At 40.8% G+C, this 72,089-nt stretch overlaps 1 protein-coding gene across 1 annotated transcript; it reads left to right on the top strand.

The window, feature by feature from the left end:
* Nucleotides 1-707: 707 nt before the first annotated feature.
* Nucleotides 708-56,984, top strand: MAP3K9 (mitogen-activated protein kinase kinase kinase 9). Its single transcript, XM_086612973.1, has 11 exons — nucleotides 708-1,008; nucleotides 6,533-6,946; nucleotides 29,502-29,682; nucleotides 38,111-38,259; nucleotides 41,724-41,899; nucleotides 44,389-44,629; nucleotides 45,811-45,933; nucleotides 46,695-46,848; nucleotides 53,624-53,736; nucleotides 54,405-55,220; nucleotides 56,503-56,984. Exons 1-11 carry the CDS (start codon nucleotides 708-710, stop codon nucleotides 56,982-56,984), a joined length of 3,150 nt encoding a protein of 1,049 aa, XP_086469099.1.
* The last annotated feature ends 15,105 nt before the right edge of the window (nucleotides 56,985-72,089 follow it).

Here is a 72,089-nt window from a genome sequence, read left to right on the forward strand (position 1 = left end):
GCCCTCAGGCGGACCGCCTCACGGCAGTAGGCGGCGCCGGCGCCACGGCCAGCCGGCACCGCCCCGCGGGACGCAGCGCTCCGGACCCCGCCCACCCAGCTGCCTCGCCCCGCCCCTCTCCGTGTCATGCCCCTTCCCCCAGCCAATGAGAAGCGGCGGGGAAGGCGGAGCTTGGAGCGCTTAGCTGACAAGCGCCGCGAGGCCCAATGGGAAGCGAAAGCTGCCGAGACCGACGCCGACTGGGGGGGGAGGGGGGGAAACACCGGTGAACGCGAGACTCTGTGGCGAGAGGCTGGGCGGGGAGAGGGCGTGGCCGAAAAGGCGAGGGCCCTCAATCAAGCGAGGGCGGCGTTGATGGGCGGTAGCGGCAGCCAATGGGGGCGAGGAGACGGAGCCTACCCCCCCGCCCCCCCGCCGCCGAAGCTGCCAGAGAGTCAGGTGGCTCCGGGATGCGCGGCAGCGGCGGCAGGCGGAGGCGGGCGAGGAGGAGGGGGGGGATGCGGTGGCGGCTCGGTGGCACGCGCTGCCTGCCCTCGCCTCTTCCCGCGCTGGGCTGAGGCGGCTCCGCGCTGGGCCTCCCCCCTCGGCGGCGGCACCTGCTGCCGGCAGGCGCCGGGCCGCATGAACAATAGGCGGCGGTACCGGCCCCGCCGCTCCCCGCAGCGCCCGGCTGCCGCGGGCGCCTCCCCCTATGGAGCAGCCTCGCTATGGAGCCCCTCACAGAGCTCAGCCAGGAGGGCGCGGGCGGCGGGGAGCCGCCGGGCGGCGGGCCGCTCTGGACTGCCGTCTTCGAGTATGAGGCGTGCGGTGAGGACGAGCTGAGCCTGCGGCCGGGGGACGTGGTGCAGGTGCTGTCCCGGGACTCGCACGTGTCCGGCGACGAGGGTTGGTGGACGGGCAAGATCGACCAGCGCGTCGGCATCTTCCCCAGCAACTACGTGAGCAGCGGCGTGCAGGGGGCCGGCCCGGAGCTGCGGGCCCGCTACCCGCCCCCCCCTGCCATACAGCGTAAGGCGGCCCGGGCCCGGGGCGGGGGGGGCTCGGCGCGGGCCCTCGCCGCCACCCGGCGGGAGGGAGTCGGGGAGGTGGGGAGAGGCCTGGGCCTGGCCCTCTGGGCCTGGCGGGAAGGGCTGAGGCCGCCGGCGGGGACGAGGATCCGGACGGGCGGGAGCTGGGGTTGACGGGATGGTGTGAGGCGAGCCCCGGCCCGGCGCTCCCAAGGGCCTGAGGGTAGAGATGGGACCGCCGCCGGCGCGGAGGGAGGCCCGGTCCGGCCCGGCCCTGCCATTGGCTCTGACGGGAGCCCGGACCGCTGCGGCGGGGGGAGGCCCAGCCCGGTGGGGAGCGGCTGTGGGAGCCCGCGGGGCCCGGCCGGCGGCGGAGGGGGCAGGGGCGAGTGGGCCGAACGATGGCCCTTGGTGCGGGAGCGAAGCGGGTTGCGGCGGCCCGGCCCCTCATGCCCTGGGGCTGCCCTAGGCCGGCGGCCCCGCTCGACTGGGGCAGGGCCGCCCCGGCTCTGTTCTCCGGTCCGGTTCGCCTTCCCGCTGGCAGCCGCATTCCTGCTGCTCCAGTGCCTTTCTGTCTTCCAGGCTAGCGTTCCGCTCCGGGGAGGCCGAACCTAGCTCTGAGTGTTAGCGTTTCATGGATGCCAGGAGCAGTTTCCCATTGTTAAGTCCTGTGTTTCCAGGGACTGGTAAATTTTCACCAAACGGCTGAAGCTCCGTGGCTAGGTAGGGCTGGAGTCACCGGGGACTCTGGTGACTCTCCTTTTAAGAATATCCTTGAGGAGAGGTTGCTGGATAGGAAGCAGTTGCTTTTTGCAATGTTGATTTACTGTTAATATGTGTTCAGTATTTTCTCTTCTCCTAACTCAAAGCTTATTACTTCTGACTTAAAAATTCCTAAATTAAATTGTGTTACCAGGTTTCTCCTTAGCCCTCTGCCTTCCTATGAATTCTATTCTAAAATACTTGTGAATGAGTTTTTTTCCCAAGTTTGGATATCTGGGCCTACCCAAGGATTGCTTGACTGAGTTGTGATGCCGAAGACACGAAGGGATTGGTTTATTTCTGTGAACTTCAGTGCAGTTTTGAAGCCTTTGTTTGAGCCAGAGAATACAGACATTTCATCTCTACATTTTTTTTATTAGCTGCTATTTACAACTCTGGAAAGAAAAACTGTGGAACGACTGTTTCTAGATCCTGTTTATTTATCACTATTGATGATTCAGGCGAGAATAAAGCTTTTTTTTTTTTGGAGGGGCAGAGAAAAATCTTCAGACTAGTAGGCTTTTCTAGAAAGTTAAAGGAGTAAAACGATGCTTTGTCCTATCTAGGACATATCTCCACGGAATACAAGTAATAGCTTTTTTCTTATTCTGTGTTTGCTTGAAAGCATTTAGGTAAAAACTCAGTAAGTTGTAGTATTGCCCTTGGGGTTGTGAAGGGACTAGGCTCGGCAATGCAGGTGCTTGCTTTCATGCTGGAACAGTATAGATAAATTATTTTTTTTTTCCCACATGCAGAAAACACTGCAAATGCTGATTAGGTTTTGCTTTTGGCATAGTTAGGAGAACTATTTCTACAGAGCTTCTTGAAGCCTCAGCTTCCCTCCTGTTTTGACTGTTCAAGTGCAGACTGGATTCTCTTGCCTTATTGCACTTTCTGTGGTTCGATGGTTCAGGAACAGTTGTGGAGTTGCACCTTCCTCCTTTACCCTTGTCTTACCCTTCTAGTGCCACAACAGAACTACATTACTCCTGTTCTCTCAAGTCATCAACCATATGCTCATGACAGGGTAGAATTTGTTGCCCCTCCAGTAAGTTTTTAATATGCTAAAGGAGTATATTTCTTTTTTGAAAGAAACAGTGTGATTCGGACAGGGAGTAAAGTTGGTTGCTGTTGAATTGGATTTTCAAGTTTAATGTTAGAAACCCCTTCGCAAGGAATGATACTCTATTTTAGAGCTGATGGTGTTGGCCGATAGCTGTTTGGAACAACAGTCTACTGTTAACTTACTGGACTACGAAGTATTAAAGTTTTGCAGGAGTAATGCAAGGTATTGTTCCAGACACCTCGGCACAGAAGCTATTTTTAGTTTTTTTCCTGAAGTTTAGCTTCATGTTTGATGAAGATAAGTCCTAGAGATTCTGCTTCCACTGAGAGCTACAGCAGTATAGCTAGTAATTGCATGCTGTCTTTCAGCCGCCCGTATAGCATGCTTGAATCTTACCTCGGTGGGGGTACCATGAATGATAAAAGTAGCCTAGTGAGGCTGTCAGCAGTGGGCCAGCTTGGAGGACCCTCATCTGTGCTATGGTCTCTTAGACACTGCAGACTGAATTGAATAGCTTAATCATATGGTATAATAAATGCTGATTAAGCAGCAACTACTTTGCAGTTGTCAACATGGCCACTGGTTTATGGCGTACAGACTCTGTAATTCCTTATCAGTCCTCAGAGGAACGACAGCGCTTCAGTTCTTAAATTCTAAGGCAGAAAATGCATGTTAAATATTCCCCTGGCCCTTACAAACTGGCGCAGCATGTCTGCCAAATTAAACTGGAATGTAGAAAAGGAGTTAGTGTGTTTATAAAGGTGAAGAAAATGCATATTTTGTGCACTAATGTAGCTATATAACAAAGTCTGTGAAAATGAATAATTCAACACAAAATATCTTTGAAAACAAACAAACAAAAACTTTTCTGAAGATGGGTTGTTTTTTTTTTCTGATTAAGCTACGCATGAAGGTGAGCTGGCCAGTCTACCTTAAAGAAGCATACCTTTCCCAAGTAAAGCCAAGGTCATACTTGCAAATAAAAGAGAACTTTCTTTGCAAAAGAACTTGCAGCGTAACGCGTTAAATTTCATCCGGAAGCGTACATCTCACCGTTTTACGTCCCAGACTTGTTCGAGTTCATCGGTGCCTCCCGCAGGGGTGTATTTTTTCCGAAGTAAAATTGGGTGACAGCGTACAGAAAGAGTTTTGCTTTCTGGGTCTTCGGTATTCCTTTGCTCACCTCCTCCTGCCTCCCTCCTTTTCTGCCCCAGCGGCTGGGCGAAGCGCGGGGGGTTGGGCCGGTCCCGCCCCCCCCGCCCGCCGCCGGCGGAGCTGTCCCTTCAGCACCGCCGCGCCGCGCCGCTCCCCTACTCGGCCGCGGGCCCGCGGGCAGCGCTCGCTCACTCCGCGGCTTCGGCGCCTTCGGAATCCCGAGGCCGTGAACTTCAACGCGGTGAAACGCCCGAGGAAAACACAGGTGGTGAATGCCGCCAGAATGTGTCGGGAGTTCGGGGGACGGTCTGTCGGTCTTGCTTTGTGGCTTGAGTGTTTGTTCGTTTTCAGTCTTTTAATTGGCCTTGTCCCTAGGAGCAGGTTAAGTGAGCGTTCTGCCAGTGCTGAAATTATACTGACTGGAGGTGACAGGACTCAGCATCTGATTTCTTTAGATATTTTATCAGTGAGAATTACTGGAGAAGCTCCTTGTGTATATTCTTAGTGACAGGATTGTCTCATATCTGTAGTTACTGTCATTACAGTCTTGCTCTAAAATTTCAGTGTTTCTGGTCAGAATTTATTCCTTCATCTTTTCTAGTAATCTGTAACTCATGAGCATTTGAACACCAAGGCTGCTACTGTAGGAGTGAAACCTTTGTTGTTGTGTAAATCCTTGAAGTTCAGAGTGTTAGCCAAAAGATGTACTCACGTGCAGTAACAGACAAAGAAATTCTTTTTGCGTTCTGGACTGGAAAAGGCCTTTAGTCCTTTCAGAAGACTTTCCTGGTTGGTTTTCTATCTTGTTTCCCATTAATCTTTTTTTCAGGGAACACTACGAAAAAGAACACAGGCATCCTTATTACGCTAGCTAAGGATTCTGATGTATTTACTGTACTGTGTATTGAAGTTGTTGATATAATCCCTATACATAGTCAACTCCTAGCTCATAGGTTTGACCAACTTACAAAAGTAAGCTAGACTTTTTAAAAACATGTTCATGGAAGAGAGAGCTCAGTCCAAAAAAAAAAAAAAGCCTGCAGTTGTGGACAGCAGAATTTGTATTAACTCTATACAGTTTTGTGACAAAATCTTGTACTATAGGCTTATACTTAGGAAAGACATTTGATTAGAATAATTAAAATATTTTAAGCATAATCTAACCTGCTTCCTTGCCTTATATGACAATGTAATTTCTTTTAAAAACAGTGGAGAGGTTTACACAATTGATAACTACAAAACCCATGAATATAGTGAGTACTCTGAATTAATACCTCCAGCAAGTGAATCCATTACAGACTTAACTTCCTTTCTACTAGACAAAGCAGGGGAACCATATCAAATTGGGCATTTCAAATGCAGGAAAGTATTAAAAGTCTTGGTGACTTTCTGCTTAAATCCCTGCATTATGGTATTTCTGCTTTAAAACTTTTTAAAATTTCTTTGTACTTGGTAACCACCAAAATATCAGATGGACTAGCATCAATGATATCTCACTGGTGGCCTACGACTACTGTAAATTCAGCCATGTCAGCATGTTTTCATTGGTCAGGATGTGGGTTTTCCATTATACATTAGTCAGTATTGGATGTGTTCTTTTGGCCATCTGTGAACATAAACTATGTTTAATGCACAGTTGTACAGGATACATTTTCTCACATCTTTCACTCTAGATGCAATTTATATGTTGAATTAAGACATCTACATCTGTAGGTTTTTATTACACAACACCAAGTAGCCACCAGTTACTGTGGCAGCCTGTGAAATATGGCTGTGAGTGCATGGCAATGGAAAATGATGATTCTGTTATTTCATACAATTTCTGTGATAAAAATGCACTATGCATTAATCAAAAAGTTTTTATCGCTAGCTCTGCATACTTGGTATGTGGTCTGATCCATCTGTTTGTCACACAGTACTACATCAGTAGTGTCAGAATTGGTTAGCATACCTTTAATGGGGAACCAATGAGCAAAGCTTGTAGAGATGTGGTAAAGTAAGCATGATTTGGGAAGGACTAAAAGATCATTAGTGGCAGGTGAATAAGAGACATTCAAGTAAAAGACAAATGCAGGAGCAGATGCATTTTGTGTTGAATTTTAGCTATGTCACGTTAAGGACTGTAGCGAAGTCAGTGAAGATTAGCTTGTGGGTGTGTTTTTCTTTTTTGGAATCTTGTCCTGTCATTGAGGGCAGGAAACGAGGGTTAATCCTTAAGGGAGTGTCAGTGTTATGAGGGTTTAAGTGTGTTAAGAGGAGGCTGTTTTATTAAGTGTGTCATTCGCTGCCATTAGGTCAACTTCATTACTATTCACAGTGAGTACTTCATACAGGTTTTATGATACTGCAAGATCTGTTTTACCACACTATCTGGCAAGGAAAGATTGTCAGAAGGGATTACTGCTTGCATTTGTATTGTTTTGGAGTGAAAATTGGTCCATCTTCAAAGGGTGAGGCTGGGCAATACGTACCTTCAGCTGATGTACAGGCTGCATAGTTGCTAAATGTTTACATTTTTTTTTTTTTTTTCCTCTTTTCCTAGTCCTGGAGATCGACTTCTCAGAGCTTGTTCTGGAGGAAATCATTGGCATAGGGGGCTTCGGAAAAGTGTATCGAGCTGTATGGATAGGAGATGAGGTTGCTGTCAAGGCAGCTCGCTATGACCCTGATGAGGACATCAGCCAGACCATTGAGAATGTCCGCCAAGAGGCCAAGCTCTTTGCAATGTTAAAGCATCCCAACATCATTGCCCTCAGGGGCGTATGTTTGAAGGAACCTAATCTTTGCTTGGTCATGGAGTTTGCCCGTGGAGGATCGCTAAATAGAGTGTTGTCTGGTAAAATAATACCTCCTGACATACTAGTGAACTGGGCAGTACAGATTGCAAGGGGAATGAACTACCTGCACGAGGAAGCGATTGTTCCCATAATTCACCGTGACCTGAAGTCCAGCAACAGTAAGTGAACAGTAACAGTGAACAGCCCGGGTGCTGGGATAGGGTTTTGGAAAGAAAACATACAAAGAAAAGAGGAGAGTAATGTTAACTTAGTGATCCTTTCTTGTGAACCACTGTATCCTCTATTTCAATCCCAGAGGGGTTTATTTTTCCACAATATGGTACTGCAGACCACAGGAAACATGTAAATGCTTTCACTTTGTAAAAGCAACTTAAGTGATTGGATGCAAAAGCAACAGTAAATGGAGAATCGTGCTCTAGTAGTTCATATGTACATATATATATACACATAGTGTCTCATTTTTACTGGCATTTCTGCAGACTCCTGTATGTTCGAAATTCTTGTTGAACTTGAAATGTGTATTCTCCTTCCACTTTTTGGAAGGGTAAATGCTACCAAACTTTCATTTTACTTGCTAGATTTTGCTGTGTAGATGAGATGCAAGCCTGTTCTCCTTATGGGAGGTTTAACCCATCCCTGCTGAATTGAATCTTCTCTCTATCCCTCATAGAGCTGGTGTTGACAGAACCATTAACTCAGGTAAATGAAATGTCCCACTGAGTGCCCTTGTACACCTGGAACTTCAGCTGATGTTTGTGGTGTGCGGTGCTTTACCTGGGATGCAGCTGACCCATTAGAGCATGGAGACTGAACTTTGGTAGTTACAGTTCTGGAAATCGTGGTGAATAGCTACCCTGTAATACTAATGGCATTATTGTCTGCCACTTGAGTATTTCGTAGTGTATCTGTTTTCCCAAACTGAAAATTGCCTTGAAGTAAAACGCATAGAGCATTATTTATGAGTGTGGGAGCAAACTACTGCAGTGGTTTAAAGATCATCATCTCCTTTCCTGATGCTTGCATGCAGCTGTTTAGCCTTTCTCTCTGCTTGTCTATGCCTAGATGGCAAGAGCAAACACATACCTGCATGTTGGCTGCAGTGGTTTAGATAACTGTGTGTGTATGAACTCGTTTTCATTTATGGCTTGAGTTAATAAGAAGCAGTATGCGCTGGGTGGCTGGGATGCAGACATGTGTTGTCTTTTGCTTTGAGGGCAGTAACATCTAGCAAAGAGGTCTGACATGGGAATTTTAAGATATGAAATAGATTCGCTAGAACCATTACAATGCTGTAAATGTCTAGGCCTTGCAGAATCTTCATATGTGTTTTTTTTTGTCTCAAATCTTGTGTCAGTGAATTTACATAGTTTGTTGTGAAGGGTGAGGGGAAGCATTATTAACTCGTTAGTGGGTTTGAGAATAGGAATGATGAGAGCTTTCAAATTAGTTTCTATGATACTACTCTTTTACTATTAAGATTTTTTAATATCTAAACTTTCTTTGTTTTTTCTTTTTTCTTTTTTTTTTCCTGATATCTAACTTCCTTTACAGATGGCAGTATATCTGTAGGAATACTGATAAATGCTGTAAAATGACAGATTGATTGGCTTGGTTAATGGATGACTGGCTTAATCTGTGAATAAGGAATAGTTATCTTTAAGTGTTGGGCCTTTTCTCCTTCCCTAAGAAAATATTTATTTGCTTATTTTGCTAACAGGCCGTTAAGACTTTATTGCTTAATGCTATCTGAACATTTTTGAGGTTTAGAATGAAAATTATTTCTAAGATAAAAAGCTGTTAGCTCCTGGTCTTTCACTGTTTTATTCAGACTAGAGACTGGTAGTTGTAAAAGGGAAATCAAACCTATCAGCCAGAGAACCAGCCCAACCAGAGGGACACCAGTGCACAGTGTCACCAACCAAGCACAGATATGGATGCTAGATAACATCTGTACTGTCAGCAGCAAGAGTAAGTATCTCTTGTCACAGTGAATCAGCAGTATGTAATTGTGCTGCACTGCAAATTGTCAGTGAGAAGTTGAGGCTTTTGCTACATATATTACTAGAATTTTGCTTGTTTGGGAGGAAGAAATAGTAAAGGAAGAAGTAGAAGGAGTGGAAATGCCTGTGGATTCACAGATGTCTTATGTTTGGAGGTGAGAGGTAGAGAACTTACATGGTGGTCTTGACCAAAGATGCCATCACATCTAGTACAGAAATGATGGGTATAAGAAAACTGTAAACTAGGTTTGCAGAAATCAGTATTACGTTTGAGAAGGTAAATAAATCTAGGAGCTGATACCGGAGGGAAGGACTTTAGATGTTTTAAGGAAAACTTATTGTTTTGTAATAAGATGAATTAATAACCTCGGGTATGGGTTTGACATATTACAACAGATGTTTAGTTTTGTAATATGGAGTTCTTCATTCTGTGCTGTGTGGTGGAAGAGTAATTTTAAAAATGTATACTATTTTAAACATTTGAAAATACATGTTCTTTTCTGGGTGTATCTTTAAAGGAAGTATCATAAATATTAGGTTATGACAACAATTGGAGCTTTTTGGGGGAGGAAGGACTGTTGGTCTTTTCTGGTTGATTTAGGGTTTATTTTATAGTGTTTTGCTTTTGTTTTGTTTTGGTTTGGATTTTTTTTTTCCCCCAGAAAAGTGTATATTACCTGTACATGCAGGTAGACTTAAATCATGGTTTTCTGTAGGATAAACAACTTTGGACTGTCCAAGTCATGTCTTTCCTGAATACTCTGTCACTGCATTGCCAAAGTCCCTTTTCCGTATATGTAATAAGCATATTGAAAATTACTTTGTTTTCTGTGGAAAGCTTTTTAGAAGTTTTGTAAAGATTAGTGGACTAACTATGTTATTGCATTCTGATTTATATATGGCTTGCGTTTTCTGTGTTTTTTCTGATGTACTTTGTTTTCTCAACTGCCATCGATAATCGAGAACAGGTTATGTTGTTAGCTTTGTGCCTGTAGAATTACAAGCTTGTAGCATTTCCTTTGTACAAGTTACCACCCACTGAGAGGCAGTAATGTGTCTCTGGAGAAGGAACATCTTCTGCTTGCAAGAACTTGGAAAAGATTCTTACAGACACATTTCTTTCATGTACTAAACCTCTACAAGTACTGTAGAGCTGTGATGGGAGCATCAGCTGTATTGATCTGCTGATTGATACTGCCTACGTTTAGTAATAGACAGTGATTCTCATACATCTCATCTTGCCTTCAAGCACCAGCTGGGACCTGCACTATCCATCTGAAGCTGCAGGATGAGTTAGTTTGGGAGATAGGGAACAAGATGGGGGAGTGGGAAGGAACAGGCTTGCCTTATTGAAAATAAAATTTTACACTAGAATAGAAGAAAATCAGAGAATGACTTGCTTTCAGATGTCTGCCTATATTTAGGCACATACAGACTACATAAGGACAGTACTTCATGATGAACCTTTTATAAAGGTCACAGTAAAATGAGTGGGCACCTTAGTACAAGTCTGAGAAGTTACCCAATTATATATGTATATATTTGAAAAAAAAATCCTTTTTAATCTGAACTGTTGCAGCTTTGTAGGCTCACGTAGTAGGTACCAAAACAATGCTCAGAATAGTTCTCAACATTTCTAGTGGCATAGTAAAGAACGTAAGGTTTTGATTGCTTTGGGAAGTAACTTCATCTTGTATAGGGTCTGAACTTCAGAGGATTATTTGAAGATTCCAGGAGGTATCTGTTTCTTGAGATTCTCCTTGTCAAAAAGCAGCCTCCAAACAAATTGTCTGTTTTCCTTCTTTTAACCAAAATGGTGGACATTTTTTTTCTCTTCCATCATTTTTCTTCTTTTTTTTTCTCCTTTTCATTATGATAGCTTTGTGTTTAATACTAATACATTTAGAGTGTAGGGAAATGTTCCCTCTGTATGTTTTAAGTTCCGTGTTCATCTGAGGCAGATTTTTATTGTAAGTCTTGGAGGTTCTGATGAGAGCTGCCTGTCTCATGGCTTCAGGCATGCTATCAGGAAATGAGTACGTAAGGATACTTACAGAACAAACTGCACACCTGTGATTTATTTTTAGAAACCCTGAAATTCTTTTGCTGGTGTCAGTTCAGTTGGCAATGAGTCTGGTAGATGAGTGTTCCAGTCGTATTACCAACTCTTGTGTAGTTATATGGCTGACACACAAGAAAGAGGATAACCCAGGAAAGCTATTTTGTTATGCTGTGTGAGGAGATAAGTGTTTGTAATTTTTGGCATTTGATTCAAAAGAGTCAATTTATTCCATATGAAAATTAATCTTATTAATCTGACAGAATCCTCTCTGGCTTTTTTTCTGCTCTTCATCTGGTAATACTACTTACCTTTCCTTCTTCAGCTGCATGTCGTTGCTGCGCTGAGTGTATGTTACAGAATTGGTAGAAGGCCTCTCCCAATGTGAAGGAAGAGAATGCTGAACTGTAGAAAAAAAGCAACTAGGAATTCCCACTGAAGTCAACATCACTATGTTCAGCACAGCTCTTAGTTTCCCTTTCTCTTATCTGTGATTTGAGTCTCATTTCTGGCCAGAGGAAGGTGGTTGGCATATAATGCTTAGGATTAAAAAGGGCAGTCCTGATGGTTTTAGTGAAGTATTGTAAATAGGAAGCTGTTACTGTTTGTTTCTATTTGTCAATGTTAGATATGCCAGCATTGCTATAGGAATAATGCCAGTTAACTAATGCTGCAGAGAACTAGCAAAAGCATATTTGCTCTTTTTTTTGACTGGCTCAGCAAAATACGCTTGTTATTTGCACTATGTTGAAAGATTCTGCTGAGGGTGTTCATGCCAGTTAGCAAAGTGCTTTATAAAAGTCACCATGTTTGTGTTCCACAAAGTGGCCCAGAAGCTTAGCAGCAAAGTGACACGGCCAAGGTCAAAGAAAGAGGTAAGGACAGAGCTCAAAATAAACCCCAACAATTCTGGTTCAGTCAAGCCTGTAGTTCTTCCCTTCTAGTTCTTTGAAGGTGTTCACCTCTCCTACTTTTTGTACCACAAAGGTAAGCTTGTGATATCCTGAGATTCGAAGCCCTGGCTTTCTAAAGAAGTTCAAACTGTTATAGCTTTGCTTTTTTTATTTTATGCAGTTGTGTGGTGATTTAGCCTGGCCAGCAGCTAACCAACTGTGCAGCTGCTCAGTCACTCCTCCTCCTCCTCCCCCTGCCCCCCTCTCCCCCGTGGTGGAGTGGGGAGGAGAAAAATGATACAAAAGGCCTGAGGGTCCTTATAAGAGCAGGGAGGGAAGACCCACCAACCATGGTCCTGGGCAAAACAGACTTGGCTTGGGGACAAATCAATTCAATTCGTTATCAGTTCATCCAGAGAGGATAACAAGAAACAAAAACAGGTCTTAAAAACACCTTCCCCCCACCTCTCCCTTCTTCCTGACTCTACCCGCTCCCTCCCCAGCAGCGCAGGGGGATGGGGGTTTGCAGCTCAGTTCCACATGCTGTTTCTGCTGCTCCTTCCTTAAAGGGGGAGGACTCCTTACACTCTTCCCCTGCTCCAACATGAGAGCCCTCCTCATGGGAAATAGTCCATGAATTTCTCCGACATGAGTCCTTCCCGCACAATGCAATCCCTACCCATCTGATTGCTCTAGCATGGGCTTTTCCCACAGAGTCACAGCTTCTTAGGGTGCAGCCACCTGCTCGGGCATGGAGTCTCTTCTCAGACTGCAGATGCATCTCTGCTCCACTGTTCGTCTCCAGCAGTGTGTGTGGTCCTTCCTATGGAGACAATCCTTTACGAACTCCCTTAGGCACAGGCATCTCTGCTCCAGTGTAGGATCCCCTTCCATGGGCTGCAGGTGGATCTCTGCTCCACCGTTGATCTCCATGGGCGGCAGGGGGGCTGCCTGCCATCTCTCCACAGGCTGCAGGGGAATCTCAGCTCCAACACACCTCCTCCCACTCCATCTTCACTGTCCTCGGTGTCTGCATAGTTGTTTCTTTCGGATCTCAGCCCTCTCTCCGCTGCAGCTACGCTGGGTCCAACTGTCCTGACAACCCCCAGCAGGATGAACTCCGCTGAGCTGGCGCCAGAGGAGCAGGACACTTGAGAGCTCTCCGAGCTGCGCCGCCACAGCCATCTGCACATGAGTGGCAGTGGCCCAGCATGGGCAGTTGCCTGCATGGGAGGCTGGGGGGAGGCCAGGCCCCCCACCTTCTCCCTCTCTTCACTGCAGGTCCCACATGGCAGGAGTTCCTTTGTCCCTTCTTAAATATGGCATTCGCGGAGGTGCTGATTGACTTGGCCCTGACCAGAGACCAGTCCAAGCGGTTTTGAAGCCAAGGGGGACTTCTTGCAGCTCCTTACAGGGGCTGTTTCTGCAGCCTCTCCCCTGCTACCAAAACCCCACCACGTAAACTCTGCACAAGTTGTTAAGCCTTTTTCTCTTCATAAAGGTGCTAATAGAGCTGACTTTCACATGGTCTCTGGACAGTTGTTCATAGGACTTAAAATATTCCTTGTTCTTTTCTTTTTTTTTAAAGTACAAGCAGAATTTAGAAGCTGGGATTCCTTGCAACTAGTTCAAATTCAAGGACAACAGAACTTGAATGTTACGTATCAGTCTTGACAATGTGATTAGTTATCTTGTTGCTTTTTGCACTATTCACATGTCAGTCCATTCATATTTGGTGCTCTTCTGTTGGTCTTTTCAGAGAAGGAAAAGTAGTTAGTGTAAACCTCTTCCTCTATCTGGCAGCGTCGTAGAAGAGAGCTCTTCCAGAGTTTGCTTAAAGTATGTTGACAGAACAGTTCAGATGTCTGCGCTGTTATTGCTGCTTCTGGTATGTCAGTGTAATTTGCTGACTAACTCTCCAATGTTGTACCTTCTATCAGAATGGATTTCCTTTGTCAGTGCAGTTACATGGGTGTGAGTAATGCTTCATGCAAAGTGTAGGGAAGCTGTTTCAATGGCATCTGAATGCTTTATGCTGGGTGAATAATTGATCTGGACTTAGTTAGGTGGTCCCTTGCCCTGTAACAGGAAAGTGATAAAAATGTGAGAATTTTTTTTGGGGGGAGACACAGCAGCTGGGAGATACTCATTTCATGCAGATGTTCTCCGGTTCAGTACAAGGAGCAAATCTTTTTTTTATATATATATATTTTTTTTAAGGTTTAAAAAGTGTGTACAGTAGAAATCAAGTCTTTCAAACAGCCTGAATATACTCTTAAGCATGATTAAAGACCACTTTTCAGGTTCTGCCCTTAAGCAATTATCTGATTCTATGGACATTGGTAATAGTGCATAACTCCTAGTTAGTCTGCTTATTTCTGTTTCCCCAGAGTATCAGCCTTTGTGCTGATATTCTGGTCACTTGTATTGTGGTTAAAAAAATTCCAGATAACTATAATTTTTTTGTATGTCGTTATATGATGATGAAATTCATGCCATTAATACTACAACTTTTTGTTGAACAGAATGAAAAAAAAAATTATTTCATGTGTTATTAGTTCAGAAGATGCAAATTATACCTGAAAGTGATGCTAATTTTTAGGCTATGGAGACACTGGGAATTCACAGTAGTAAGGTGAGACTTTACTTTTTTCTATCCTTTTTTTTTCCTTGACTTGTCTAAATTAGTACGGCTACTTTCCTCTTTGAGAGGTTTGACAGATGCTTTCATGTTGCAGTCTTATTTTCAGTATGTTTTGGTAAATTTCTGGGAGTTCCACAATGAAAATACATCTCCTGTAAATGGTTCGTTTTAGTTGAATATTAATTGATGTCTTCACTGTTGATTGCAAGTCAAAAATAGAAAGACTTTACGAAATGTCTGATGTCCACAAGAATACTTCGATGTTTTCCTGCCCACACCAAGTAACAAAAAGGTAATTTCACAAGTGGAGTCCCTTATCTTTCTAGACAAGAATGGAAAGAGTGCTTCTCATTTTTAAGAAGTGAAATTATGTCTATTACTTTTAAAAACCTACCTGATACTTTTTTCATGCCTTTGTGCCACTGCATGTATTTTTCTGCAGGATTCTTTCTTCTCCTGAGGAAAAGACAACCAGGAGTTATGACACTAAGCACTTTCTCTAAATTATGCATATGGAACCATTGAACAGATATGAGCAGACCTGAGCACTGTCATGCAGGAGGTGTACCTATGCATCTGTGTTCTGCTCCCATGAATTCACTGCCTGACCATCTGTGACAGAGCTGGGATAAATAGATGTTTCTCTGAAATTTCTAAGTAGCAAGTCAAGAGTGAGAACAGCCTTGTTGTGGCATTTCTGAGAAGCTAGAATAACTTTTTCAGCTCACTTTTTTTTTTGGTATTGCTCCCACATCAGTAAACTTAATTTGAATTTTGAGATATTTCTGTCAGCAGCTTTGCTTTCGCCTTTCTTATCAAACAATTCCTTTCAGAATTTCAACATATCCAAAGCAAACAAAATCACTCTTGAAGCATCAGAAGTTAAGCACAGTTTTGCTCTTTGAAGTGATGATTCATCTGGCAAGATGATTCCTTAATTTTAAGTAATATCTCATTTTGAAGATGGTGCATATTCCCTTGTGAGAAGACAAGGAAAACCTTAAGCAGTTGGAAGAAATACAGGATATAGCACGTGATTTTTAAGTAGCTGCTTTTTGGTACATACTTACTTTCTGATTCTAGGATAGCTTCAGTTAGATTGGTGTGACTGTGATTTCCAGAAGGTTGCCAGAGTTGACTGGCATATCTGATAATTGCTTCTTAATTGTCCGACTGCTAATGGAAAGGTAAATTCAGCCTTCCTCAGACCTGAACTTTTTCCAGATATGAAAAAGAAATAATAACAGAACCTCATGTACTAAAAGGAGAAACTACTGCAGTGTGTAAGGATTTATAATTCTGTTGTTTGGTTTCGTCAGTGCTTCTTAAGATCAGGGAGAAGAGTGCTCACTCTCATGATAGTAGATCTTTGGGGGTCAGCCTGTAGAAGAGTCGTTGTGGTGGTAACGGCAGGATGGTGCAGCATCGTTTCAGAATGAAGTAGCCAGAGGATAGACAGCCCTCCTATGAGCTGTTTGTGTTACCATCACACGCAGCCCTCTGCTGTGCTTTTGAAAAGCTTTGTTATATTACTCAAGCATTTATTATAACACCATTTTTTATTAAAAACAGAAATACCCTTCCAAACCACCAAACCTTATCTAATGCATGTATAAATTCCAAGTTATCTCTAAAATCCTCTATGTGCTTTGAATGCTGTACTGCTCAAGTCCTGAATGATTTTTAGAGCTACACGCCAAGCTCCTAGTTAGGTATATGTCATCTTCCTCTGATGCTTCATCAAATAGGCTTCTGGAATTTGCTTTGGCTGTTGAGAAATGTTAAGATTTGTTGTTTGTATTACAGCTGGAAACCTTCATTTGAAATGTGGGCATGGCTTCAGCCTTGCTGATTTATAGACTTAACTGTTCAGATGTGTAGCAAGGGATTGTCAGTGTGGCAATAGCTCCATTTAGTAGTAACAGGTAAATACTTCTGCCACTAAGATCTTGCTTATCGCAACAGTTGCTGTGCTTAAATTGGGGATTCCTAGGGGGTTCTTGGGGCACTATAAAGAAGTACTAGTATGGATAATTGCTGTAAAGATGGTACGTGTAAGGGCAGTGGGACGGATATATGTGAACCAGGCCATATGACCTACCTGCCACAAAAGCATTACAGGATTTCCTGTTGTTTCTCCTCTTTGAGAATGGGCCCAGGAAAGATTTTTAGAGAGAAAAGCCTTTAGTTGCTTTTGACTTTGCATTGTTCAAGGATCCCGAAAATAAGAAAAATCATGTAACTTTGATTAATAGAACTCGATATGCCTAATTCTGCTTGTTGAAATGTTGTCAATCTTTCCCTTGGATTTATTGATTTGCTTTTTCTTGTTTGATGTAATCTGTTGTACAGTGTGTAGCTTTGATATGATTATGGTCATCTGGTAACTGGGGGATATTCCTAATGCTTCATCAGGGTGCTGCGTAGTCACTTATGCTCTTTGAGTACAGAGTAAGCTGGGTCAGAAAACTTAGAGAAATCTAACACATCGAAAAGTGAACAGCTTTCTAATAGCTTTACTGCATGAGCTGTTACCTTGCACGTGCAAAGTGCCGTCTTTCTCAGCAGCTGACAACTTGTTCTGCTCAGCTTAAGGTAAAACTTTGCAGCGTTCAAGAAAGTCTGAATTTCACTGTTGTCAGCTGTAGCTTGGGTTTTGCTTGTGCATCTCAGAGCCTTTTAACATTTGTTTTGATGAACGGAAATACACCTCTGTTCCTTTTCTTGAAGTTTTTTAATTAAATCTGATTTTAAACCCACCACAAACAAACCACCAAAAAAACAAGCTTCTGGTGTGGTTTTTGCTGCTGCCTGTGAAGTTTTTATGTCTTCCTTGCCTTCTAGATTGTGGAGTACCAGCCTGTTCCAGGAATGAATAGTACTTGGTGTCTACTGACTGTTTCATAGGGATGTCTTAATTGAAGCCAGAGAAAAACAGTTCTGTGCCACCTTTTTCATCATGAATTTCATGTTTCTGTTTGCCTGGAAATGGCTCCCACTGAACCAGAATTATTATTAAATCTCTTTTCAAACAGTCTCTTGAGTGACAACTAATGAATGTCATTCATGTGATTCTACTTTTCCCTTTCCTTTTTTTTTGTTCTTGCCTAATACAGTTCTTGATTTGTTGCAAACTTTCAAACTAGTATGATTTGGCAAAGAGCACTGTGTTCGGTACAGATGTAATTATATTTTTTCCTTGGAGCTTTTAACTGATTATGAAGAGTAGGATAATTCAAGCCTGAGCTAGAAGGTTGTTCCAGTGTAAGCAGTATGTTAGGATTTAGTCTGAAAGCAGAGCTGAACAGCTCCGTTTTTCCAGGAAACTCATCTGAGTGTTCTCCAGGAGCATTCAAAGTGTTTAGTACCAGATCACTAAAATGATAAGACTTTTTTTTTAGCTTGGCTGGGTGAAAGGATCGATTCTAAATATATCGTGGCTCTGGAGGCCTTTCCTATCCCCTCCCCCATTATGCATTAGCTCTTTACTGTACTGCACAGCTTAAAATCCAAGATCTGCTGTGCTGTCACATCCATCACCTCCTCTAGGTTGATAGAAGAGGACAGTTGGCCAGCTTTATGGATTTGCTGAATCCTCACGTGTATCCAATAATTAAAAAGCTTTTGCTTCCAAGGTATATATTTTCTTAAAATGTGTTGTTGCTGGATGGTTAGTACTAAGAGACAAAATATTTGCTTATTACTAGAGACAATATTTGTATTCTTGGTTTTTCCTTCTAAGATGTGAAATTTTGAGTGAGTCTTAAATTCTGTGCTCTACAGGATCTTATGAAACACTTAGCCTTCTGCACCACAAACAAGTATTAGAATAAAGATGCAGTCCTACTGAAATGAACAGCAGAGTATCCGACAGAAGGTAGGTAAAGGCTGCATGCGGAAAGCCCGGACTCAGGCCGTGTGCAGATCTGTTAATCACTTTAAGTGCTTTGAATGCAGGATCAAGAGCAGATTGCTCATTATCTGGATACTTGTGAAGCAAAGCTGTGCAGGCTGACTATGGAAGGTAGAGCTAAAATTGCAAATTAGGTTTTGGCAAACTGCTACAGTATGAGGTCTCATTTTGGAGCGAGTTTTTGAAATCCTTTCCCAAAAGCTTAGTTCTGGCCTGAAGGCAGTATGCCAGTGTACTGCCAACATGACTTAATAATTAAAAAAAGGAACACCTGGCAAGCTCAGTCCCTTGTCTCCTTTGCAATAACGCTGCTTTTTTGACTTGTTAGGCAAACTGCAGACTTACTAGCTAGCTTCTGGCTCTTTCAGACCGTGACATTCAGATAATGCAGCAGCATGAAGCAATATGTTAAGGCTATCTTTTTGTCTAACATCCGCTATTTCCCACCACCACCATCTAAGCTGAAGTGTATCTTGGGAAGTTTTGCTTATTCATGGGAGGGGAAAGTGGGATTGGAACAGGCATAGGAAGTTGAGTGAAGCCATCTTCTATGCAAGAGCACTTTTGTTTGATGCATAGATACTTTTCTCCTTCAAATAAGGACTGTTCAAAAACTATAAGACTATGGTTAATATTTGCTATTGCTATAGTACCTTCTAAATAAGAAGCCTGAAGACTTCAGAATGTATTGTACAGAGGAAGATTTTATTAATTTTCCAGATAAAAACAAGTACAAAAAGTAGTAATTGTCCCATGCAAGAGGCAAAAGGTGCTTACTGTTTTTGAATTAGTCTGTTTAAAAAAATAAATCCACATTTGCATGAATTTCATAGCCTCCCAGTAGTTGAAAGTGTTTGGACTGGAAACAGATCTATAAGACTATCAAAGGGATTTGGACAAGGTGAAGATAATACCTAGGTTGTGGGGAGGTGAGTACAAAAAATATTCTAAACTGAAAATGGCTGTCGCAATTGTGAAATTCCAGGGTGGGTGTGTCAGGGAAGAAATTCAAATTTAAGTGTAGTAGTAGTATTTTAGTGTTCATGGACCCTCTGACTAGGAGTGGAATTTTGAAAGTACCATCAGAGCTGTCCTAGCTTGGAAAACTTTATTCTGTGGTCTGAAAAACAAACCCCTAGAAAACATATGGAGTTGAGTGAGGAGGTTCTTTATTCAAGACAAGGTTTTCTTTAACAGATTGGCTCAGTTTTGGACATGTTCTGCCATGAGTGGGTGGGACAGTCTGGATCCTGTGATAGTATTCAGACTTTTTTCCTCTCTGGTACACCTTCAGCTTCAGTAAGCATTTAGCTGACTTTTGAGACTTTTCTGATAAATTTGGAATTGTTTGGAAATTGAAAATATTCTCCATTTCCTTCAACTCTTGCACTTGAGCCTTCTGCTGTATTGCTGGCAGGAAGAAGTTTAATGGTAGTACCTCCTCATACAGGTCTAGATTGCTCTTAAATCCTACTATGGGAAAGACTTGCAGCTTGTAGAACTGAAGCCCTGCTCATGTTTTGCATTTAAGGATCTCAGAGTGAAAAAGCATAAAAGTTTTACTCTTTTCGTTTCTTCCTATAAAGCTCTTGCACCTGGAATTTGATAGACTCAGTATCTGATAGCCCTCTATACAGTAATTCAGTTATCTAAATGGAGAAAGTGGATGGGCTGATACTTACGCACCATCTGACAAAACTGTTCCCATTTTGGTAAGTGAAGCCACAATAAGCTGTTCTGCTTGCAGAATGAAGGAAGAAGTAAAATGTGTAAGTAGTGGTCTTCTCATTTCTTCTCAATCTAAGAAAATAAGAATAGATATGGTGAAGCATTGGGATTAAAGGAGAAATCTAGTTGAGAGTCCAAATAAGAATATGGGAATCTGGGGAAGAAACTTCACTAAGTCTGTGCAGGTAGTTGGATGGCTACTTAGTGATTTAAATATTAGAATTAAATGTTTGTACACCAAGTAAAATAACAAAGATGACATATTTGTCCTATTTATAATCCTTGTGTCACTCTCACCCACCCATCACTCTTGCAGCCGTCTAGCTCTTGGATTGTGTAACCATTTGATGTGGCTCTAAAGAGACAGTACAGCACAAAATAATGAATAGGGGCTCTTGAGAATGGGTGTGAGTGGGATGCGCTAGCAGGTTAAATCCTTTTGCTGGAGTTTTTCCTCATTGCTTGGTATGACTGCTTTCCTCATTCCTGGAATCTTGGATGGCGAAGCATTCAACCCACAGCAGTGCTAACATTGGTGACGACTGAAACAGAACTACTGAAGTGCACTGATGCTTACAGGCATTCAGATATTTCCACCACCTTTGGGTTTTCTAGACCTTCTCAACTCTACATCATCAAGTTGCTGTGTCTCTTTGGTAGTTTACAGCCAAGGCCTCACCACTACCCCTCTGTCACTAGGTCTGGGAGCTCCCTTTAAGCTCATGCTAACTTGAAGTATAGTCATAATCAGATTTGCTATGTTTCTGCCAAAAAAGCTTCTGATATTTTCTTCACATTGTTCTTCCAACCCGTTTCAAAGCACCACTGTCCACCCTAGCACACTAGAAACACTGTTAATGGTAGGTGTCTCTAAGAAGAGTTGATAAAGCTTCAAAATATAACAATACAAATGACAATAGAACACATGAGTTAATGTTGCTTTGTCATTAGGTAGTAGCCCTGTTGTTTTATGATCTTCCTAGAACTGTAGTATTTCAATAAAAGAATGGCAGTATTCTGTCACTAAAATACTGACTGTATTGTCTTGGTTGAGGAAAAGTGGTATGGAAGTTAAACATGAAGCCAGCAATCATCCATCAAGTCAGAGAGAGATCCCAGTGTACCCCAGACAGCAAATACAGCTTTTTTTTTTTTTGCCCCTGCAATAGAAATCCTTGTCTTCTAGCCTGCTCCCTTCTGTACTTCTTCCTGTATGCTTTCAGTTCTCTTTGCACTCAGTCCCTCTCATATTTCTTTTTTATTTCTCCCTTCACTTAATGATTGTAACCATTTCCATCAGGTTTGATGTTCCTTAGCTAATAGATATCTGTTCTTGAGTAGCATCAAACACAGGTAAATGACTTGGTGTGAACTTTAGGCTGGACCATACAAGAGACTGTCTAGATTTTTTTGCAGTTTCTTTCCTGTTTCTTAATACACACACACTCTGGACTGGGAAGGGGAGCATGAAGTTGCTGATAAAGCTGTTGTCGTGAAATATAGAGACGATGGGAAGTTTGGTGATTAACTACTGTGATGCTATTGCAAGGTAATCTTGCTTTCCTTGGTATTCTGTTGTTATCCTTACCTTTAAAGTCAGGAATTTCTTTATGTTCTTGGTGTGCTGCATGCTCAATAAATGGGAGTACAACAGCAGAGTAGTTGATGAAGCTGAAGCCAGAAAATTTTGGTGTGCCTGGCTGTTCGTACTGTTTTGTGCAGTAGACAGCAGCCCCTTTCCTCTACCTTTATATATAAAGAATGTGCCATTTTTGCAGTGAGTGATCACGCTGTAGTAGTTTCTTCCTGAATGGTGTTCTGCTTATGAAGTGATGAGTCAGCTTTTAGCACAAGCAGAGCGAAGGAGTATTCTGTTCAGCACTACACTGCAGATAAACCTAATCCTTTCTCTAGGCTGAGAAACCATAAAAAGGCAATTATATGACTGTATTTTGCCGCCTTGTCACTTAATTTTGACAGCGAGGTGAAATGAGGAGCTACTTCGTACTGGTTCTTTGATGTTACTAGCAACTGGATCAACATGGGTTAAAGTGTTTGTTTTTTCCTACTTGCTCTTTCCCACTACTTTGGCCCACTGGATACTTTATGCTATCCTGCCCAAAAGTGTAGCTGAAAACTGAAATAACCCTCCCAAAAGAAGCAAGCAAAAAATGTGACAGTGTTACTGTCTTCCAGGGAAAGTGTGTGTTTGTGAGAGGAGGTTATAACATGTCTTCTGGTTCTGCTGGTGTAATATGAGCAGCTGATAATTTTGTTGCCAGATAAATTTTTCTTAATTTGCCTTGTGAAAACTCTCCTTCTGTGAATGTAATCTACCTCTTTAAACTATCTTTTTGTGCATACTGAAGGTAGTATGCTGCAGGATGAAACACAGGCAGTGTATTTCTGGGGTTTTATAAAGTGACCAACTTAGAACCTAAGTAAAGCTTTATCATGTTTGTTTTAGTTGATCTTTAGATTGAAAGATTCAGTGCAGGTGGTTTATTGGTTTATGTAGGGTAGAGGAGTGTGTTTGGAAGAAGAGTAGATGAGTTTGAGAAGAAAATTAAAGGAAAGGGATAGAAATATATATATTCTGGCAGAAGAAACGGAATCCAGACCAGTTAGTGCTTCCAACATAATAGGAAAGAGGAAAAAACATGTAGTAGAACTAAGTTTAGAACTAAGTTGGGTTAAGCAGAATGAAAAATGTATCAATAATGCAGTTAATTGCATTGGAACACTATAATGAAGTTCAGAATATTCCCAAAAGAAAGTTTGCTCAGCAGTTTTAAACTATTTACTGCAATGACTAAGAAGCAGGAGCGATACCGACATATTAGATGTGATTTACTCAGCCCTCTTAGGGTTTTCTTAAACTGTAGGTGCAAGTAGATCAAAGGATATCCAGCTTTATACCCCTGTCTTCACCTTGTCATGGTGTATTTGTATATCTGATCTCATGTCTTTCTGATAGATGCATGAGTAATGAAAATACAGCTGCTTAATATCTGGAAATGAGGTCCTCCTTGCAGTAAGGCCTTTTGTGTTTGACAAAGATGTTCACCATCAATCAATCGACTTTTCAATTGATTCAGTGATTGTTAAGGTGCATGTTGCAAGAGGCAATGAATTATGACCTTCAGCTGCCTTTTTGGGCCATGGGATAGTTTTATTTAAGACTGATTTAACAGTAGTACCAGTCTGACTTACATTAGCTGTCCTACTAATAGAACAATATATTTCTGAAAACTTAATTTAGAAAAAGTTCAGAGCACAGAGGTGATCTTGCAACTATGAGTAAATTGGTTTTCACCAGATGCCTCTCTAACATCTGGTGTGTTGGGGAAGTTCTCTAATTGAAACTGCTTGCTTATACTAGGCCACAGAGATCTGTGTGGTTTGAGTTGGACCACTTAGCACAGATGTGCCCCTAGTCAAGAGAGGCTTCTGTAGAGAGTAATTCAGAGCATGCATCTTAGACCTCTGCTTGGAATCCCCTTCCGGAGAGGCTTTGTCTTTTCTGACTACGTTGGGAGCCTAGGAAGACTGCCTTCTTGAGATGCTGTTAGTTTATTTCATCCAAGCCAGCTCTCACTGTAATGATCCATGAGGATGGAGGAGAGTGAAGAGGAAGAAATTTGCCTTTTGGATATGTGAGGCTGTGGTAGGTGTGCATCTCTTTCATGCATGCAAGACAGAATTTAATCTCTATGGAAATGTTTATCACTTGCTTCCAGGGCAGCCCTTCTGTAGTCTTATCTTATAGTTTATGGCATATTTGAAACTTGGCTAGCATTTAATCTGTTAATTTTTTAACCTCCAGTCTGTATTCCTTCAGAATGAATTTGATCCTCTGTTTTGCTTACTTGAAACTAACCAGTGGTTTTGGATACTGGTACAGGATGTCTGCAGTAACAAAAATTTAAAGCTGCAGGTTTCAGTGTTTTCACTGCAGTGATTTCTCCTTCTGAAAGGACATATAGTAGTCCTAGTTACATAATAATCCCAATCCTGAATATGCTAGTGAAAGTTCATGAGTTGCTAGTGAAAGTTCTACGTCCTAACATGAAGCTCCACCTTTGGAACTGTCCATAAAGATCTCATTAGACCAACAGCAGCCTTAACTCTATCCTTCAGTTAAATAATCCTGCCATGTATAGTGCCCCATAGAGCAGACATCTCCATAATGACTTCTGATGACAAGGCAGAAGTGAAGATCCAGTAGTAGCAACTATATGAAGGCTGAAAGATGTAACGGTATCTTAGAAATCTTAATCAAGTTGCTTTTGTGTTGCTTTGAATACTAAACCAGATGTTTTTGTCTTTCCAATAAAGCATAATAACGTGGAATGGGGTGGAGCAGGAGGAAGAGCTGACTCAGTGTCAGATACCATTGTGTCAGTCATACTTCAGTGGGTCTGTTTCCGAGAGATCTATTTGCAGTACAAATCTTTGTTTAAACAACAAAGGCATGAGTTGGCACTGGCTCTAGGAAAAAAACCCACAACCCTCATTCTTCTTGATGTGAGCTGATACACAACTGTGATTCACAAAACTGAGAATCATCCCCTTTGGGATCTGTTATCACTGGGATCTCTGTACTTCTAAAGATTTGTCTACTTACGGTAAGGCTGACATTGGATTCTGTCAAAATCCTGCTAGCTATTAATAGATACACAGAATGATAATTAAACTAGAGAAGGTAAACTGGCTTCGCCTGAACTCAAGAAGTTGATTTCCATCACTTCCACCTCTATTAGAAAAGCTGCTAGCTCAAATCACAAGCAAAGATAAGAGGATCTTGGGTACATCATCAGTTCTTTTCCCTCCCCTTACTAAGAAACCATCTTTAAATGCTACCAGTACTGGCTGAGTTAACTCCTCATCACTTTTTTTTTTAATCTGGATGACTGTCTGATCCAGGGAAAGTCTTGCTAGGAGATACCAAGGCCTTTTTGGATCATACTCCTTTCTTGTTGTCTGATCTGGGACACCTTGAGATATGGATTAGCCGTCTTGCTGGGCAGAATTCCTCTGAGCTATAATTAATTTCGTATTGTCAAATGCTTATTTTGCAGAGGACGAGTTCCAAGTCTTTCAGGAATATATGAAAATGTATGTGAGCACTTCTGGATTATTACTCCTGTAAGCACACGTGTTCGTGATATCCTTCGCTTAAAGTGGCTAACAATTTTTAATGCTAGTTTAAGCCACCATGCTTTCCTTCACACTTGCAGTATACAGAGAACATGGTATTGATCATTTGCTATATTAAGTTGTGGATCCTCAAAGCTGTCTGAATGGGCTGGTAATACCTGGTTGGCTTCACCAGTGTCTTGTGCACAGTACCAGTTGACTCCTACTCATGCTAATTAAGATCAGCTTTTAGCCTGTGCTACAGAGGAAAAAGATGTGTTTGAATTGTTGGGAGCAGTAGTACATAGTGTACCAACATCTGGCTTGGCTGGCTCTCTGCATGCATCCAGGAAGAGACTTCTTGTACAGGCCCTGCTGGAACAGGCAAGTGGTCATCCAGCACTAACAAGCTGACACACATTGTGCATGTTGCAGCTGATTGCTCTTGTTCTTCCCCAGTTGCCTGAAGACTAGATCCAGTATCTTGGTTGCCAAACAATTTCTCTTTTTAAGGCTGAAAATGTCAAAGACTTTTAATTGTGTTTTCTAGCTTTTTTTTTTTAACCTCTTTATCTTATGCAGATCTCTTAAATCAACAGATCAGAATGAGAAGATTTACTTTCTTGGTTGATTAACTGCATTTTTGATGTAGGTGCTCTGTATTTGTGTCTGAATTTTTTTGTTAGACTGATGAAAACCAGCTGTTTGTCATCTAGACACTGTTAGCTCTATCCTGAGTGATCAAATCTGTTAAAAGATGGAAAGGTGTCTTAACTCTGTAAGTGTAGGAAGTATGTTGCTTATTTGTGTTCCATACTGTAGTGGACTAATGAGTGCAGAAAAAATAGCACTTGCAGAAGAGTATTAAGCAAGAGGCAATAACTGGTTGTAGGTGAAGCCTACAGCAAATGAGACTGTGTTGATTAGCATGAGTATAATATGTTTGCAGTGTCCTAGCAACCTGGCTATAAGATGTTCTCTATAAGACGTTTTTAAGGAGAAAACTGAAAGGAATTCATATTTCACCTACTTACAAGGTTCTTCATTGAAATCTGGACAAACGCAAGAGGGAGATTCAAGGTTTTTGATTTGGAAATCTTGACAGATGGGCTAGGGAGACTCCTAGCACGAGTGAGCCTGTTGATACTGACCAAGATAAGGAGAACCGAAACAGATGCTGGAGAGAGAGATGGTTCTTAAAATATATTTTTATAATTTTGGGTTGCAGGATTGTTATCCCAAGCAGTTATTATAAGGAAATAGAAGGAGAGCCAAGGATGTAACTAAGGAATCAAGGACTTGCCATAAATCCAGCTCTTTCATTGTCCTTCTGTGTGGTCTTTTGTCATGGTAATTTATCTCACTTAGCCTACATCTGACAAAAGAATAAGTTCACAGATACAAAAGATCTGTGTAAGTACTAATTATTTTGTTAGAATTCAATACAAATCAAGGTAATTAGGTTTAAATAACCTCTTGCCAGGAAGGTATATGCAACCCAACTGTGATATCTGGTTCTCTGTCCTGCTATTGGCTCTTTCAGACAGGATCCGATCTACCTTGTGAACAACAAATTTTCTTGCTGCACCTTGTGCTTAGAGAGAGAAGCAAAAATACCCCAAACACATGCCTTCTTGTTTCAAAGTTTTACTTTACTGTTACAACTTCACTGTGCATCTATATATACTGCATTTAAATTTAAAATTAGATTGTTATCCTGCCAGCTCTTTAGGCAGAGTGAGTACATGCTCGAAGAAGAACCTTAGAATGTATATTCTAGGGAGTTTTTCAGTCTTGCAATCAGAGTGACTCGTTAGCCATTTCTCTTAGCAATTCTTCAGCTACTAGAAAGTAAGAAAAAAGGTTAGTTTTGCTAGAAGAAGCAGCACAAAGGAATCATAGAATCATAGAATGGTTAGGCTTGGAAGGGACCTTAAAGATCATCTAGTTCCAACCCCCCTGCCATGGGCAGGGAAATCCTTCACTACACCAGGTTGCCCAAAGCCTCATCTAACCTGGCCTTGAACACTTCCAGGGTTGGGGCATCTACAACTTCTCTGGGCAACCTGTTCCAGTGCCTCACCACCCTCAAGGTAAAAAATTTCTTCCTTATATCTAATCGAAATCTGCCCTCTTTCAGTTTAAATCCATTGCCCATTGTCCTATCACTACATGCCTTTGTAAAAAGTCCCTCTCCAGCTTTCCTGTAGGCCCCCTTTAGGTACTGGAAAGCTGCTATAAGATCACCCCGAAGCCTTCTCTTCTCCAGGCTGAACAGCCCCAACTCTCTCAGCCTGTCTTCATAGCAGAGATCATCTTCATGGCCCTCATCTGGACCCACTCACTCCAGTAGCTCCATGTCCTTCTTATGTTGGGGACTCCAGAGCTGAACACAGTATTCCAGGTGGGGTCTCACGAGAGCTGAGTAGAGGGGCAGAATCACCTCCCTCGACCTGCTGGCCACGCTCCTTTTGATACAGCCCAGGATGCGATTTGCTTTCTGGGCTGAATATAGCAAAGGAAGCCGCCTTGTATATCTTTGGTTTTTGTGGTGATTCTGTTCTACTCTGAAGCAGGGCTCGAAATACATACACTTTTGCCCAATTAAAGAAAATTTTAACTCTAGGCCTCAACTCCTTCCTCTGCAGTTAGAAAAATTGAGCATTTGATAGTGTTGGAAAAGATTTTTGCAAAAGAAGCAAGAAGTTCATTTACATCTTTAGTTGGCCCACACAAATCTTTAATGAAATAGTATTTTGTGAATTATGAACCCTTGTAGAAAGCGTAGCTGATTTTTAATTTTTTTTTTTAATTTTTATTGAACAGACAGTTTGTTTAAGCTTTGTTGAAGTAAATGCAATGTTTTAACATTTAGATGTGTGATACTTATTATGCATAAGGATTTGAATAACACTTTTAGCTTTTATTTCATGGGAAATCCCATTTTGATTATTACAGGGAAGTGTGAGAATGAATATATGTTTGGGTTTCGTTTGTGTTTTTTTTTTTTTTAAAAAAAAGAAGCTGTGTTAACTTGAGACTGATACTTGAGTCTTTTCATGGACCGCTAAAAATGGTCCTGAAGATGATTTTTATATATACTGTAATTTTTGCAATGGTTCTGCCTTTTATAAGTCTCATTATGATCTATGATTGGTTGTGGGGTTAGAGGTTTTTTTTTTTTGCAATTCACACACACCTACATAGAGAGGGGAAAAAGAAACCCCTCTTGTTTTCTAAGAACCTGTGTCTATAATGACATTAAAAACGGAGTAGCTGCATAATGATAGTATATTAGTGGCTTGATGCCTTTTGCTATGAAGTCATTGGACTAATGGTAATACAATTATTTTTTCTTTGTGACCCTTTACAAAGCGTCTGAAAATCATTTCACTGGCTTATGGCTACGTTAGTTATGGAAATGTAGTGGCATATTACATTCTGTTACTTGATGTTATGTTGCTGGCACAACCTGTGTGGTCACTTTACATTAAGATAAAGAGGATAATGAGGTGCTTCTAAAGCAGAGTGGATACTTCTGGCCTCTGGTTTACTCTCATTTCACAATGGTGTGACAATACAGCTTTCTGGGTAAAGAGGAGTATGTGCCTTACACCAAAACATTCTTGAGTTCTGCCTCAAGGTTTTTTAAAAGTTCTCGTATATAAGACTCCTTTACCACTGAAACATGGTAGAAACTTCGACAGCTTAAGTAAAAAAAAAAAAAGTTTCATAATGATGGGGGGGGGAAATCCATAACATGGTGTTATATGTGAAGCCTTGAATTGGGTATGTTATTACTGATCATCATTACTTTTTTTAATTGTGACTTTAAAAAAAATCTGTGTACATAGAGCTTTCACTCCTAACGCATTTGCATGAAGGGTATATCCAGCCTGTGTGTGTATCTGGATTTAAAAAAAAAAAGTCCTCCAAGCAGTTCAAGAAAAAGATGCTATTACTGGCTTACTGAGAGAGGATTAATTAGGAAATGTCTTCCCTTATCTGGATTCCTAGAAGTTACAGTGGTTCACTTCCTCTTAGCAGAGAATTATTATATAGGCTAACACTAGGTGCTATATGAAATAATTATGTTATTATCTGTTTATTCTCTGGGGCTTAGTATCTTTGTTAAATTTGAAGTTATTTGCTAGACAGCTGTTCGCTTGTCAGATGAAGGGATCTGCTTGAAATAACTCGTAATGGAGTGTGGTGTGTTTGAATAACTAAAAGTCAGGGAGAATCTTGAAATTTGGAAGATCTCAGGAGGATCTTTTTTGAAAAAATTCTAGCTTTACTCTTCATACCTTTTATCCCCCCCCTCTCCTTTTCTCCAGTACTGATACTCGAAAAGGTGGAAAATGGAGATCTGAGCAACAAGATATTGAAGATCACGGATTTCGGCTTGGCCAGGGAATGGCATAAAACTACCAAAATGAGTGCAGCTGGGACATATGCCTGGATGGCTCCTGAGGTCATCCGCTCCTCCATGTTCTCCAAAGGCAGCGATGTGTGGAGGTATTGATTTGGCATTAAGTGATTGGATACTAAATAGTAACTAGACCTGCCAGGAAACCTCTTATACATAGAAGAACGAGTATCGGTGAACCAAATATTAAAATTCAGGTCTTAAGAAAACTTTTATCCACCAGCTTTCCACCTGTCAGACTCTGACTACTTTATATAATTGTAAACTTGTTTTTTTTTACTGTAGAAAGTGGTGGACCAGCTCTTGCATGCCTCTAAATTTTTATTGTTCTATAAATTTACATTCAGATTATCCTAGGATTCATAGTCCTAATTCCCTCTGCTTTATCTAAAACAACCTTTTTGTGCTTATTTGGCTATTGGCTGACATAATCAAAGGGTATAAAACAATTGGTGAAGTACTTAAAATTACTACTTTTTTTTACTGTTTTACCAGCAGTAAGATTATTTTATGTTTTGGTAGTTATCTGTCACTGATGTATGTGGACACGAACACACTATACCTAATCGAATTCTCCTCACAATTTCAACCTGAATAGAGTGTTTTTTCACTATAATAATAATCTTATGAATTATTTCCACCCTGCCAGTCTTTCACATAAATTAATAAATCTCTTCTCTAGGTCCATCTGAGTATGTAGTACATAAGTAGTAATTTGCATGTATATATTGTCTTCTCCATTCATGCACTGGGATTCTTGAGAACAGGAGCTACTTGATGGGGAGGAGTGTAAGGCTTGGCCCATAGACTTCCAAAAACTGAGTTTGAAGATGACCATTAGGTGAATTGGTAAATCCAGAATTCAGTAAATAGCTCTAGGACTGACTTTCCTAGATGCTGCATGACATAAAGTCATTACTAACATCTAAAACAGATGAAGTAGATGGAATTTTGTTTTTCCTGTGGGGAGAAAGGCATTGAAATGTCAGAGTGACTTGGTCTTTAGAGCAGTAAGATTGTGTTGCTGGCCAGTAATGCTCCCACAGAAGTGTGTGCATGCTGTGAAATCTGTCAGGATAAAGAAATATCCCAGCTGGCAGGATTGTCTGTTATGGCAGAGACTTGGTGTGGGGATTTTAATTTTTCCTTACCCAGTTTTACTGAATGGATCATGTATTGCCTTGCGATAAGTCTGTGAACTTGTGTTTTGCACACTCATGGTGTGTATAAAATTCTGACTCTCTAATTAAATGTGGTAGCCTCTGTAGTTAATCTGAGACGAAGTGAGCAAGAACTAGGCTTTTATTCTGAGTGAAGTCTGGCAGAAATGAAAACCTCAAGGCTGTGCACCTTATCTGTGCACGTGTTGACATAACTGGTTTGTACACAGCTTGTCAAGCTCAAACATCAATTTGCTCTTTTCTGAAACGGTACCAGGAATGGCCTTTCTTGGTAACCTAGGAGAGAGGGAGAAGGGAAGGGGGAAACAATTTCCCTGTGATTGTAACTTTACTAATCCAGGCATACTGTGAGCAAATCAGTAGGTGTTCTGTACCAGTATGACCTCATTTTAAAAAAGGTAAGACTTAACAGATGGGTTGGTGATATTCGTGAAGGTAGCTCAAGTGCCTCTGTACCTGGGCTAAAATATCAGTTTGGTCATTGGCTTAAGGACTGTAGATCACTTCAGGACTTAAGGATTGTACATCACTTGAATTATTTGTTAGTTTTTCAGAATGCTGTATGTCTATTTTTAAGATTGCTTCATCACTTTCTATTTTTATAGTTACTAGTCTTACCTTGAAAACAGGTTGAGTTCCTCTCAGTGCTCTTCCTTAAGCAGAAGTCATCACCACTGAGAGCTGTTATATTGTCTCTGAATAAGCCTTCTCTCTCTGGTGGCCAAAACCTTGAGTCGCAGTTAAATAAACTGAAAAGAACGTGATGTTTGAGGCATGTATGCAAAGGACAAATAGTTGTCAATGTGGTCACTACTAGTGTGTCAATGATTGAAGCACTAGATTTTACAAAAGCAGTCATGGACATGTGTAATAAATTCTGACCTCACCCAAGAATGCAACTTGAAATTCTTCACAAGATGAACTTTTTTATCCTATTAGACTCGCCGCTCCTTTTATCTATATAAACCTCTTGCTTAATTGCTGGAGTAGAGGGAGTTTTTTGCCTGATGACCTTCCAGTTAGTCTGTGCAGCATCAACAAAATTGACTGTGTCTTTCCCTAACATTCACAAACCCCGTTATTTCAACACCTTTTCCGTAAAGCCTATTAGAATAATACTGCTGGCTGAATTGTTTCCCAGCCTTTTAACAAGTATCTTATTCTGCTTGTGTTCTTGCTGCACAACAGGTGAAGATGATGTTCGAGAAGATGCTTGGACTGAAATTTTCTAAGTCAGTCTTATCTCATTATAAATAACTGCTTCATGAAATTCCTTTCAAAACATGTATCAAGCTCTATTTAAAAAAAAAACAACTCTCAATCTTTTTTAGTCCCACTCTAAAGGAAGGTTGGCAAAGAACTTAAAAGGCTGAGGAATGCTCCCACGCACTGGTGTCTATCACCAGGGTCTGGGCCACTGCAAAGCTTACTGATGTAACAGTACTTAGTACATCTTGCTAGTGAATATTTATTGCTATGAATTTTGTTGTGGTGTACTCACAAGATTTAGATATACAGCAGAAACCTTGTGCTTATATTGTACAGAGGACAAAGAAGCTATGGTTTTATTTAAATATGTCAATTCCCGTAAATCTGTGTGTTTGAGAGGAGAGTTACATATTTGCTTTGGATTTACAGGGGTGAAATTGAAGCATGGATATTGCAGCTTATCCAATACTGTACAGCAAGCTAATGTTAGTAAGCATATAATTCAAATTTCTCTGTCATTTTAACTGCTTAAATGTATTTCTTGTTTGCTGCGCACTTCATTTGGCTTGTGTGGCTTAAAAGACAATCATGTTGCCAATATGATTGGTATGCAGAAGATAAAGCCACCACCATACAACCTTCATCTGAGTTCCCTATCTTCTTCAATTTAGATGCTTTGAAGATAAATCTACTCTGAGACCAGTGAAATAATTAGGAATTTAATTTTCATTTAGGAATGGATACCAGAGCTACCTAAAACCATCTGATTAGCAGATCAAGATGTTTCAGGCACTCAGTGGTGAGTGTAGGAACTTCAGTCATTAGAATATTTCATTTGAATCAAGTGTTGGCAAGCACTTCCATCCGCAACTGACTGCTTGCAGGCTTCTGTAGACTTCTGTGTGGAACAAAGCACTGGCAAGACTTCAGTACCTGGCAGATAAGTGTTGAGTAGCGATAGTCAACTGGTAGAAGCTCACATGGCAGAAGTGTACACAACTAACTGTTGTGAAATAAGCAGGAAATGTCATTTGTGGAACTGCCAGTCCAATAATATACACAATGCTAACTGTTAATAGCCATTAAGATGTAATGAAGTTTTTTTCTTAACAAAGGTAATATTCTAGTTCCTGTTGTCACAGGGACCTCCTTATTGGACTGATAGTTCCTTTCTCAAGGAAAGTATTCAACCTAGGGAGATGAAGAGGAGGAACCTATGGTACAAATGCCATTGAACAATAGCAGTGAGAAGAAATTACTGTTTTTTTCCCCTCAGTTCACAGGCTTACAAGGGAGGTGGCAAAATCACATGTGAGATCCTGCAGACCTCCAGTTTCTCTCCTGAAAATCCAGTGTGTAGGATTGAAAATGATGTTGAATGGCTTAAGAGATTACTGGATCACTGCAAGATGGTCAATTATTCATACAAGTGTCATTTGACTTGGATGCATGATTTGTGTCACAGGGTTCATTTTGTAAATAAAGTCCAAAAGTTACTACTAGGTGCTGGAAAAATAAATGAGCTTGACCAGTTTTTCTTCCTCCTTGTTGAGAATGTGGAGAGGCCCTGGCTTTTTTCTTCCTATGCCTTTTTTTTGTGTAAATCTCTTCTGTCTCTGGCTTTTTCCTTTTTAATTCTCAATCCCCTGCTGGAGTGTTAATGGAAAATACTCTGTTCAGCACCTCTGTTGCTGTTTAATCACTTGATTATTGGTCAAATTCCACAAGCAGTACTGCTCTCGTTCTGTGGAAGTAGTTGTCTTGGCAGTAAACTGTAAGTATGTGAGGATGAGGTGACATTGTTTTGTTAGAAACAACGTGACCTTTCCTGTAATATATACTTCTAGTTATAGAAGTAACACCAATCTGTCCATTCTTTTGTTTTTTAAAAATTAACCCCGCAGAAGAAATGTTTTGAGCACATCAATAATGCTTCCCTAATCGTTCCATACATGCTTTATCCAGCACTAGTGGTGAAGTAGCAACACAACTCTTTGGTAGTTTTTCCTACCTTTTGATATCAATGTTTGCATCCAAACTGAAGAGTAACATGAGTGATCAATCAGATTTACACAGGACAAATATATATTCAGTCCACTATTATTTTCTTGAAGTGTCTTATGTATCCTAGGAGGCCAAGAAGAAAATGGGAAATCCGTAAACTCCTGTTAATTTTTTTCAAATGAGGCTCTTGATACGGTGAGAAATTGAGAGACTTGATCAAAAGAAATAATCAATTATAATCATTATAGTATCAAGAGTATGAATTGCATAGTAAAAAATGCAAAAGATTATATGGGTAAAAAAATACCATATTTTGCTTAATAACATAAACAAACTGTGTTAGCAGCAGAGGTTGAATCTCTAGTGTCTGAAATCTAAATAGAAAAACTAGTATTAAGACTGTCCAACTAAGGTGGCAGCAGTTACAATGAATGTTAATGACTTGGTGAGGTTGGAAGATTGCAAGAGTACAGGTGGCAATAATCAGAATTTTGACTACTCCCAAATGGATAGGGCAATTTTTGGCTTTGAAACAAGAAGAGATTAATCTTTTAGCTTCAGAAGTGACTGTTTCATGGAGCAGCTATTCAGGGAGCTTTTAGGAGGAGACGCAGTTTTTCATTTGGTTTTTAGGTGTGCTTAAGAGGCCTTAAAAATTGTACAATATGACCATGGTCAAAATATACATATACTTAGATTCAATATCTTTGCAAGAGCAATTAAGAAAAATTAGTCTATTACAGTTGTGTTTAAACTCAAGGAGATTAATGACAACATTGAGGAATTTTATGTAATAAATAATAATAATATCAAAATAATATCAAAATAATATAATAATAGCAAAAGGGGAATGCACAACATGGCTATCTTTTAAGGACACGATGTTAAAGCTCAGAGCAAATACAAAGGAAAGACTTTAACTATAATGAAGAAGACAACGTAGAAGAGACTGCTGGAAGACATCCTTCAAAACATTGAGCCTGTATCCAAAGAGGAAAATTAGGCATGGACTTCAGAGCTAGCAAATCGAACGTGAAACACTCAAGAAGACTAAAAGGGTTTTGAGGCGAGTCTTGCAAAAAGCACAAAACTAAATCAATTGCTTTCACATGCAGCACAGGTGAGAACCCTGCAATAGGACATATGGCCCAGAGGTCACCAAGATGTAAGAGTGCAAAGAAGGTAAGGCTATAGCAGAAAAAACTCAGTGACTTGTGTCTGCTAGAATGGAGCAGAGAGAGGCTTTTTAAGCTGAAAATTTCTCCTTGAGGGAGCCAAGCTGGAGGATATCTCATACTGAAGTACTGTCCGCAGAGGTATTAAAACACTGGTAAAATGAGTAGTAACAAATTGCTGGGATTTACAGTAACACCCAAGATTTCTACAGGCATACGAGAGAGATAGCTAGCTGTGCTGTGTAATCTGTTGGTTAAAGCTGCCTTAATACCAGGGAAATGGAAGGCAGCAAACATGATGGCTGGTCTTAAAAGAGCTTCTGGAGGATCAGCAAGTCTGATTTTCAGTTGTACTAAATGGTAGAAACGGCACTCAAGAGCGAGGAGATGGTGGCACGTATGAACATATCTGGGGAACAGTCAGCTTTTGTAGAAGGAAATCATATCTTGTGGAAAAAAGTAAAATTCTTGAAGGAGTTACTGACTATGTGGACAAGTGGTAAGAGTGCTTATACCATATTTGGATTTATAAAAACTTTCAACAAAATCTTTTGTCAAAAGCTTTTAAAGAAGCTAAATTGATGTGCGAAAAGAGGGCAAGTCTGTTTCCCATCACTCAGTCAATTCTTAATTACTAAAGGAATAATTCAGCTTTCTTGGTGGGGAATTCTATGTTCAACATAATCATAAGTGATTTGAAAAAGCTGTAAATCGTAGAATCATAGAATGGTTAGGGTTGGAAGGGACCTCAAAGATCATCTAGTTCCAACCCCCCTGCCATGGGCAGGGAAATCCTCCACTACACCAGGTTGCCCAAAGCCTCATCCAGCCTGGCCTTGAACACCTCCAGGGATGGGGCATCCACAACTTCTCTGGGCAACCTGTTCCAGTACCTCACCACCCTCAAGGTAAAGAATTTCTTTCTTATATCTAACCTAAATCTGCCCTCTTTCAGTTTAAATCCATTGCCCCTTGTCCTATCACTACACGCCCTTGTAAAAAGTCCCTCTCCAGCTTTCCTGTAGGCCCCTTTTAGGTACTGGAAAGCTGCTATAAGATCACCCTGGAGCCTTCTCTTCTCCAGGCTGAACAGCCCCAACTCTCTCAGCCTCTCTGCATAGCAGAGGTGCTCCAGCCCTCTGATCATCTTCGTGGCCCTTCTCTGGACTCGTTCCAGTAGCTCCATGTCCTTCTTGTGTTGGGGACTCCAGAGCTGAACACAGTATTCTAGGTGGGGTCTCACGAGAGCTGAGTAGAGGGGCAGAATCACTTCCCTCGACCTGCTGGCCACACTCCTTTTGATACAGCCCAGGATACGGTTGGCTTTCTGGGCTGCCAGCGCACATTGCCAGCTCGTGTTGAGCTTCTCATCCACCAGCACTCCCAAGTCCTTTTCCTCAGGGCTGCTCTCAATCCATTCTCTGCCCAGCCTGTACTTGTGCTGGGGATTGCCCTGACCCACGTGCAGGACCTTGCACTTGGCCTTGTTGAACTTCATGAGGTTCTCACAGGCCCATCTCTCCAGCCTGTCAAGGTCCCTCTGGATGACATCCCTTCCCTCCAGCGTGTCCACAACACTGCACAGCTTGGTGTCATCTGCAAACTTGCTGAGGGTGCACTCAATCCCACTGTCCATGTCACTGACAAAGATGTTAAATAGCACTGAATGGTTAGGTAACATTTGTTGATGATACCAAGTTTTTCAGGACAAGAAAAATTAATCTATTGCAGAAAGCTAAGGAAAAATTTTACTATGCTGAATGATAAAATAGATGAAATGGTAATAAATACAAAGTAGTACCTGTGGGATAATTTCCCCTGTACAGTGATGGGCTCTAAATTCTACTATTATGATTCAATAAAAAGATACTGTAGTTACTGTGGGTAACCCAGCTCATTTTGTGAAGAGTCAGAAAGGCAAGTGGCAAATTAAAATTTAATAGGAAAGAAATAAAGAAGAAAACAGGCAGTACTGTCCCTCTCATCATATCTTTAAAACTTTATGTGAGTTTGGTCATTCCAACATAAAAGGTTTAAATGGAAAGAAATGGTACAGAAGATGTCAAGGTCAATGAGACGAAATGGCTTCTGTTCAGGAGAGTAACTAGATCAGGATTTAGCTAGATTAAGATTTTGGGGGCTGGAAAGAAGATGATTTGGGCAGGATCTAGTGGTAGCCTGTGAAATCATGGATGGCATGAGATGCTAATAGGGAACATACCTTCATGCTTCCTTGTATTGAAAGAACTACAGGAAGCAAATGAAATTACCAAGTGAGAAGCTTAAAACTATCACACAAAAGTATTTTTTGGCAATGCATCATTAAATTTGTGAAACTCACTACAACAGAACGTTGTGGATGCTAAATGGATTCAGAAGAGAATAAAACACATCACTGGAAGGAAAAAACTGTCAGGTCACTAAGTATGAAGAAGCCATCCCTGGCTCAGGTTTCCTAGAAGCAAAGAGAATATTTTAAGGATATGTTGTTTGCCATATACCTAGGAGAAGAACAGTCCTGGAAATATTTCCGTAACTTTATAGTTAATATCTTAAGAACATATTAATTCTGAAAAAGTATTTTTCACTTATTTTTAAAAGTCATAACCCCCCAGACAGCCCTCCTTCACATTTTTGAGAGTTTCACTGGGTTCTGATTTGAAATTTGCTAAATTAGTTAGAAGATTTATGTTAATGTTTTTCAGATTGTTCCCAGTTTCCAGAAAGAACGTGATTTTTGCCTAAAAAGCAAAAAAGACATCTTATTTAAAAAAGCAGGTAAAATAAGGCACTTCACCAGTTTGAGAGACGTGATGAGCTTGTCCAGAAAACTGCAATTTCATCAGTGTATCAAACTCACCCTGATAGATTTAGATGCTTTCTTGTTGCTTAACAAAGAATATATTGAAGTCAAGCACCTATTCTCTTTTCTATTTTCTTCCTGGTAGTTATGGCGTGCTGCTTTGGGAACTGCTAACAGGAGAAGTACCATTCCGAGGAATCGATGGTCTTGCAGTAGCATACGGCGTTGCCATGAATAAACTTGCCCTTCCAATCCCTTCCACATGTCCAGAGCCTTTTGCCAAACTCATGGAAGGTAAGCCAGCTGTGGTGTCAGTATGGTTTGTGCTGTTCCTAGAGTACTGTTGAGCATTGCCTCCTTGTGTTAGTTTTGATACCTAAGAGCATGGATTTCTCAAATGGCTTTATTCAATGGTGCAAGTTCTTACAGGAGCTCAGCTTGGCTATTAGTGTGCTGTGATGGTTACTCTTATTACAAGAGCAGTACGTGGAAGAAATTTCCCTGTCATTTTTACCAACTGACTTTATAGGAAAATGGGGGCTGTTGCTGTCATCATCTAGCTTGTCATTTTTAGTAGTGAAGACTGACCAACATCAAAACTTCACATATTTTGATGTAGTTTGAAGTCTTCAGCTTATTTGGAAATTCATAGATTGAACATCTTACTAGGCAGTGTCGGATTTACTTGGAATGAAACTTTATCCTAGTGACATTTCAGGGAGAGGGTTTGAATATGGCTTTGACATTTGAAAACCACTGAAATTTTCAGTCAGAATGATATGATTTTCTGCTTTGTGTGTGGAGATAGTTCATGCGCAAGGTGGGCTATATATGGATGAAGGAAATATAGGAGTTTGTTGTCAGAGCTGCTGTAGTTATGAAAAAGGATTCTGTCAGGTAGCTTTTGAGATGTACCAATGTGACCTGCGCTGCTGGCTATTGCAACTATTTAGATATTTCCTGAGCTTCAGCTGTTCCTTTCTCCCACCCTCCTTCCCTCCTCTCACACTAGTACCTTTAGTGTTTTTTTTTCAGTGCCTCTATTGCCAAGGATTTCCATGGTGCATATATGTAATAAACATTTTTATACTTATCTGGCAGAAAGAAAAACTGAGGTAAAGAGAAATCAAACATGTTTTATAGTCTTAGTAAGCAGAGAATGAGTCTGAACATAGAACTGATATTCTGTGGCCTCTGGTGGTGTTTTTAGCCCCAAGAAAGGGATTTGATTCATGCAAGAAAATGTCTCTGATGGGTTTCTCTGCTTTTAGAATACTTTTTTGTAGCTTACAGGCTTCAGTGAAGTTAAAGTAGAAAATTTCGTGTACTGTTGTGCTAAAAAAGAAACATCCTACTGTATAGTAAACAGCAGCAGGTCTGCAAGTATAGTTGCTTAGAAGCAATGTAAAGCAAGAAACTGCATCTAAAAGCAAGAAACTGCTCCCTACAAGAAGGACCCTGGCTTTCTTAAATACAGGTGAGGTATCTGCTGCTGGGGTTAAAAATAATGCCCTCTCTTGGGAAAGTCAGGTAGAGGCATATGGCCTGCGCTTGAACCCAGCAGCACAGGGGTGAGCACCCACGCGGCTTTGGAACGCTTGGCTTCTCCATGTGCAGGGGAAGAAGAGAACAAGAAAACAATTACTTTCTGCCCCTTCACCAAAACTGTTTTTCAGACAGGCTGTTTCCTGTCTCGAGTGAACTCTTGTTCCCCTAATGCTGCTTTTACTTTTGAATTACTGCCCTGGTGGTCTTCACTGAGACAACAAAGCTGAACTTTGCCTCTTCACAGAAAAGGCTTGTATGTTACCACTGTCCTCATTAGTGCGAATAATGGCAGATCTAGGCCTGGGAAAATAAAAGCCACGGGCCACCTGCATAGTTATCCTGTTCACTCATTCATGCATTTGGCTGGCTGCAGCATTTTGTTTTACTTTGGGTCATGTTTGCTTTGCCATGCTTAAACCTGGGGTAAAGGGGCAGGGATTATGGCGCTGACAGTCCAGCTGTATCACCCATTGCTATTAATTGGTCAGCAGCAGGGGACCTTCAGAGCACTCTTTAACATCCTCAGTTCTCTATTTTGATAAGAGAAGCAATTTGAAATCCATAAACACAAATGTGTTCCGGCTTATGCTTCTTGGAACCTGATCAGATACTTAAATACCAACATCTTAATACCAGCAGTTTTGAAACCAGAGCTTGTAAACACAAAATCTCGGTAACGCTAAAATCAAAGAAAAGACCTGCAAAACCAAGCCTCAGCAGTTACATAGATTTTGAGAGGCGTTACTTATTTTTAATTACAGCTGCTCCTTGGTGTACTTCAGTCCACAAAACTGATGAATGAATGTCTTTTAGGATATCACAAATTTTTTTTTAAGAATGCTTCTTTTTTTCCAACTGTAAGGTCTAGGAAGCTTTAGAATGTTTTTATAATTCTTGCCTCGTGCTACGGTAATGTGTGTCTTAAATCCAGTGACCATTTAGAGCAGGGATAGTATGAGCATGTTGAGACCCAAGTGTTACTGTCTTCTATTCATGCACAAAAGCTGTATTCCCTAGAAATATACTTGAATGCTAAGTTTTCTGTTTGATTCTTCTCAAATATTGGCGTGCAGGAGTTTAGCAGTACTAAAGAGAATAAGGATACTTGTCGAACAAAAAACAACTTGTGTAAGTGCCAGTATGGGACAATGTAGAAAGAGAAAGTGATGTTTTCTGCAGCAGTAGAAATAAGGGTGAAGTAAGAGGGAGGACGGAATGAGTAAGAATTTCCTGTTCAAAAGTGTTATTAAGTCAAAATGTTTGACTTAACAGGCTTTTAAAAACCACGTTCATAATGATTTCATAGCTTGAGATGATACTTCGTAGGATTTTTTAATTTCCGTTTCCAATGTTCAATTTCCACCGCTGTAAAAGGACTACCTTTTTGTACTATTGCTAGTTGAGTTGCCTCATGTGCTAAGTTGGGTACCTTAAATTCTGTGGTTTTAGAGCTCTGTAATTGGGTAAGTCATCGCATTAGATTGTAAATCAAAAAGCTTTTTTTATCTGTGGTTTCTTTTAAAGGCAAAAGAAAAAAGCCTAATCAAACAAATTCCTCTCAAATAATATAAAAGAACCCTTAAAAATCAGAAAACTCTAAATGCACTGTTTAGTGTCATTATTTACTTAAATATCCTATTTTAACTCAAGTTATGCCTAGTCTGCTTTGCAGGAGAGATTTTCAGTTCTGTGGAAGAGATTCATAATGACTCAGCTTAGCTCTAGAGTTTGGCATTAGGAAGAACTCTGATAGATATCCTTCTGCAGTATGGATGTTGTCTGTGACAAAAGTGTGTGATAAAGAACTGTTTGCAAGAGTCTTGCATAGTATCTCCACTCTGTGAGCACATATAACTTGAAGCAAAATATTTGAGGAAATTATTTATGACTTTTAATATATGCTTGAAAATGTAACTTTTTCTAAAATGAGAAACATCTATTTTACTTGGCATATTATTGAAATAGAACATAGAGACCAGGTAGTTCAAGATCTTAAGTGATGTTGGTATTGTATAAGCATGAAAGTGTGAATTCTGTACTTGACTTCTGATCGGACAATTGTCAATGCAAGTGGAAAATGGGAAAGATGGAGTAACACGGATAGTGTGCATGCCACTCTTAGCCACTGGGGATCAGTAAAGTATTACTCATCCTCTCAGTCCTCCATACTTACAGATGCTTAACAGTTGCTTGTCTTTGTCCTATTCTAGATTGTTGGAACCCTGATCCACACTCACGACCTTCCTTTGCCAGTATCCTAGACCATCTCACTGCCATAGAAGAGTCTGGTTTCTTTGAAATGCCCAAAGATTCCTTCCACTCCCTGCAGGAAGACTGGAAACAAGAGATCCAAGAGATGTTTGATCAGCTCAGAGCCAAAGAAAAGGTAAGTAGAGAAAAACACTCCATGCTTGTGCTCTCTGGATTGTAATTTCCCATTTCATAATTCAACCCAGGATCATTGTTTAGTGCATCACAGAGTTAATTTTCTATGTACTTTACTGGAGCTTGTAATAAGTCCACCGAATCGATGTCGGGTTATGATGCACACAAGGGCAGAGTCATGAGTAAAATAAATATCTGCATCCTGAGCTGCTGCTCGGTCTAATACTGAGTGAGCTTCTATTATGCACTGTGAAAACTGCTGTGACGAGTTGTCTTCATTGTTTAATGCATCACATAACTATTTCATTGTTAGCATCATAATTGAGAATCCCAGTGATAATCGTTGACAGTAAAAGTAAAATGGGTAGTTTCAGCATACATACTCTAGCAAACATTGCAGCTTTGGTTCTGTCAGGTTTGTATTTTCCACGTTTCCAGCACAGCCAAAGTGGATAGACTATAATAAACATGAGTGCTGGCCAGGAGAATAGCTGATATAATTGAAGTAAATCCGGGTAAATAGCAGGAAATGAAAACACTAGCAGGAATAAGAAGAACTGTGACCATCAGCCTCAAAGAGTAGAAGTTGAGTGTAAAAGCTGAAGTTTTCTTCAAGCATGCTTGCAGAAAGCACAGCTTGCTGCATCTATGTTAAGGTCTTTACAGAGACTGTCTTACCATTGGTATAGAATGCAGCAGTAGAATTGGTAAAGTAATAATATTTTTTTAAGTTTATGGCTTTTTGCCTGAAAACAAATTCTTAATAAACAGCCAATTTGATTTCAGCTCAGAAGTTGGGTTTAGGAGGCAGGGAGAAAGAAAAAGAGACTTTGGAGCTCAGCAGGTAAGTCCCACAGCAATACTTCAAATGTTTGTATTCATGTATTATAGAAGCTTTGGGGAAAAATAAAATAACTAGTAGGCATTTCCTTGCTGCACTGTGTTGTCCCTTGGCATAACTGTCTTGGAAGAGTTTTTGAAAACCAGAAACTTGAAAGACGAATAGAAGACCAAACATTAGTAGCTAGACTGCCCTCAGGTTTTGAGCACTGCATTCCTCTAGCAATGGGGAAAGAGAATTTTATCTCCTATTTACCTCATAAGTAAAATCTACCAAACCTCCACAGTGATGGGAGAGGGACAGGTAACAATGATGTTATTAAAAAAAAAGATTAAGAAATCTAAACTAAAATCTATCTGATAAGATGAAGTTTAACTTGAATTCTTCAGTTTTTACCTTCTGCAGTGGAATTAGTTAGCTGGAGATTATTATTCTGAATGCTGAATTCTTTTGTCCTTGTGGTGAGAGGAGTGCTGTGAGAAGAGATTTTGAGATCTCAGGGGCAATTTCAGTTGATTCATTTTGTCAACAAAGATTAAAAAGTTTGTCTTATGCTTATTTATGCCTAAGGAGCAGCCATGCTTGGTGGAAACTGATGGGAATGACCTCCTGATGATGTTTTCTTCATTGATTTTTACGTCAGAACTGTGCTTTGTGCTATTTTATGATTCATGAGATGGCAAGGTTATTTTTAAACACTTTAAGTCAATTCTGGAGTTAACGTAGGTACTTACTGAATAGGAAAGCAAGGATTAATTCTTTTCAGTGTTATGAATAAGTCTTGCAAAATGAGTTCCCGTATGCATGGTGCTCTCCAGTGGCTCCTGTAAACATGTTCATGTCAGATACCCAGCATCTCTTCTCATGGCATTGAATTTAGGATTCAGTGTCTTTTAACAGAATCACAGAATGGCTGAGACTGGAAGGGACCTCTGGAGATCATATGGTCCAGCCCTCCTGCTCAAGCAGGACCACCTAGAGTCAGTTGCCCAGGACCTTGTCCAGATGGCTTTTGCATATTTCCAACAAGGGAGACTCCACAAACTCTCTGGGCAACATGTGCCAGTACTCAGTCATGCTCACGGTACAAAAGCATTAAGAGGGAATCTCCTGTGTTTCATTGTGTGCCCATTGCCTCTTATCCTGTCACTGGGCACCACTGAAAAGAACCTGGCTCTATCTTCTTTGCACCCTCCCTTCAGATTTTCATACGCATTGATGAAGATCCCCCTTCCCCCCATCCAAGCCTTTTCTTTGCTAGGATAAACAGTCTCATCCCTCTCAGCCCTTGGTCATAGAAGAGGTTCTCCAGTCCCTTAATCATCTCCGTGGCCCTTTGTTGGACTTTCTCCAATATGTCCGTGCCTCTCTTGTACTGGGGAGCCCAGACTTGGACACAGGATTCCAGATGTGGCCTCATAAGTGTCAGCATCCAAATTTTAATACTGATATGAAGGGCCTTGAATGGCACGCACAGAAGTTCTTCACAGTTGTTTAAGTTTTTGGCTTTTGGCTGAGCGTTTAAACAGTGGCACTAGCAGTGCTATGAGCACAAGTCATTGCTGCTGTACCTTCAGAGTAGGTGATGTTAATCTTAACCCACAGGTCGCAAGGTAGCTTTTTTTTTCTACTTTCTGACCTCCCTGCAGGAGCTACGCACATGGGAAGAAGAGCTGACTCGTGCTGCTGTTGAACAGAAGAACCATGAGGAGTTGCTACGAAGGCGGGAACAGGAATTGGCAGAACGCGAGATTGACATCCTGGAAAGGGAGCTCAACATCATCATCCACCAGCTGTGTCAGGAGAAGCCTCGGGTGAAGAAACGCATGGGGAAGTTCAAGAGGAGCCGGCTCAAGTTAAAAGATGGCAATCATATCAGCTTGCCTTCAGGTTGGTGACATTTTAGGTTGTCAGGTGAAATGGGAGGAACAGGTGAACCTGTAGCTTTGGTAGCTCCTTTCTACTGATGCTTATGCATTAGAAAGTATTGGATGTACTTTGGGAAAAACATGCCTCTGGGATCAAGAAACAAAATTTGATGCTCTTGTGGCTAGCATTCCCCAAAGTTCCACGTATGAAGGCCAGAAGTAAACTTGAGGTGTTAACATGTTTATTAGTCAATGGCTGCATATGGTTCACGGTAAAAATGTTGGTGTTGCAGTTTAACATGTTAATACTCGAAATGATCAGTTTAATAAAGGATGTACATAAAAAATGATGGAGGTTCTTGCTCTGAGAATATTTTACATAAGGCTGCAGCAGAAACATATTCTACTGGATTCCTCGGTGCAGGAATCTAAAATTTGTCAAAAATACTTCGATAGCTGTGAGACTACAGCACTACATTGTTAGTTCCTACGTGAACTCGTATTAACACACAAGTGACCTCTAATAGCAGCACCCTTCTGGACAAAATGTTACACATTGGCAAGGTGTCAGGGAAGTCATTCTTAAGAGTGAAGATAGTGATTTTCAGAATTATTGAATCCTTAGTGTTTCTGCTGCAGTTTCTGTATAGAGATTCAAATTTGTAAAAGAACAAAAGCATGGGTTTTGTAATTCACCTAAGACTCATCCCTACCTCAAGGATGATGGCTTACACTATATTCTTTGTTTTCTGAGAGAAACTGGCTGTTCAGAAGAGCAAAGATGATAAAATGTGCCTGTTAACTGTGCCTTTCTTCAGGTCTGTAAACACCTATATCTGGTGGTTTTGCTAGGCTTAAGAAACTGAGAGATAAGGAGAAAGGAATTTATACAGGGATGTATTTTGGCATAAATGTCAGTCAACACATGGGAATCTATGTATGTATGTGCATGTATCTCACACATACACCAAGAAAATATGTCTTCATGAGTGTGAGCACACATCTTTGTTCTGAAGTAACTGCATATATGATGGGGAGATAGCAATTAGCTGTAAAACGTCATTTCTACATAAATCCTGTAAATTGCGCTATTTGAAACTTACTATAAATTATTATTTCTTGTTTCTTATATTAAAAAAAAAATTTAACTGTGTCTTTCTGCTTTGGTTTTGATTTTTTTTTTCTTTCTCTTTCGGTAAACAGATTTCCAGCATAAATTCACTGTGCAGGCTTCTCCTACAATGGATAAAAGGAAAAGCTTGATCAGTAGCTGCTCCAGCCCTCCCGCAAGTCCTACCATTATTCCCAGACTCAGGGCCATACAGTGTAAGGAGCTCAATGTAGTATTGAATTTGGGAAATGTGCAGTCTGTCAGCGTGGTAAGATGCCAAGATTCCGTATCTAGGATAGGACTGTAAAAAAGAAAAAAGAGACTTCCTAAAACATTTGACTTGTGCCCCGCATGGATGCATGTAGAGAGAAAATAAAAAAATCACTCAAGTGTGTTGGTGTTGGGGAAAAGAATCACCTTCTTTAAAGTCCAAACCTTACTTACCGAAGTTGTTGAAATGTTGCTGTTTGATTGTATAGAAAATACATTCCTTAGGTGTACAGGTTAATTTTTGAAAACACCAATTTTCAGATTAGATCTATGAAACATTATTGAAGTGGTTTAAGTTACTGATGGAACGAAAGAAAAACAAGAGTGCTTGTTTGAAAATAGTGTTCCCATAATAGAATTAGGCAGATGAGCATATATTAGAAGTATGAAAGGGATATTATGTAATGTGTAGTGTTTGTATTGGATATCGTGACACTTGTGTCTGATATCAACCTGGTGGTTCTAGAAGAGAAACCAGTGATGAAATAAAGCTGTAAAGCCTATCTATACTAATTTTGAAGGGATTTGGTTGTTAGATCTGCGCTGACAAATGGTCAGAATTATGGGAAAGAAGCCTGAACGGATGTTTTCATTACTATTCCTGTTCTGGCCTATGTTTTTTTCTCTGTGTTACTGTGGAACCAATTCTTTAATTTGAATATCTGATTTTCTTTCCTGTTTTCCACTGTTCTTCCTACTTGTGAAGTGACTCCTGCCGAAAGCAGTAAAACATGGGGACGAAGCTCAGTCCTTCCAAAGGAGGAAGGAGAGGAAGAAGAGAAGAGAGGCCAAAAGAAAAAGGGACGCACGTGGGGACCGAGCTCACTTTGTCACAAGGAGCTAGGCACAGGAGAAGAAGGGTAAGAGAGGGCCTGGAACCAGACTGGTTTCCGGGTTCTAAAACTGATAATCATAGAATCATAGAATGGCACAGGCTGGAAGGGACCTCAGAGATCATCTAATCCAACCTCCCTGTCATGGGCAGGGACGCCTCTCAACTAGACCAGGCTACTCAAGGCTCTGTCCAACCTGGCCTTGAACACCTCCAGAGAGGGGGCATCCACAACTTCTCTGGGCAATTTATTCCAAAGTCTTACCACCCTCGTACTTAGGAAGAAGAATTTCTTCCTAAGATCTAATCTAAATCTGTTCTCCTTCAACTTAAACCCATTTTCCTTTGTCCTATCAGTGGACACTCTTGTAAAAAGTCCCTCCCCAGCCTTCCTGTAGGTTCCCTTCAGGTGTTGGAAGGCAGCTATTAGGTCCCCCCGAAGTCTTCTCTTTTCAAGGCTGAACAATCCCAGCTCCTGCAACCTGTCCTCGTAGCACAGGTGCTCCAGCCCCTGGATCATCTTTGTGGCCCTCCTCTGAACACACTCCAACAAATCTGTCTCTGTTATGGTGGGAACACCAGAACTGGACACAGTATTCGAGGTGGGGTCTCACAAGATCAGAGTAGAGGGGGAGAATCACCTCTCTTGACCTACTGACCATGCTTCTCTTGATACATCCCAGGATGTGGTTGGCCTTCTGGGCTGCATGAGTGCACTGCCGGCTCATGTTGAACTTCTCATCTATAAACACCCCCAAATCCTTCTCTTCAGGATAATGAACTGGCTCACAGGATATTTGCCTGTCCTTTTGCAAGGACTTTTCTGCTTACAAACCTATTTCCTCTACCAGAGATGTTAGAGATTCGGAACAGATTACAAAACTGCATTGCATGAAATTCCTTACTAGGGGTCCAGCACTGACCTCATGCTTTCACTGTCTGCCATTACGTTGTTATACATATTTGTAAGCAGTAGAACTTCTTAGCTGTGCAAAACTCTTTCTCTGGTAGCTTTTTTTTATTTTCAGTCTCAACTTTCTGTATTTTCATATCTTATCTGAAAATACTTCTTTTACAATTCTCAGCTATGCTTTTCCTTGTCTTAAATGCTGTTATTTAGAAAGTATATGGTAGAGCCAGGAAGTGTTTTCTCTTCAGGCTTTTGAAAAGGACACATACGTTTAGTGAATACGTCTTGAAAGTGATTTTTTGCAGAGATACGTTTTGTACCTGGCCCTTTTCTGTAGATTCTTGTTCTGTGACTTCTTTTTGTGTGTATGTGAATTATTTATACCGAGATTCCAATGGATCATTGCCAAAATGCTGCTTTAAACATAGAAGTATTTTGATCTTCGAAGAGCTTTGAATGCCTTGTGATTTTTAGTGGAGTCCAAAACTTTTTTCCCCTGCTAAATTGATAGTTTGATTCTTGCCATATTTTTTTAGCAGGGAAAACAAAATAACTGGTTAGAATTTATCTTTAATATTATGTGCTCAGGCGTGAAATTACTGGAAAATAGATGTTTGCGTATGCATTGTTATTGCAGTCCTCTGCAAAAGGGCCTGGATCTAAGTGTTCTAATGACATTAAAACATGTTCTCTCTCAAAGATACTCTTGACATGTTAATAGGGCAATATGGAGGAAGCTTCTTCGACTGCCGCCTATGCTTTACCTATTCTGTAGAGCATTCTCCAGAATTAAAACAGATACCACACTTTACAATCATTAGTTATATAAAAGGGCAGGAGATCACTGAAGCTGGTAGAAAAACACTTCTACCTTGAAATCATATTCTTAGAATTCTGGGTATAAAGCTCTTCAGTTTTTTGTTCATTACTGTGCAGTCTGAAGCCCTGAATTGCTTTTGGGCATGGACAACTGGAAGGGAGTTGCTTGCTAACCATGGTTGCTCTTAAAACTATCCTATTCTCTTTACCGCTGAGATGTTCTATAGTATTCACTACCTTTTCCAGGGAGACTCAATACAGCTATGGCAGGCATCGGATAGTGTGTTGCTGAGAGGGCAGTATGGTTAACGTATAATGAACTAATGCTGCTTGCTGAGATCATGCCAGCCTGCAGACTTATTTAAAAGGAGCAGAGTAGCAGTAGACATTAGTGACTCAAAAGATGGAGTGCTTGCTGGTTTTAGTATTTTTCTAATTCTAATTTTAGAGGGCAGGGGGATAAAAATTGGGGTACAGTGAAGATCTGAACTTGGGATAGAAAAGTCCAGTTCAAGTCTTCTCCATGACACTGTTCTGGTAGCATCAGTGCTGCTGTTCCAGCTGCTTACACAACTGTGATGAAGAGAACTTTGACTCTTCATCTTTTTCATCACTTTCCATGTGTTCTCCACAGGAGGTAATTCCAAATTTATGCAAGAATGACATTGTGGGAATTGCAGTAAAATTCTCTAGCATGAGTAAACTGAGCTATAATTAACATCAAGTAAAGGCAGTCATGAAAAGATTATACAGTGATTATTCACCCTTCTGCATTTATCTTTGAGCATAAGGAATATACACAGCAGCAGGAGGTTACTGTGCTGAATTGCGGAGTCTGGATGAAGATTTATGTTGGACTAGTGTTGTGACACTTTAGTTGTGATCTTATGGTATATTGTCAGGGATATATGGTGACGTCTTAGTTGTCTTTAAACTTGGCATTGACTAGCCCCAGACTGTTACTATGGCATGGATGATCTTTACCCTGTTTAAGTTTTCACACTGGGTAGTGTTACTGATTTTATGGAAGGTGACACTGGATTTGGTGTAGTCACAGTCCTTTAGCTGTTATGTCTGAAGATCTTGCAAGCTAAGTAGGGGCGAGCCTGGAAAAAGACACTTTTTATTCATGGCAGTGTTGTATTAATGCCTCAACATGCTGTTATAGAATATTAAGACACCAGAGATGCTGTCTTAACAGTTGTAGGGACGTCTTTTGCAATTTGCTGAGCAAATAAGCCTTGTAACTTTAGGGGTGACAAAGAGAGGTACTTTTGATTTCCCAATAGAAAAAGGCAACAGAGAAGTAACTCAACCATAATACAACAAACTGAATAATAACCTTCCTGCTATTTAACCCAAATAGATTACAGGTAAGAAGCCTTTAGGTTCCTGAATTGTCAGGCTGATGACTGAAGTAGATAGTTTTGCAGCTGGTGCTTTCAAATAATTCCAGTTGCTCTTTCCTTGGAGCAGTAACAGATAATACTGCTGTAGTAGGAATGTACTCTAAGTCAGCATATTTTGAATTGTTTTCAAATGCACACTACTCTTTAATTAAGAGGATGTGCAGCTATCCTCTGCACAGGTCTTTGGGGTCATCTTGTAATTTGGGAGAGAGAGAAACGGAGCAAAAAATAAAAGGGAAGGTTGAAAATTTGATAACCTTGATGCAAACATAGCAGGCCTTGATATTATTCTGGTAGCTATTTTATCTTTCTGTTCAGATTGCACTGCGCTTTGTCAGTAACAGCAGTTCTTCAGTCTGTTTTTTGCAAGGGAATGTTGCTATGAGAAGTCATAAGGAAGCAAACTAAGTTGATGTGTCCTGCTGTACAATAAAGGGAAATTCCCAAGACCCTTTAGATAACTGAGACTGTAAAGTGAAGGCTCAACTGAAGGATTACTGCTGCCTATCACTTACAACTTCGCTATATATGCATATAGAGAACAGAGCGTGTGCTTTCCTAGCTCCACGGAAATTTCCCCTTCCTCAGTAGTTGTCTACCCATATTGTAAGAGTTTTGACATTTACTTTTGGAGGTGATCACACTCCTAACATGGTTCGTTTTTGCTCATCAGCTTTCCCTTAATATGCTGCTCTTTTTATAGTATTTATCCTAACTATGCATGTTGTATACATGGATAATTTAGATACAACATATATTATTTAGTGGGTTGTGTTACATAGTTGAGTATAGTATGGAGGGAGTAAATCGGGACAGAAACCTACACACTGAATTACGTCTCTGTTGTAAAACCATGTGGTTGTCTGTCTTGACAAGTAGGATTCAGCACTGTGCTGACTGGATTCAAGTTCATAGCAGAGTACTGCATGTGCTAGAATGGTTATTGGGGGAAAAATGATGGACTTTCAAGTCAGTTAAGACTCTACAGGGTGCTTTTATTGTAATGCCTATAGCGCGTGTGGTCATCAACCGACTGAACATGTGCTGAATCAAGTTTAGAGCCTGTGACCTTGCTCTAGCAATATAGTTTGGTGACAAGTAGGGCATGCCAGTTAGGTGGAGAATAGAGGAAAAATACATACCAAGACAAAAAACAATGATAAAGTAAAACTTTGAGTTTTGAAATCCTGTAATGGAAGCCATCTTAGAAATGCAGATGATTCTGGTGGGAAATGAGAATCATGAGAGAGAATTTGTTACAGTGTTTTCCTTACAGAGAAAGAAGGATATTAGCATACAGAAGTTATGTATCTTATAAAAGAACAATGCAACTTAGTAAAGGACCTGGAGAGGTCTCATCTCTTAAGTTTTCCTGTTCTTTCAATAAGAAGTAGATGCTCCTGTGTGTCCAGTTGAGATCATTCAGACCATCCACAGATGTTTTTGCTCCTTTCATTCAATTTCTGACTATCCTAAGTGGCTGTTAGCTTTTCAGAGAATCATAGAATCATTTGGGTTGGAAAGTAGTGGTTCCTGGAATACAGATGTCACTTAAGCTACATCAGGTGAGAAATTACACAGGAAGATGTGTCCAGTTCTTTTTATTTCTGTGCATTTATTCTTTTAAAAATAAGTGGCTAGGAGAGAGGAAGAAGAGAATGAGAATAAAAGGGCATGTGATAGAGATGGACAACTGAAAATGAGGGAATATTGTATCTTTATGGAATCATAGAATGGTTTGGGTTGGAAGGGACCTCAAAGATCATCTAGTTCCCACTACCCTGATAGAGGCAGGGACACCTTTCCCTAGATCAGGTTGCTCAAAGCCTCATCCAGCCTGGCCTTGAACACTTGCAGGGACAGGACAGCCACAACTTCTCTGGGCAACGTATTCCAGTGTTTCACTGCCCTCAGAGTGAAGAATTTCTTCCTTATATCTAATCGAAATCTACCCTCTTTCAGTTTAAAGGCATTACCCCTTGTCCTATCACTACACACCTGTGTCAAAAGTCTCTCTCCAGCTTTCTTGTAGGCCTCCTTTAAATACTGGAAGGCTACTAGAAGGTCTCCTGAGAGCCTTTTCTTCTCCAGGCTGAACAACCCCAACTGTCTTTGCCTGTCTTCATAGGAGAGGTGTTCCAGCCCTCGGATCATGTTCGTGGCCCTCCTCTGGCCCTTCCACAAAAGTTCCATGTTCTTATGTTGAGAGCCCCAGAGCTGAACACAGTACGGTCTCACGAGAGCAGAGTAGAGGGGCAGAATCACCTCCCTCGACCTGCTGGCCACGCTTCTTTTGATGCAGCCCAGGATACGGTTGGCTTTCTGGGCTGCCAGCGCACATTGCCGGCTCATGTTGAGCTTCTCATCCACCAGCACCCCCAAGTCCTTCTCCTCAGGGCTGCTCTCAATCCATTCTCCGCCCAGCCTGTACTTGTGCTGGGAATTGCCCTGGTATCTGCAGGACCTTGCACTTGGCCTTGCTGAACTTCCTGAGGTTCACACAGGCCCACCTCTCCGGTCTGTCAAGGTCCCTCTGAATGGCATCCCTTCCATCCAGTGTGTCGACCACGCTACACAGCTTGGTGTCATCTGCAAACTTGTTGAGGGTGCACTCGATCCCACTGTCCATGTCACTGACAAAGGTGTTAAACAGCACCGATCCCAATACTGACTCCTGAGGAAGGCTACACTACATCAACACTACAGTATGTTTCATGTTGGAGTTTGGAGAAGGGCACCACAAATCTCCTAGTTCAGACAATATTGATAACTAAACAATAAAACTTCACTGAGTGTTGATATGTCAGAAAGTTATAGCAATTACTAAAGCTGTTTCTGACATCATGAAAGTACTGCAAGGAGCAAATAGGATGATGGTAATGAATACCTATGAATAGGGACTACGAATAATTATGCTCAGATGTCAAGTGACATACCTTTAAATGCAGGTGACTTCAAAGTAGAGATTTTGTTTGGATTTTCCACTTGTTTGTTTTTGGGGTTTTTGAGTGTTTGTTTTTTTTGTTGTCCTTTTTTTTTTTTAAATCTATAACTAAAAGAAACAATGACATGATTTATTACTTCAGTTACCTATTGTTCTATGATGTAGAATTTATGCTTTTAACTAACTGTACTCCAGTGCAGTGTTTTCTTTAGAGGAGACATATTGGGACTTACCATACAGAGGCATGTTACAGACTTTGCTGTTACAGACTTTTTACCATAGTATTGTCCCAGTGAGTGATCTTTGATTCTCATTGTTCATTTATATTTCACATGGAAATGTTTTTGGAGATGTTTTTCCCCTCCTTCTGCTGAGCACTTTATTATTTACCTGCCATGGTAGGTTTGCCTGGGTTGGAAAAGAAAATGTTTCATCTGATGCCTGCTGTGGTGCTTTCTGTTATTCTACATTCATAGCTGTTGGTTATCAGCAGAGGTCTTTTGACTGCCATGGTGTAACAAATGAAGGAGGGACTTCGACTTTTTTTTTAAATTTGAAGGTGCTGTAAAGATGTTGCAAAATGTCCATAGGAGGACTTGAAATCTATGTAATTAAGATGGGTACATGCATACTCCAAGTAAAGCAATAGACAATATAGAAGGGGGCAATAAAAACTGATTGTGAGCACGGTACATTTTCTCCCATCTTTCTACTATTTCAGTCTGAAAGCTCTGGTAGAAGGATACAAACAGTGGTCATCCAGTGCACCGAACCTTGGGAAGATACAGAGAACTGCACCTGCTTTTCCAGGATTCACCAGCTTAGCAGAGATGGGTAAAGGAATTCCCTGGACTTTATACTCTCATCCCTACTTCCGTTCACATTTGAATGAACCTCTCCTTTCCTGACCTTCACCTCATACCTTACAGCAATATTTTTATTTTGGCGGTATCTACTTTTCTTTTATTCTTTGTGAAATAACTACTTTCTCCTTCTGGATTTTCTTTGTGTTCACCTTTCTGCTTGTGCTTCTTATCTGTCAAGCTAACAAGTTTCTCTTAATTGCCCTCTAGCTCCATGTTACCTCTCAACTCGTTTGCTGCTAATGATATTTACATGTGCAGCATGGTTACACCTTCACTTGCAAGGAGAGATCCTTACAATGTTCCTGCGTTTTGCTCCTCGTTCCCAAACATACAAATTTACTCCAGAAGTAACTGAGGTCTAGATTGCTTCTCAAACGCTGTTCTGCAATTGATCCCAAACAGATTCATGTGTAATTAATTTCTTCCGCTTTGATAGTGTTTCCGTTTACTTGTCTCAGTCTTTCTGCTTTGGAAACAATAGCCTGGGAGTATTTGGCAGTTGGTGAATGATGTTTGTGATGAGAAGGACAGATGCATGTTCTGAGAAGCTTAATTTTCATGTTTATTTGCAAGACAGTGTAAGTTGCCAGTGAAAATGTTACATCCATGCAAAGTCTGTTTTCATTTGCTTTCCAGATGATGAAGACAGCGAATGTCTTAATGGGGAGGGCAAAGTGCACCCTTCACCTGTGCACAATCAGTCATACCTCTGCATCCCATTTCAGAAGAATGAAGACTGGGATGGCCCTTCTAGTGATGCCAATGAGGAGTCCACCCCTGTGAACTCTGCTACTAGTACCCCACAGCTGACACCCACCAACAGCCTCAAACGTAGTGGCTCCCACCACAAGCGATGTGAGGTTGCGTTGCTTGGCTGTGGAGCAGTGCTGGCTGCTGCGGGCCTGGGTTTTGATCTGTTAGAAGCAGGGAAGTGTCAGTTGCTGATTGAGGAGGAGCCAGAGGCACCCAAGGAAGAGAAGAAGAAGCGTGACAGCATTTTCCAGCGAGCTGGACGCCCACGCAGGAGCACTAGTCCACCTTCCCGAAAGATCTTCAAGAAAGACGATCCCATGTTGCTGCTAGGCGAGCCATCCACATCCCTCACCCTTCTTTCCCTGTCTTCCATTTCCGAATGTAATTCCACTCGGTCCTTGCTGCGCTCTGACAGTGATGAGATTGTGGTGTATGAAATGCCTGTCAGCCCAGTGACAGTCAAGGCTCCCTTGCCAGCCATTACCAACCCACTAGTCAATGTCCAGATTGAGAGGTTCAAACAAGACCCCAACCAGTCCCTGACTCCCACACACGTGACGGTCTCTTCCCACACCCAGCAAAGCGGGCACAGGCGCACACCTTCTGATGGGGCCATCAAAGGGAGTGGACTAGTTGTCAATGGGTGCCCAACCAGTGGATGCCCTTCCAGTAGCTGTTTAACTGGAGCACTGGGAGCAGGTAGGTTTTCAGCCATCTTCTTTTTCCTCTTTGGAATAAAGACCCAAACAGTATAAGTATTTGTTAGGAAGTAAACATGCTGCTTATACAGCATCTATTGTGATGGCCGGCCCATAAGAAGAGCTTATGGATGCTATCTTTACACAGATAATGAACAGAATAATGCAGTAATGGTCTCTGTTCCAGCATCTCTGCGCTAAGGAGCTCTCTCTGCTCCCCTGTGCTGTGAGGCAGAGCATAGTATGGTTTCTTAGACAAAGATGGTACCTAAGTATAAATATTGCGCGTTTTTAGCAGTTTGTTGGGATTCCATCTGCATTGCCTTCATACACTTGTTTGTATTGCTGTTAAAATTTCAGAGTAAATTCTGATCTTTAAGGCAGTGAAAACTGGATCTCTAAAGCAGTGTGTCACTGTTTCTCTTATTCCTTTGCAAGCAAGAGGGATCTTCCTGCGTAGGTAATGTTCTCGCTGTTGCAGTCTTTAGGAGTGGCTGTGACTTGATAACTTAAAAAATGCTTTCCTGTTTTCTTGCCCTAATAATTTGGGGGGGGAAAAAAGGACTAGAATAATAAATTAAAATCTGATTAATTAATTAGACTTTTCCCAATGGTAAAATGAAATGTGAGGTTGTCTGTTGAATGGCAGTCTGCAGTAAAATGTGGGTTAATGAAGCTGAGAATACTCATTAAAATGGTATTCATGAAAATTTAAAAGTTATGTTGTGTATGTAAAAAAAAAAAAAACCACAAAGAACAGCGAAACCAAACACTATCCCCTACCCCCAAATGAAAACAAACCAGGAAGCGCCCACAGTACATAGTGTTAAATGGCTGCTCCAGGAAGTTGGTCCTGCTCACTGCAAATAGGTGTCACATAGCCTGCTGTGCAAGTGTCTCCCTGATCCATTCAAGCTGTTAATGGGTAATGCGCTCTGAAGGATTTGGAGAGTCCTCACCTCTGGTACGAGGTCAAATCTGTGCTTTCCAGTCTGAAAATGAAGAAAGTGAAGGAGAGAATGAACAAAACTTGCTGCTTGTGCTAGATCAGTGAAATGGGTGTCTTGCAATGTGTAGGAGAACAGTGTAGGCATAAAGAAGCCAGTTATTCACTTCAGATTGGCGAAATCTTGAAGATATGGAGTTTGTAGATTCTGAATGGAGGCTTTCTGCTTTGAAAATGTTTTCACAGTGTACATAAAATAAACTAAGATCTGATGGAGCCATTTAGCAGTGACATCTAACATGTTTCCCTCTTCTCTTACATTCTCTGTTTTGGATAGGTGTATTAAAAACACCTAGTCCAAGTAGAGATCCTAATGAGGTCCCTCGCCTGCCAGACCCCAACCTTGTTTTTCCTCCAACCCCGAGACGATGGAATGCACAGCAGGATCCCACACTGGAAAGACCCAAGACATTGGAGTTCCTGCCCCGGCCACGTCCTGCAGCCAGTCGGCAGCGGCTTGATCCCTGGTGGTTTGTGTCACCCAGCAATGCCAAGGGTGAATCTTCTGCCAACAGTTCAAGTACTGATACTCCAAGCAATCTGGACTCTTGTTTTGCTAGTAGCAGCAGCACTGTAGAAGAGAGACCTGGACTGCCTGCACTGCTTCCTTTCCAGGTGGGTGTTCCTGTAGAGGAGCGGACACTGTTGGACATAGATGCTGAGGGGCAGAGCCAGGACAGCACCATTCCACTATGCAGAAGTGAACTTAATACACACAAAGCTGCAGCATATGAACTCAAGCAAGAATTCTGGTCTTAATATGAAATCCACTGGGGACAGCGAGCCCCTCTAAATTCAATTCTACTTTTGCACTGAGAATGCACTTTGAAGACAAATGAAATGGAGGGATGCTACAGAGATCATATGGTGCTGCCTCTGCTGAAGATGTGGTGTTCGACTGCCTGATTTTTGTCTGCAGTTGGATGTAACTTGGCAACTCAAAGCTGCTGACTTTTGCTGTGGGGTTTTTCTGTAGTCTTCCCTGTCCTCTTATTGCAGTTTGAATCTGCAATGAGCTAAAATTATCATATCAAAGTCTTTGTTACTGACCTTGTAGGATTTGGCACTTGCAGTAAGTATATTCGTATCTATCCTGGCATTAATCAGTATTTTCAAAACTCAAATATTACACTACAGCAGGCACCAGTGTTTGATGTTTTCCCAAGGAATCCAGGACAGAAACAAGTAAATATCTGGAGACTACCTTCTCTGAAATATATTCAGATCATTAGATAGGCCTGGGAATCATGATACCCCCACTGAAGGAGCAGAAGTAGCTATCTTAGAGTCACTTGTCCTCTTTTGCTCATGTCATAGTGCAAGGTGGAACAGATTGCAGAGGAAGGGCATGGCATCTCCACTGATGGAGGTCTCTGAGAACAAACAAGACTGTTGGGAACGAGTAGATGTGGTTGATCCTAGCTTCAAGGCATGGTGGATGGACTTCAATGATGTCTTGAAGTCTGTTGCAGCCCTATTTTTCTATGACCCTGTGCTTTCAAAAAGGTGAAGGCTTATAGTATGGCTGTTTACTCTAGCTTCCTTTTTTGTGTTTCAAACTTTGGTTCCATCAGCCTCCTTTTCCCACCCGCTATATCCCAGGCTCGTACTCAAACTGGCTGAGCTTTGGGAAGAGAATTAGCAGAAACTCTTTCTTTAAAGCCATGTTGGCTTGCAGAAGTAAGTTGTATGTCCCCTCACTCGCTTTTTTTTTTTTAACTTTCCTATTTTTCCTCCTTTCTTATGCTTTTTAGGAGTGGCCCTTGAAACCCAAGACTGTTCTTACGCACACTGATACTTGTTTAAGGCTCTTTTGGAATTGATGCTTGTGTGGTTAGTAGTTGGATTGTGCAAACAGGAATCAGAACATCTGGATTCTGTTTTACTTCATCACTGACTCACTGTGTGATCTTGGGCAAATAATGTAACCTCTGTGCCTGAATTTCCCCATCTGTAAATAGGGATAATACCTACCTCACAGGGGGAGGGGTTGGGCCATATATAATAGGTATAAAGTCCTTTGAGATCTTTGAGTGAAAGGCACTATAGACATGTAAAACCCTCTTGTTCAAATATGTAAAAACTCCTAACTCTGGAGCAAGAACAGACTCCTGTCTTGAAGGAGAAAGCCACACAAATAAGATGTGTGCCTATGCTTACAGTTTTCTGTACTGAGACTGCAAGTGTGCCTGTGCCTCTGCAGGTATATCTTGTTGGCTTTAATGAGAGCTTCACTCTTCCTCAGTTTTGGCATTACAAATAAGGGATGTGGCCTGTATATGGGTATAATGGGGTAGTCTGCTTTATTGCAGGGTACAACATGTCTGTTCACTCTTTTTGTACAGATCTGTGCTCATTTTGCTAATCTACTGACCATTTGAGTACAAGTAACTGGTGTGGCAGTGCTGGCAATGCAGTGCTCAGCCTATTAAGGAAGTCCAGTCCTGATGTGAAGGCAGTGTAGCCAAGTACTTTCTTGCAGCTGTCAGCACAGAGAACCCATGTGTTTAGAAGTTTGTAACCTGATGTTGAAACCCAGCATGTGTGAGGAAGTACTGTACTTCCGGGTTTTTTAATTCTGTTTGGGGACTAAAACCAGCATGTTACCATTAATCAAGTGCACCCCCTTTTCATGTAGAAAGATCACACGTTTCTTGTTTCATCACATTCCATGAAACGTGTTTAATGGCAGAATCACTTTTTGCTACCTTCCCCATTGAGTGCTCCAGAGCTAGCCTTAATGATGCTACACTAGCTGCTGAAGCTGGATAGACCGTTGACTGTAGGTGTTCTGGTGTTAGGCTAAGATACTTTAAAAAGAAAACTTATATTTCTGTTTTGTTAAATGTAGGTCTCTAGCATTACTGATTTCTTAAGCATTCATCCTTTTGCTTTTCATTTCTCAAAACTTAAGTTTGTGATCCAGAGACTAAAAAAAAAAGGCAAGACTCACCCAAACAGATGGTTAATTTTTATTGTGCTATAGAAACAAACTCAAGGAAAGCCCAATTGGAGGCTGTGTTAGAGGGACTTAAAAGCAGGAGATAAAAACCATCTATTTTTCGTAGTCTCCCTTACCATTTTAAAAAGTCTGTAACAAAACTGCATCAGCTGTTCTGAAATGTAAGGTTTTCTATCCAAAAAGTATCATTTCAAATGTCATAGGAAGCATCATCTGCTCTGCAAAGACATCACCTGGAATAGCTCAGTTCAAACAGGAATCTTTAAAATCCATTTACTTGCATGTAATGGGTGGTTACCTTTCTAGGTTACATTTTTTAACTCAGCCCACTAAACTTTATGAAAAGCCAGTTGCTTTCACTAAGTGAACTGTAAAGTTTCTGTTGAGTTCCTAGCAGTCAAGACAGCTGTAAGGCCAAGTCACCTCTTTTGCTTAGGAAAGTTGAGGATGAAGTATCAAAACCCCTTTGCCCTCTCTTCCTTTTAGATAATCACTTGGTGAAGGTGATGTGTAACTAACCTGTTAGAACCATCTTGCTGTGAAGAGCATCTTCATTTGCTATAGCATTGTCCATTTGGTGTTAGGGAGCTGGGTAGGACAGATGGCAAGGAATCAAGGGTCCAGATCAGGGTTTCCAACCTAGAAATTCCCTATGTCAAAGCTGCCTTTGATACAATTATCTTCATTGAATCTAGCAGGTGAACTAAAATGAGGTAGTCCTTTGAGCATCAACCTGTAAGTCAGTCTTCTCAATGGGACTGTAACTAACCTGAGGTACCAGGCAAGAGGAGTCTGTTGTAGAAACAAAGCTATTGGCTTTAGCAGGTGGTGGAGTGTTCTCTGACGAGCAGAGGGGACACTCAAGGCAAAGAGTTGTCAGGTGTTTTACCTTACGCATACCAAAAGCTATTGCAACTGGTGTCCTGAGGTCCAGAGGCCATGTGCATGTTTAAGCTAGCTTGTAACCTCACATTGTATACATCTATCCCATCCTGGCCTGACTTCTGTCCTTTCTTAATCTGTTGGGTTTTTCCTTCCCAGTTGTAGAAGATGAGGTGCACCTAATCTCAGAAGCAGTGCTTCGCTGTAGTCCACTAGATACTGAAGATATGAGCCAGTCAGATCACAAATCTCTTTTTCTACTGGTTGCTAGTATTCCCATTTGTCAGGGGAAAAAAAAATTCAGATGATGAAAATCTTGCTATTAAAAAATTCCAATAAGTGTATTGTTTCTTAAATATCTGAATAAATTGCATGTGTTTTTTTTGCTGAGGAAATGAGAAAAAGATAACATGAGAGCACAAAATCACTGAGCAGTCTAAAACATAATGACAAAAGAATGGAGTAAAATGTGTTAAAGTAATTACAGGCCTCACAGAGGAAGTGACAAATTTTGTAACTGATAGTAGCAGTAGATTGTTGCTGAGAGAAATTTGTTAGGTCTGGAAATATATATGTCTTTTCTTTTAAACAATCATCTGACACTGTATCACTAATTTATGTAACTAATGTGCTGATTTAAGAAATACGAAAAAGTTTGCCAGCCCTATCCTTGTAGATTGTTTGTTTTTCCTGTAAAATTGAGGGGAAAGAGCAGACACAGCAACCAGTACAAAAAACTACATTTTTGTTGTTTATAAATGTTGACTGATTTCACAGAAGGTGAGTGTGGGACAGGTAGAGAGAAGAAAGCTTTTGTGTCAAAACTAAGATGATAATACTTACGGATTTTTTTCTAATACTGTTGCTTCCTATGGACTGCACAAAGCTCTGTTTTGCCATCAAGTAGGTCTTGTCTCCTTTCAGTCTTTTTCAGAAGTGCAAATGTAACTTTTTGTAGGTGGTTTTTTTTTTTCCTTCAGGTTATTATTGCCATGGGTTGATATTCAGTATGGGGCAGGGAACCTCAGTGAAAATATTCTTTTTGTAATGATTTTCTAACAAAATGAGTATTTTCAAAGTGAATTTTTCATTATTGATGTGGAAAGACCTTTTCTGGTTTGACATGCTTTTATGATGAAGTATTTTTCTGTACCTCTAGGAATGGGAGTAGTTGCCTTCCTCTTCGTAGCATGCTGTTATCATAAGACTTCATGGATAATACTGCATAGAGATGTTACTTTGATAATCGTGAAACCGGATACCTCTCATTCTCTTGAAGGTGAGGCAGTAATGGTCAAGTAAAGGTCTTTGCCATCTGGAGTGTTCTATTAAAAAGAAAACGACAGGAAACTTCCCAACTTGAGTCACATTTCTATCTTGAACCTAACTTCTATTTGAAACTGAATTCATCTCTGTAGGATGAATATGGGAGCTGGAGTCCCATTAGATGTATGGAACCAAACCTAATACTGTATCCCAAAATTCAGTGATAGCCTGAAACTTTTGTAAATAATTTTGAGCTAATATTAATGGTTTTGTTTTTTCTTTTTTTTTTTTTTTTGAAACCTTTGTTTTTGGAAAAAATGCTATTGCTTTCTAACCTTTTCTATGCATTTTGGAAATATTCTCAAGAACTCTTAACCAACTCTGTGGCAAATAGGAGGCTTATATCTTGCACGGTGATATAAGTTCTCTTTTTGGCTTCACTTTTTTCTGCATGAAACAAGGAAGCCTATATTTGGAAATGAAAATTTCTGGTCCTTATCCTGTTGCTGCAGGGCAGTTGCTTTGCTTCCATAATTACAACTCACTTAAGGCCGTAATTTGAGTAAAACTGGATGTTAACAGTGGAGAGGATAGACATGTGTTAAAACACGTGTTTGCAAATAAGCAATAAATACAGCATACATGTGCAAAGAGAACCAAAACATACTCCTGCTGTTACAGGATAATTTTCAGACTTCACAAACCTTTGATTGATCATATAATTAAGATATCTTTAGGAAAGAACACCTTCCTATGTTCTTCTGTTAAGTTTGCTATTGCAAGATTTAGATTATGGTGGTTTGCACAGCCAGTGGTATGTATCTGACTGGACAGAAAGGATTTTTTTAACCAATTTTGTACCATTTTTGTTCTATTTCCATATCCAGTTTGTGGTTTAGATTCTCCCCCCTTTTTTTTTTTTGTGGTTGATAAGCAAAAAAGTCTTAAGAACTTCAGTTCATTGTTTCCTCAACCCTACTTGCACAGTTTTGCAAAGCAGTATGGAAATGCATTTATGGCTTATTCTGCTGCTCCCTCTATTGAACATGCCAGTTGAAAGTCACATGCTGCAGTTAAAATGTGCAATTGCTTTTGTTTTTTCTTATGCTGAGCTTTTTTAAGTAGCTTTGGATGAATACAGCTTCTGAAGTGACCTACATCAGCTTTATTTTTGTGTGTTAAAAATTGACATTCCCAGGCTAAGAAATGAGCTTGATTAAAAGGTGATTTCCCACTGGTGACTGAGTGGTGGTTCTGATGTAGCTACCAGAATTATTATTGTTCCTCTCTAACAAGGATCTCCCTTTCTTTTTGCAACTGGAAAGTCTTCAGCATTTCATCACTGTTTGTATACAAGAAACACTTTTCATCTCCTTCTGTACATAGGTGAAAAATCTTTTTTTCTTTGGTTTTAAATAACCAGGAACATAATTTTCCTACTAAGTAAGGGTTCCTGGACTGTTTGTGTTTTGTGTGTTTTGTTGTTTTTTTGTTTTGTTTTGTTTTGTTTTTTTTCCCCCAAGCCTATGAAATACATAGGTATGTGTTATGTGCATCCTGTATTCCTAGGTGCCTTCTATTTCACATGCCTCCTTGCTAGGACCTGAGGTGGTTTTTTCGAGGGAACTCCTAGTTGTAGCTTTCAGTACTGCAGTGTTCTTCATCACAGAGCAGGCCAAATACCAGCATGGTAAACATTTCATGCCCTCCCATTTACTGATGTGTGTACATCCCTGTGGAAGGAAGCGTGCTGACACTGGCTTTCCTTACCTCTTGATTAGAATTCTGCCCCTGTCACATCTTTATCGGTTATTAATCCTTGTTACTATAGTACTTGGGGGCCTAAGACAGAAACCAATATACATGTTTTAGGTGTGTTTTGACCTAAAATGCTTTCAAGCTAGAAGCATCAGACACAACTGGGAGAAGTGAAAGCAAAGGTTGGCAGGAAATGGTGAATAAAAGAGGGAAATTAGCCTTGTTAATGTAATAGCAGTCAGAGGACAGAAGGATACTAGCTGCTTGCTACTCTCTTGGTGTCATAGGTAAATTGGATCCTAAGGAAGAATGTGAGGAATGTGTAGTTACTTAATTTCTGGTTGGTGTGGTTTATTTTACCCTAAGCTACCTCATTTGTAGAGATGGAGTGGGAAGAAAGCATAAGTTTGGTTAAGAATTTCTCTAGGTAGGCAGTTGAGGTTGGAATGATGGGAGGACAAAGGTGAAAGCTTGTATTTGGTTTTTTGACGTGCAAATTCCTGATGGAAAAACAAAACCAGCAATTCAGTTTTGTAAGTAAGATTATACTTGCTTTTACTATGTGTGTCTCAAAAAAAAAAAAAAACGCTAAATGACAAGGCAGGGCATTTTTCTTGATGGTTTCTGACCTGTGGAAGAGCTGATTGTCCACAGACCAAAAGGTGATGATTTCATATTGGTCACTACTGCTTTTAAAAGTGAAGGTCTGTTTTTTGAAAACAGATTTTTTTTTTTAGATAATCTCATGTGCTCTTAAAGTGGATCTACACACAATCCCGATTATTTTCCTGTATTTGCAGTATTATTTTCCTAACGTATCATATCCTATCAGTTCTTCTTGTATCTGAATGCTAATAATGTGCAGACAGACCAATATAGCTAGTACTAAGAAACAGTGACACATTTTTAGCGTGTAGTGGATTTTATAATCTCAGCTTGAAGTGAACTTCTGTTAGGTCCGTAGCTGATGGGTCAGATGGATGCACAACAAGCAAAAGGGGGTTTAGAACAAATCTGCAGGAGGAATGCCAAAGTTTTATTTGCCTAAAGTAAATTATTTGAAAAATAATAGGGGGTTGAGGGGAGGGCCCTTCATTATTCAGAAATACTTTTCTGGGATCTTGTCCATGCTCAAATTTTAGCTTCTAGGATAGCTAGTGAGGACCCACATTTTGTTCAAAAGTTATCATCTGAAGCCCCAACATGAGACCAGATTAATGTATTTTACATATTCTGTTTCAGAGTGATTGACACTGTCTCCCAGTTCTACCTTGATTGTTCCAATTTAGCATTTTCTCAGAACAGATGTCGAGGTTGGATAAAGCTAACCTCCTTGTCTTGGAGAGGCATAGAGTCTGAGAAAGAAGAAACATTGTTCTAGCCATATCCTGATGCTTTTGTCTGTTGCTCTCTTAGCAGCAGAGGTTATAATGGAGCAGGAAGACATGCTGATGTTTTTTCAAGCTTCATTGGTAAGAATGCTGCTAACAGCAGGTTTCAGTATATAACTGCACAAGTTATTTGGGAACCCATGTACTTGGTTGCTCCTCACTGAGTTTCAGAACAAACCTAGTCTCTGATTACTGTTTGGCATAGCTCAGTTGCATACTGAGCTTCTTGAGTTTAACTATATCTGGAAGAGAACTGAGCTGATTCTTTGGGTTCTTCTGGAATTTGTGGATGTGGCCACTTCTCAACATGGGTAATGTGTTTTCTCCCAGGCCCAGTCTGTCATGAAATGAGTTGTCACCCTCCACTGATTGCCCAGATATTCATAGTAGGCTTGTTCTTCTGTCTTGCATGCTACAGGGTTAGCATTTGTATCTGAATAGGGCAGCTAATATGTCTGAGCTGACTTTTCACACAGCATCTCAAGCAGATGTTACTGCGTCAGTTCTGCCATTGCTCTGTTTTCAAGGTTATCCTGACAACTGTAACATCCAGAAATCCTAGACTGTAAAGAATAAAGCCACAAGAGGGGAAGAAAAAAAAAAAAAAGAAAAGAAAAAAGGGGTGGGGGGAATTAAAAAAGAAAGCATACGAGTGTTTTCTAGTTGAATGGTTGAATTTGGCCAGTGCTCTTTGCAGAGAGTAAAATCCATTCTTGTGAAACATAGGTCTCTCGGGGGGATGGCTAAATTCGAAGTGGAAAATATACCTAGATCCACTTAAAGTCAGTAGGCATCAGTGCCCCTCATATTTGGCAGTTATAATAAGAAACCACATGAAACCAAGAACATCTAGTAGTCAACGTTCCTATTTAGAGTAATTAACTTTCAAGTTAAAAGGGAAGAGGCCTCAATTCAAGAAAGCTCTTCATCACATACTTAAACATCACTGAAGTCAGTGGAATGTATCTGTGGGTCAGAACGCACAAGACCCCAGTTCAGCAAAGCTCTTTTAATCTAAATTGGGGATCGTCCTATAGACATTAAGGGTGAAGGACCAGGCTCTGTACTTTGCCAGAGGAAAGAGTCAATTTACCTGAGGAAAGAGTCCCTTCACAAGCCTCTAGGTAAAGGCTGGTTTGATTGCTGACTCCTGTGGCCTTTCCATGACTGCACATGCCATGCCTATTGGACTAATTCTTACCACAAACAGGGTAAGCCTTGAGAATGTTTTCTGACGGGGGAGAAGAAAGAGCAAAGACTTCCGCTTTAACAGGTGGCTGGTTGTAAAGGGGCAGTGAGTGGTGCGTGGAGGTTGTATGTGCAAACGTCGGTTTAACCTGAGGCCTTTTCTCAGGTGTTTTTTCTCCTTTCAAAAACGCATCCCTCCAGGCTGGTGGACAAACCTGACAAGTTCAGCAGTGATCAACATCCACTACTATCACTAGAGTTCTTGGGTTCTTGTTTGTCAGCTGTTGGCGCAGCACTTCGTGCTGGTATCTAAGATTTCTTTGTCATAAATTCAGGACAAGCTGGAAGTATCTGAGATATTTTACCTGACTTAAGTTGAAAGGCTTATATGGAGTGGGCAGGGCAACAGTGGTGGAAAAATCAGGGAAAATACCTGTGCTTTTAACAATGTCTCTTCTGTGGCTTTGAAAGTCCAAGAATTTCTCAGCCAGAGAATGTATTTCCTCCCTCTTTTTATAAGCTACTTCTTTCTTTTGCCTTATTAATTGTGGATCTGCTCCTGCTTCTATTTAAAGCCAGATGCAAAAATCAGTCACCTGACTTTCCTAGGTACAATGTTGTAAATCTAAAGAACCAGGTGAGTAGATTACTGTAGTGTGAGATCATGCCCCCGTGTCTGTTCTTTTGAGATATGGGATAGTTTCTGCTTGTGTTGAAATCACTATGTGGAGGGTGTTGGTTACTTACTTCATAAGGAACTCCAAACTGCAGGACTGGGATTCATCTTACAACTTACTTATTTCAGTCTGGTTTTGGAGACCTCTGTATGTCTTCTTTTCTGTTCATGGTGTTCAAAAGTCTATTGCGATGGAAGTAGCACCTGAAGGTGTGTTTTGCCCGAAGAACCTGCAATGAAGCAGTTACGTTAGGAAATGGTAATGTACTCCAGAGTTGAGTAAAATAACAGAGGCCACCAAGTTTTTCTTGTTTGTGTGATGAAATGTTGTCAAATTAAGTGATTTGTTGGAGCCTTCCTTTAACTTCTGTACTGCAGTAAGCTTAGAGGAAAAGAAGATTGCATTATTTTTTAAAAAGCTTTATTTGTGACTCGGACTTGTTGCCTCTGACCCTCTTGGGCTTAAATAGTTAAATTATATTAATGTCCAGTTTGTTTCACTGTAGGTAACACATCAGCTGAATACTCTTGTGCATAATCTACTGTATCTTTCCTCTGTTCTGTGTCAATGTATTGTGTATTTGGATTACAGTTCTTTTTTTGTATTAAATTATTTTATGTTATAGAACAATATTTAAGTGAAGCAAAGAGCTAATGAAAGTTGTTGGCGTTTTGGGATTTCTTTTCTCTTTGCTCTTTTTTTGGATGTACTGTAAATTGTAAACCAAGGATGCCAAGCAGGCTTGGTTCAATGGCTAAAATTATTGTATTACAGTGTAATGCTGATCTAGGCCTTGTCTCAACACTAGAGCACACAAACTTGAATAAAACTGTTATAAAAGTCATTATCTTTAGGCCTTGAGTTCTTGGGTTTGTGCTTCAAATTATTTTGGGCAGGTATTTAGAATAGCAGTGGCATTACCTTGCTCTGAGGAACTCAGAATTTTTTCCCAGTGCCACAAGAAGTTTATTTTTCTTTGCTAGGCATCTCGGTCCTGATCAGCTATTCCAGCTCTGAGTCCTTCGTAGGGTTTTCAAAATCTGTTTTTGCAAAACCCCAGATACCTTAGAATCAGCCTTGGCACACAGTACCTGTCTGCTAACCCCCTTCTGGCTTTACTCTGAACAGGGTAATTAATTGCATACTGTTTTTATTAATGTTAATATTTCTGTTCTGTTAGCTTAAGGTTTTTCTACTCTTTATTTAGTATGCCAGCCAGAATGCGAATCTGAATGCCTGGATCTGGAGCTGATACAGTAACATGTTTTGTTCATGATGACATTTAACAGATGGTTTAGATTCACTTCTGATGCTGTGCCTTTGTCCCTGCCACATCATTCAGGGAGACACAGTTGCTTGAACAAGGATCTTTCCAAGCTGTCTTTCATCTGCCGTTGGTGTGAAAGCCAGAACAACACAGGTTTGATTCCTAGATTGTGCCTTTGCTCTTCTCTGCCACCAAGGCATCATTTCACATTTCTCTGCTTTAAGAAATGTAGCTGCACTGATGAAGGACGGTGCACTACAAGAACTTAAGTTTCATTATTTCCTATGAAAATAAATTTTTCTCTGATGTGATTATGTGCAAGAAATCCTACACCCTTCCATCAGAGATGGAGATCGAATGATGTGTAGAGTATCCTTAGTCATATATTCTATTCAGACTTCTGTATTGATGATTTTTTTGTGATAGGCTGGAAGGAGAGTGGACAGGCAGTCAATTAAGTTTAGTTAGAAATAATGGCATGCAAAATGAATTGCCTTTTCACTTGTTTTATCAAAAGGTGTCTTGCAATGGATTATCTTTCTTTCTCCTCCTTCCCCCCAAATCCGGAATGCCTCAAACTAAAACAAATATTCCTACCTTTTGTAATGTTTTGCAGAGTAGGCTTCTGTTCTAAAAGAACCAGATTTTCTAGGTTAATTAACTCACCCGTCACAACCATGAGGTTACCGTAATGTTCAAGGTGGCCTCATCAGGGGTGAAAATCTAAATGCATTATGGCAGATAAATTTCTGCCAGCAAATGCAGCCCGTGTAGGAAACGACAGAAACACAAGGCTCTGGGGCTGAATATGAAAAGAAAACGAGAAATTTTCTAAGCAGGGGAATCTAACCGCTTCTAGCAGAGAGGGAGGATCCTAAATGAAAGCTGCCAGGTTCGGCATGGTTGCAGAATAAACACGCCGGTGGATGTTTTAGGCTAAGTAACCTTAGTTTTTTCAGTTGTTGATGTGTAGGCAAGGATTAGGTGTACAAATTCTACAGTGCAAATCTTACGTAGACCTTCAACTGTAAATTCGCTCAAGTGAGGAAATCATCATGTGTTACATGTCATGTTCCTCAGATGGCACGTGCCTGAATAGTACAGGTAAGCGGTGCTCTGAAAGCCCAACGCATACCTTGATGATCAACTTCTGGTAGTCTTCCAAGGCTAAGCAGATTAAGAGGAAAGAGTCCAGGCTTTCCTATATGATGCAGGTGCAGCTCATATGATAAAATTAATCTGCCGTTTCTAGTGGAATTTTTACATGCTTGTCCCTTCTTGTATAGAGAAGAAAAGGGAGAGATTGTCCCACTAAAGCTAGGCTTCCCAAGAACCCAATTAATTGTAATATGAGAAGTTTGCAGGCAAATTGGTAACAGGCTTGAGGATACTAAACTTTAGAAAGGCTGCAGTGAACATGGCAACAATAAACATCGGAGTATCTTAGCAAGCATTAAAGCTTTATCTTGCTTGGACACAATTTGCACCACAGTTTTCTCTGGAAACAGTGTGACTAAGGGTGAGCAAAACTGTGGAGCTTCCCAGTAGACTTTAACATACTTTGTGGCTCTTTACTTAATCTGAAACCTTATTAAATGGCATGTGATTTACTTGCTGTTAAGCCCTCATTAATTTAACAAGGAACAAATCCAAGTGGAATGAAAAGAGGTAGGATCAACTGATAGCACTCCAATACAAAGTAGAACAAAACCATAATCATGTCACTAAATAAAACCAAAGCCTGTACACTTCATGCCTGCAAAATTTGCTCTGAAATTTATTCCTTTCTACCAGAATCATGCTCTAATATCTTAAGTTTATTAATAAAACATGGGATTAAATATTAAATCATGAATGGCATTACCTGTCACAGATTGCAGACAATGTTAAAAGAACTAGTTCTGATGGATGTGAATGTCTCACGCCATCGTGTTCTCTAGTGACACTCTGAGTCAGTAGTTGGAGAACTGATCATTGTACCAAGAAAAGGTACAATGGTCACTGTATGAAGAGTTTACTTGTTTTTGCAGCTGTCTGGTATTTTTGGCTTTGGTGGTCTTCCTGCAGTTGTGTCTGGTTCTTCAGATTTTTTTCTATAGATACCTTCATCTATATGAGAAGATCTTGCAGTGAGAGGTAAGAGGATCTAAGCTGGTGTGCATTCTAAAGGACAATTGTCTAAAGGGCAGTTGTTCTTGATATGGTTCGTGATGACTTGTGACTAGAGAAACTGGGGCAAAGGAAGAGGTCTCAGACTGAGAGGGAAAGAAGGGGAGAAAACGTAGAGATGGTTTGTTTATGTTTGTCTGCCCACAGAAGGGAAGAGGTGAGAGGAACAGGAGACCAGCACAAAGAACATGTGCCAGATCTTTGCTGGGATGCTGCAGGAAATAAGGAGAAACCAGCAGAGTTGCTGCAGAAGAGTAAATACCCTGACTGATACCTGATCATACAGGTGGCTTCTGCCAGCAAAACACAACTTTGGGTCTTAACTTCCAATTGCTCTTGTCCCAAAGACCTCCGCATTCAGCACAATCTCCTTTTTCTCCTTATCCGAAGGCAGAGCCTTCACTCTTCACAGGGGCTGCTTCTCTGCCCTTTTCCAGGACTACCCTTGCTCGTTCAGCTCAGATTTCCTATCTTCCACCCTGTCCAAAGCTTCTGCTCCCAGAGCCCTCCTAAACAAGCTGCTTAGATCCCTTGCTTTAAAGTCTTTGTCCTTTCCCCTGCTGCTGTGCCATCCGCTCTCCATGGGTGACTGGTAATGACTCCCATGTCAATGTGTTGCAGCATCGGTGGAGGAGATTCCAGTTCCTGCTCTGCTGGTGTAGAAACGCAAGCCAACCCTGAAATACTGATCTTGTCAGGGTGAATTTGAAGCCAGAGAAAGATTTCCAAGAAAGACCAAACCTAGGGTTTTCACACCCTATCTGCTGTGAAAGAGAGGAGTAGAATTTTTATCTGAGTCTGTATTTGAGAGTAGAAAGAGCAGGATAAAGGACTAGAGTGACAAGAAGCAGGTGTTGAGCAGAGATGCCCCACCATCAGCTTCAGGTCTCAGCCCCTGCCAAACTGAGTGAGAACCTTGTCTCTATAGTCCGAATTATCTCAGTGCATCTTCTTCCAGACAAGCAAATGTCAGTGGTGTCTCTGGGCAGGAAGAGCCTTTCAGGCAGGCTCTGTAGCACAACTGTAATTTCTGCTACTTTTGCATTTGTTATTTTTGGGGTGATTTCAGGACTATCTCAAGTCAGCACTGAAAGGATTTTAAATTCAGACCTGCCCAAGGCAAAAACAAATTCCTTCCTTAGGAGGTATTGCACTAGTGGTGTTGCTAACTCATGAGCAAAACTTCCACGTATACATTTAGAGCTATATTTAATCTAAAAAGTTTATTCTGCTTGTTTAGTAAAACCATCCGTATAGTCACACAGCAAGTGAAGGTTTTCTGAAGAGCCTGTCGATGCCATTGCTGCTGGTGGCTATTATCTTCAGTGGTATCAAGGTTTTATCTGTACCATTTTGGTTTCCTTAATTAAGTTGCATCTCTCTGAGCTGTCCTTGAGCCCAAGCAACCAAACTTGTAGAAGGGGAAAAAGAAGCTACAGAGGCTGTTGGCAGGCGGGCCAGACACCTATTCAATGACAAATCCATTACAGTCCATAATTATCTGGGTTTGTGTTTGTCTAGTTCTGTAGTTCATCATTGTAACCAAGTGCAGTTAGAGGAAGAGAGGAGAGCCAGGACTCGGGAGCTTTCACTACTGCTGAGGGTTTCAGAACCTCAGCTTTTGCCAAGTCTGGTGGAAGAAGCAGCTTCTGCAGCTTCAGTTCTTCGTGTCTCCAGTACAAACAGCTGAAATTAAAAACTGTTCTCTGCTGGCTTTCTCCTCCTCCATGCGATTTTCCATCTTTATAATCCAAACTCCTTTTCTGCAATGGGAAAACTTTCTCTGGAGCAGTCTGTCATAACTGTGTTTGCCAACTGATTTCTCACCTGCATGCTATTCTGACGTTAGGACCATGCTGTTCTCGCAGCCACATGTCAGCTCTTCTGTGTTAGCCTGAAGTATTTTTGCCTTTCACAAATGACATGCAAGGTAGGCAGCCACTTTTTTTCTCCCTGATTCTACACATACCTTTGAGCAGTGCTATTTCAAGCAATGTCCCTCTCTCTCCTCCTGCCTAGGGACATGAATGAGGAATCAACATTATCCATTTCGAATTCTGAAATGGCATCACAGCTGCTTAGTCTTCAGGATTCCTTAACTTAAACAGCCATCACAAAAAACGTTGCCTACCTCTTGATCACAAATTCTTCCCCATCCAGCTAAACAAGGGATAGATTTTTAAAAAATGTTGTTCAACAGTGCAAAACTGAAAGTCTCTGGAGAACCTAGGCATTTGCTTGTAATAACCTGCTACTTATCAAGTCCTTTCTGGATTTGCACCTACACAGTCTTCAGGATGTAAG

This window comes from Tauraco erythrolophus, chromosome 6 (genome assembly GCF_009769465.1).
Source record: "Tauraco erythrolophus isolate bTauEry1 chromosome 6, bTauEry1.pri, whole genome shotgun sequence".
Classification (NCBI taxonomy): Eukaryota; Metazoa; Chordata; class Aves; order Musophagiformes; family Musophagidae; genus Tauraco; species Tauraco erythrolophus.

Coding starts and splice junctions, on each gene's coding strand:
- MAP3K9 (XM_086612973.1), top strand. CDS start 708: ATGGAGCCCCTCACAGAGCTCAGCCAGGAGGGCGCGGGCGGCGGGGAG. Junction 38,260..41,723: donor TTTTGCCAAACTCATGGAAG/GTAAGCCAGCTG, acceptor GTCCTATTCTAG/ATTGTTGGAACCCTGATCCA. Junction 44,630..45,810: donor TCATATCAGCTTGCCTTCAG/GTTGGTGACATT, acceptor TTCGGTAAACAG/ATTTCCAGCATAAATTCACT.